This window comes from Sciurus vulgaris, assembly GCF_902686455.1.
Source record: "Sciurus vulgaris genome assembly, contig: HiC_scaffold_135_arrow_ctg1, whole genome shotgun sequence".
NCBI classification, from domain to species: domain Eukaryota; kingdom Metazoa; phylum Chordata; class Mammalia; order Rodentia; family Sciuridae; genus Sciurus; species Sciurus vulgaris.
In genome coordinates this window covers 2351066-2423154 of record NW_027632918.1, presented here as the reverse complement: position 1 = coordinate 2423154, position 72089 = coordinate 2351066, and the positions used below count along the sequence as shown (strand labels likewise).

The following is a 72089-nucleotide window of genomic DNA, read 5'->3' as shown; positions in this document are numbered from 1 at the left end:
AAAACTGGTCTTAAGTCTTCCGTAGGATTAGGATCAAGTTTGACAACTCAGCTTTGCTCAAAGCAATGTATGAAGATCTTGGGTGATAATATAATTTATTAAATCTGTCAATAGACACATGTTAGACTTCTCACAAAAAGCAAAAACAAAACATAGGGCCCAGAAAGAGTTAAAATATGGGACTGTTTCCACAGTGGTTTGCTAATTTTCCATAATTCTTGTTGAATTGGTTACACTCTGCTTCCACCCCAGTCACATACGCTGTCCTCTCCTAACACAGAATCATCTAAAACAATCAGAAAAATTGATTTTCCTCTAATGTTGAACTCTACACTATCAGTCTCTTCAAATAAATGAAAATGTCATGAGATTTAGTGACTTTGGTGTCATTTATTACTCAAAAAACTCCTGTGATAGCAGCACTTAGTACATATTTGTGGTTATAATTAAATATGGAATAAAATAATGGATAAATCTGTGTCACTTATGTTGGAACAACAGCACAAACCACTATTCTGTTTTTACAGATGAAGGCATTTCTGTTGGGTGAAACCACTTTATGTGCCTGGTGAGTGGAAGTAATAGAGTCGAACCTCCTGGCTCCCTCTTCTACAGTGAGGGTCCTGGTGAGACTTGAGTTGGTTTGCCTGCTTAAAAATCTGCTGGCTGTAGGTACCTAGCACAATAGTAAATGAAAGTTATGTAGTAAAATTCTAATAAATCATCAACAAAACAAAAAAGAGGAGGAAATTATAACTAGCTAATTATCATTTTAAGAAACCATGAGCACAGGGTTGGGGTATGGCTGAATGGTGGAGGGTTTACCTGGTGTGTATGTGACCTGGGTTCCAACCCCCAAACCATCAAAACAAACAAATTAAAAAAAAAAAAAAACATGAGGATAGGCCTGGGTGCAGCTCAGTGGTGGAGTTTGAACCACATGCATGTGACCTGGGTTTATCCCCAGTACCTCCCAGCTGCCTCCCACACACAAAAATGACACTCCTTCAAAACAGGCAGAAACATTGGAAGGGCAGGAGCTCCAGGTTGCTAAGTGCAGCCTCAGAGCAGAGCCACCAGAGTGGCAGCTTGATATGAAACAGTAGCTGTTATGAAACAGCAGCTGAAAACAAGACAGGAATTGTCTGTAAAGAGGTTGAAGTATTAACTCCCCAGACCTTGAGACAGTCAGAATTAATAAGAGAACTCTTCCTAAACAGTGTTCATAGCTGTACATTCTCTGAAGATGTTGAGACAGGGCAATCACAATGGTGACATTCCTGACAGTGAAACCAACATTGTGGGGTCCTGGGTCATTTCCAAGTGTGCTATGCATGTTAGCTCATCTAATCTTTTCCATGTTCCACAGGAGGAAGGGGACTCTTTTTTGTGGCTCAATGAAGAAGCGCAAAATCTGGGCCTGTTCATAATACCTGAGCTCAGGGGCTGGCATGTAGCTTACTGTTTGGGCCAAATGCCTTAGTAATGGCATAAGGTGTGTTTCAATCCCAGTGCATGCAGCAAATAAAATAAATGTGCATTTGTTAACACCCATAAAACACTAGGATTTTGAACTAGATAACAGGAATAGAAGTTATACTCCTACTAACTCTGAAAATTATTGTATCCGACCAATGAAAACAACAATAAACAACAACAAAATCCTCTCCAGAACACAGAATTTGTTTGGTTCAATTATTAAAACACATCAAGATAAGTATCATAGTAATGAGGATGAACAGTTGTTAACCTTCTGTACCCAAAACTGTATATGATGAATTAATGAGAAAAATATTTTTGTGATGTTGCAACTTATTCATAATTAAAAACATGTATATAATATCTAAGAGCTTTTAAACCCCATCATAGACAAAATGTTGCATAAATTAATCCTTCTAAAAACTTACAAACAATAGGAACAATAACAATAGAGCATCTTCTCAATTTGAATAAAAAGAATGTCATGTCTCGAATGAATCATTACTTTAAAATGCCAGGCCCAGGGTACAGATAAGAAGAGGGAGAGATCAAGGCTTGTGGGTTGATCATTGGTAGAGAATTTCCCAGCTCATCTGAGCCTCTGGCTTCCATCCCCAGATCCACAAAATGCATGCATAAGTGACTAAGTAAATAGGAAGAAGAGGTCATACTGCACTTGCTAACATGGCTCTGGGACTTCTCTCACCCTTCCAGACAGGAACTGTGCCCACACATGCCTAACTCCACCTGATGATGGACTCTCTCCTGGTTAGCATTCTCTGATGTGCAAGACCTGCTGGTCTTACTTGTTACAATCCTTCTCTCTAATTTACTTCATGACTAATGGAAAACATTCTCATCATGGTTGTCACCACATCGACAAGAGTCTCCACACGCCTATGTATTCTTCCTCAGAAACCTGTCCATCCTGGATGTTTGCTACATTTCAATGACAGTCCCTAAGTCTTGCAAAATTCCTTGCTGGGCAGCAGTGGCATTTCCAGGGCAGGTGTACAATTCAGTGTTCCTGGTGGTTTTCTTTGTGTATGTGGAGCTCGTGTATCTCACTGTCATGCCTTGGAGTGCTATGTAGCCATATGCCAGCCCCACTACCTGGCAGTCATGAGCCCTGGCACATGCACCTGAATGACTCTGGCCTCACTGCTCAGTGGTCTGATTCTACGCTGCTATGCACACCCAGCAATACATTCTGGTTGCCCTTCTGCAGGTCGAACATTGTCCAGCAGTTTTCTGTGACATACCCTCTCTGCTGAAGCTCCCTTGCTCTGACACTTTCAGTAACAAGGTCACTGCTGCTGTCTCTAGCCTGGTGATCAGTGGAGGCTGTTTTTGTCTTCATCCTAAGGTCTTATATTTACATCTTCTCTACTGTTGCTCAGCCAGCTGGAGCAGATAGAAAAAAAGGACTTCTCCACCTGTGTCCCCCACATTCTCATGGGTTGGAATGAGCTGAGTCCCCACAACTCAGGCTTTTACATCTACTGAGTCCATCTGCAGTGTCTGCCAGTCACCCACGATATTGTGCTTTCTGTATTCTACTCCATCATCCCCAACTCTTGCACCCTGTTAACGTTTTAGAATGAAGAAAAAAATGAGGCTATCAGGAAATCTGACAAGCATGTTTAATTCAGGAAATAGACACTGGAAATGAAAGAGGCTTGCCCTAAGCTACTACACATTTTGCGTAATAAACTGAGATGATTCAATTAGGATAGATTATTGCATATTTCTTATGTGAATACAATTCATAAGACCATTAAAATACATCCTACATCAACATTTTCCTTTTAAGAAGGTTTTGGATATTTGGATATGCCAGGTAACCGAGGTGGACATTAAGAAGAATGACCTGATATACCTGTTATTCACTTTAAAAGACTCTCACTAAAATCCAACTTTAGGAGGCTGGGTGTAGCTCAGTGGACCGGCTTGCCTAGCAGGTGTGAGACCCTGGGTTCAATCTGACCACTGAAATATAACTCCATCTTAGAAAGCCTAAATGTTATTTTAGGAGGATTCTGTGTTAAAATTCTATTGTACAGTCATGCATTTGTTAAATAGTAATAAACTTAAGATTAAATGTCTCAATTTAGTTTGAAAGGCAAAATGGGTTATATTAGAAGAAATGCAAGCATTACATTATTCACTCATCCAAAATTAAATATGAAAAATATATATGAGGAACATGTGTGCTCTGTGAAGATACTGGGAGGAATGGGAGCAAGAACAGGGTGACTGCAGAGTCTCACAAGTTTCCTTTCCTTGCAAGGAAAAGAGGCTGCTCTACCACCCTCACCAAATGACCTGATTTGCCAAAACCAATTCAAGGGTTGTGGGGACATTTACTTGCTTGCTTATATGTTTTAAAAATGATTTGCTAGAATGACTAAAGGAATATACACTTCTTTTCTTACACTTCTTACTTCATTAAACTCCATACATTTGTTCAGAACATTTTGTGTGTTAAAATATGTTAGTTTGGTTTTGAGCATCAATACCTTAAAGATTATTTTGAGCATGAGGGGTACATCCAGTGACTAAGCACTTGCCCAAACCTGCAAGGCAAAGTTTTTAACCTACCACTGATAAAAAAAGATTTTGATTGTCAACAGTATCAACTGTTGTGTAGTAGTTATACAGTGATAGCAACTATAATCCTAGCACTCCAGCTTTATTTTCAGTTTACAATACCTGTCAATGAAGGTCTTAGGGGAGGGGGCTTTCTATTCAGTGTAGCCTTTGACAGAAACATCATAAAATAAGAACCCAGATCACTGAAATATAACATGTAACATTTGAATAAAAAAATTGTGGAAAAGATAATGAGAGGGCCCAGCAATCAGAATGCTTCACCTCAGAGACAAAACTATCCACGTTGTAAGTTCAATCCTAAGCAGTAATGTAAATCTAGGCAACCCCACATGCCTTCCCAGAAGGTTGACACCAATGTGGAGAAAAAAACATTGAACTCACAGGTAAGCAAGTTTTTGTAAATATGTTTAAAGCAATCAAAGTGTGTGTTTCAAAAATAATGGTCCACAGTAAATAATGTAAAATCTATGGTCAAAAATAATTCAAATGTATATTATGATCCCAATGAGAATCATAATAAAAAAATAGCACTCACATGAGAAGTTCTGATGTTCATGTGAAATCAAAGACAGGTGTAGCAGTTTTGAAGTTAGAAAACTTGACAGGAAATTGTTTTGAGCATCAGAAGGCAGATTACACAGTGGAAGGTCGACTGCACAGACAGAATGTGGGAGTGTACACACTGGTTCTCTGCTTCTGTCAGCTCTGCTGATATTTCATTGTCCTACTTACAGGTCCACACCTGTTGTCATGAGGGTTGCACCCAATTTCAGAAGAGGAGAACAGCAATGCAGTGGGTGGCATCTACTTACTGGAGGACCAGATAGTGACTCTGAGTGCTTGGATCACTCCCAGTTACTACTAGCACCTAAAACAATATGCTTATTCTATATACAAAATCCCAAGCCATAAAATTAAATCATTGTGGTGAGCATTGTGAAAAGTTCTTCAAATGCATTAGGTTAGCAACACATCAATAACTGCATGTGATTGATAAGATTTCTTCATTTGACAGTTGAGCGTCTGAGTTCAGAGCTATCATGTTGACTGAGCAAGAGCACTCATTTGGATATAGGCACTTTTTTTATTCCATTATCTATTGCCTTCTTCATCTTTTAACTTCTCTTGATTTTGGATCTGTTTGTTGCCTATCATGTCATTGCTCCAGCAGATGTGCCAGTCACTCCACTGAGGGTGATGATATGGGTTCCTTCAGGCTTCCCTGTAGATAATATGTGGCACAGTAAGGGTTTCAGTTCTGAGCATGCTCTGGCACTCTTGACCCTCACTGCACTTGCATTGGTACAGCTGTAATAAAATGATGTTAGCCCCAGAGGGAAATGTCCCAAACTTTGAAGAGTATCATTTTAAAATATAAATATTTGTTATTTATATTTTAAAATATCTTTAAAAATTATAAATTCCACCATGAGGACAACATTGTTACAAAACTTACAAAAGCCTTACAAAAAAAAACTTACAAAAGTCCTCTTATTCACCCACAAAAGCAAACTGTGGTATATACAAGAGGAACACAAGGCAAAAAGATTAAATTTTGTTGAAGTTCAATAAATTCCCAGTTCAGCTTTGCTCCAAATTTCCTGTTAGAGAATTCAATTTATTGATTTTATTCTGTAATTTATAGTTATGTTACGTATTTTTAGCGTTCACATTAGACATTAGTAGAATTTAGACACAAGAACATAAAAATATGTTAGGGCTCAATTATCTTCACCAGGGACAGAAAAATTCTGCAAACCTCAGAGCAGATTCTCTATGCATCAACATTTCTAACTGCACCCACATAACACCTGCTGGTTTTTACTGGTGATTGATACCCAATATTAATTGGGCTTCAGTGTTTCTTAAATGACTAAACTTACATATGCATAGATGATTAATAGCAATGATGAGGGATAAAATTACAATTGAAGAAAAGTATGTTAGGAGTCTCAAGTTCAACATGTAGTTTTACTCAGTCACAAAAAAATAAAATTTTGTCACTTGCAGGAAAATGGATGAAACTTGAGAATATTTTGTTAACTGAACTGTTAACAAAAACTGTTGTCAAGACAAACAGTAAATACAGGTTTATACAGGTCATAAGTGGAGACTAGAGGGGGGAAAGGAAAAGGAAAAGAACAGGGAGCTCAGTTTAGGGGAAGAAAGGAATCAGAGTGGGGTAGAGAGAGAAGGGAAATTTTGGGTAATGAAGTTGGCCACATTAGGTTGTCATACTGGGTGCATGTACAAATATGTTACTGTAAATTCCACCATTATCTATCATTATAATTAATCAATAAAATACAAAAAATCATTTAATTTTAGAAACATATTATCCAATAAAGAAGAACTTAAATATAAAAAGAACAAAAAAATGTTATCGTTTGGTTTGGAGACAATTTGTTCAGTATGCTGAGTAAAACAAATTGTTTTCCTATCTAAAAATATGTTGAAATTGAACTCCAGATTGTTTAAAGACATAAACATAAGCTATATTAATACAAAATGATTTAAACATAATGTATAATCATGAATTTCTCATAAATAGATATGATATATTTTAAACAACAAAAGTTCAATGAAATAGTATTTAATTCATATATATTAAGATTATTTATTTAGTGTAGAACATTATTACCAAACAGCACACTGATTGATTAAAAGATGATTTATTATTTTTAGGAAAATTCAATAAATTTGACAATATTAAAAGTATATCTCATTTCTTTGAAAACTTACTTTCCTTAATTTATCAGAGAAGTAACAATAAAAACCAGTGAAACATCACTTGTTGGACCAATAAGCTAGCAAAATTTCAAAAGTTGAATGAAGCTAAGTGATTCAGAGAATGTGTGCAGATCTGAATTCTGTGAATTACTTTTGGGAGCATGGTCAAATGTTGGCATCTCAGAGAGCAGTCTTATTGTATCTAGTTAATTAATACTCACATGTAAACTAAAAGTCACTAATTCTACTTATGGCTATACAGAACAAACTCTCAGAAAGTCAGACTATGGAAACTGTGTAAATAACAGAAATTATTTTGTTAACCATAAGCTCCCTAGTTTATGTGAATTAAACAAAAAATTTTTATTTTTTTCTTTTTAGGTATTCATGACAGCAGAGTCTATTTCAACATATTATATGTACATGCAGTATAATATCCTATTTTTGTCATTGTACATAACATAGAGCTACACCATCATATGTTCATATTTGAACATAGGAAAGTGATGTCCAGTTCATTCAACTGTCTTACCAATTCCCACTAACATTATTTATTTTAAAAACCAAATAAGCCCAGATTTAAGCATTTGAGATGAAAGATAAAGGATAAAGAACACTTAATGAATCTTTGCAACTAAAATAATACCAGAGCATTTCTGTTCCGTCTGCCTGTAAATGTAGAGTTGGGACTGAGTGCGCGTCTTCCCTCCTCCCCTCCCGCAGGATGCGGCCACCATGGCATATTAGAGGCAGCAGTGCCTGCAGCGTTGGCCTTTACAGCGGCGGCAGCAGCACCAGGCTCTGCAGCGGCAACCCCCAATGGCTAAAGCCATGGCGCTTTTCACGGCATCCAGCAGCAGCGTTGCTGTAACCGACAGAGACATCTTCGAATTAAGCACATTCCTCGATTCCAGCAAAGCCCCACAACATGACCGAGATGAGCTTCCTGAGCAGCGAGGTGTTGGCGGGGGACTTGATGTCCCCCTTCGACCAGTCGGGTTTGGGGGCTGAAGAAAGCCTAGGTCTCTTAGATGACTACCTGGAGGTGGCCAAGCACTTCAAACCTCATGGGTTCTCCAGCGACAAGGTTAAGGCGGGCTCCTCCCAATGGCTGGCTGTGGATGGGTAGGTCGATGCCTCAGACACTGGCAAGGAGGATGCCTTCTCCGGGACAGATTGGATGTTGGAGAAAATGGATCTGAAGGAGTTTGACTTTGATGCCCTGTTGAGTATAGATGACCTGGAAACCATGCCAGATGAACTTTTGGCCATGTTAGATGACACATGTGATCTCTTTACCCCCCTAGTCCAGGAGACTAATAAGGAGCCCCCCCAAATAGTGAACCTAGTTGGCCATCTCCCAGAAAGTTTAACAAAAGCAGACCAGGTTGCCCCCTATACATTCTTGCAACCTCTGTCCCTTTCCCCAGGGGTCCTTTCTTCCACTCAAGATCATTCCTTTAGTTTAGAGCTGGGCAGTGAAGTGGATATCTCTGAAGGAGATAGGAAGCCAGATTCTACTGCTTATGGTACCATGATCCCTCAGTGTGTAAAGGAGGAAGATACCCCTTCAGATAATGACAGTGGCATCTGTATGAGCCCAGAGTCCTACCTGGGCTTTCCTCAGCATAGCCCTTCTACCTCCAGGGGCTCTCCTAATGTCAGCCTGCCATCTCCAGGTATCCCTTGTGGCTCTAACCGCCCCAAACCTTACGACCCTCCTGGGGATAAGATTGTAGTACCAAAAGTAAAAGGCGAGAAGCTGGATAAAAAGTTGAAAAAAATGGAGCAAAACAAGACAGCAGCCACCACGTACTGCCAGAAGAAGTGGGCGGAACAGGAGGCTCTCACTGGTGAGTGTAAAGAGCTAGAAAAGAAGAACGAGGCTCTGAAAGAGAAGGCAGATTCTCTGGCCAAGGAGATCCAGTATCTGAAAGATTTGATAGAAGAGGTACGCAAGGCAAGGGGGAAGAAAAGGGTCCCTCAGTAGGGTAGTCAGGAGTGCTCTGCTTGTACATAGGTGTCTCGTGCTGAAGCGGTGTTGTAATAAATTATTTTGTAGTGAAAAAAAATAAAATAAAATAAAACCAGAGATTCCTTCTTTGGTTTTATCAATATTTGCTCTTAAGTCATGGAAATTAATAAACAGATAATTTTCTAATCTTAAAAGAAATAAATTTAAAGATTTTAGGAAAATGTATTTTTTATGAATGGACATTTGATAAATGACCTTAGGTGGTATTATAAATCATTATAGAGTTATATAACTCTTGCAAAATTGATAATTTATATGAAATTTTTAAAATTACATTTTTATTTTGTTCTCAGAAAACATTAGTGGTTTCAAATTGAATTAATTGAAGAAGAAATGAGAATTGGTAATAAATATATGAGATAACTCCCCAAATTAGTAAGGAAAATTAGTATTAATGTAAAAAGTGAGATATCATTTCTCATAAAGTAGGTTCACAAAAATTTAGTAGGCCATCAAACAATGACAAATGATTTTGAGAACACAGTAAAAGTAAATGTTCTTCCCATGGACATAGATGAAGAAGAGTCCAAGGATTCTGTGTGTAGCTCAGTGTGTGCTGTCACTGATGTGTTTGTTTTGTCTGTCTTCCTGGGGTTTTAACTCTGGGCCTTGTACCTGCTAGGCAGACATTTTGACAGTGAGCTATGTCCCTGACTCTTTCAATTTTTTTTATTTTGAGACAGGCTTGCTAAATTGCCCAGGTTGACCTTGAACTTGGGATTTTCCTGTCTCAGCCTTACAAGAGGATGATGATATGATAATATCCCTTTCCAGCAGGAAGTACTTTTGATAATATCTCTTTCCAGCAGGAAGTACTTTTGAAAAGGCAGATATTTCCCTGTGAGGGTACAGTTCAGGCTGAACACCTAGGTGAGGTGTGTCATTCATAAGATAGAGGGTGACTTGAAAACCAAAGTCAGCATTAAAACAATAGTGGATTCATGGAAAGATTAGAGTTCAGACATGAGCCTTGCGAGCATGCAGTGAGGAAGGTCTATCAAAGAAAATATGTGTCATGCATTTGATAGCACATGGGATTCAGAAAACAAATTGCATGTATCATCTAGACGCGGTGATCAAAAGTACAACAAAAAGTCAAAGAGAACAGATCTTGAAATAAAGATGAATCAAGGCAGCCATGGAGAGAAAGCAAAGGTAGGCCAGTGTGAGCTCTGTTGGAAACTCTAGGGCAGGACCTTCACCCAATGATGACAGGAACTGCTGTTCAAGAGTTGTGGATTTAGGGCATTTTAGGTGTTCAGAGTAGGGGAAGTAACCTGCTATTTGAGGACAATGACAAGACAACTAGTATAGAACCTGAAGAATAACCTCCAATTTCAAAAAATAATAGTATATATTGTGATAATATCATGCACATAGACATATCATGTTGAATAATGACCTGAAGGGGACCACTTAATTCAGAAGTTTGAGAAATATTTGGTGAACATTAACAGAGTTTTACTAATATGTAACTAATGACAAAGAACAAGGAAGACTATTGTATTTAAAAATGTTAAAACAAAACCTTTTTTCTTCAATTTTATGAGATTTTGAGAAAAGAAACAATTTGAAAATGAGAGACTTAAAAAGAGCGGCAGTAAAAATGGAGTCATTGATGTATGAATGATTCAAGAGAAAGAGGGGGCTAAATGGAGAATTCATGTTTTCAGTTGAGAAGCCAAGAGAATTTTGTATTATATCTTCAATCTCAGGAGAGTTCATGTTTCCAAGGTATGTGACTAATTTGATGTGGGGATTCAGGAGAAGCCACCTAGGCGGTAATGTTACTAGCTCTGAGGTTCTTGTTCTCTCTAGCAGAGGAAGCAGACAGGCACTGCTCTGGTAGGAGCAGGACTCTCTTCTGATGTCTTGCTTCAACAAGAGGGAGACTTGGCACTGACCAAGAGTGCTACATTGGCTCCAGGGTAAAAAAAGCTTGTTTACTCCTGTGAAATGGTGGTAAGGGTGACTGGTGTTTATGAATATTGATTGACACTGAGAGCCTTTCAAAAGCTGTCTTTCTGAATGAACATTTCAAAATTGAGCAGGGAGTATTCAGCTAGTCAACTTGGCAACCATGGTGATGTCAGACCCTGCAGGAACACCTCTGCCATGGGATGAAAATGAGTTGCTGTAGGTGTTAGGAGAACACACAGGTGAGAAAGGAAGAAAATCCAAATCATACCAGTGCGGGCTAAGAGGACTGGTAATTTGCTCTTCTGGAGATTCCTCAACAGTTTTATCTCTTGTGTTGCTAGTTCTTGTGAACCAGGGCAAGGACACCCTGACTCTAATCATGTGCCTGGTTTCTAAGACCACTGAGACTGAAAGCTGTCAAGTGAGAGGCAGGAAAGGCACAAATCATGCTCTCAGTATCTGACAGCCATGAGTTGATGTCTTTGGTGGGCATATGACCTTTTACTTTAGGAGGGGGTTGACTGTCTCAATATTTCTTACTATAATTAAAGACAAGGAACTGAATCATCTGGAGGGATTGCAAATGTGAACCACTGAAGTTTTATCAAAATCACGTTCCACAGATTTTTCCCAAAATACAAAATTTTTTCAGCTCTAAGTAGTACTGTGTCTTTGTGGAAATAGCTAGAAGGTAAGTCTCAGAGAAGCTATGAATTTCAAATTATCTAATTTTTTCTTGAGTTCATCAAGAAGAAAACATACTTTAGTCAACAGCTATATATTAGAAATTTTGTTACATAAATCCATGAAGAGGGAGGTAAATTTTTCATGTTTACTTGCAATATGTACATTTATATCCTTGGTAAAATTATAATTTCTTATATTTGTCACAGTAGACATTTTAAGCTAAATTAAAAAATGCCTCTGATGGCCCTAAGTGAATGTGAGGTTTTATCAAGGAAACACGTACCTGGAATTATCACATGACTCTCCAGCAGATCTGGTCTACTACTCCTGTTTCAGATATTTATGGGGAGCGATGAACTCCACTTGTGTGTGAGCCTCTCCTGTGTGATAAGAAGCATGTAAGAAATATGCATATGGTTTAACAATCAGGAACCAATCATCTGATAAAGAAAACAATATTTTCAAAAATATTTTTTGATAACACTGGAGCTTATCACAAGATTACAAAGATGTGTGACAAAGTCTAAGAAATAATGTAACACTCATTTGAAAAATGTGTTCTTTAAGACATATTTCAATGGGGATTTATAAAAATTAACTCATTATATAGTTTGACAACCCATTGAGAATGGGGGAAAATTTCAAAAGCAAAACTCTTAGATTATCTAATATGCCTAGGGGCAGAGGAATTGCAGGTAGGGTAAAAAGGCAAACTCGGGTTGGCCTTATTTAAAAGTGCATGGCATTTGGCTTTCATGTGAAACAGAGTCCAAGACCACGTGGCTTCCAGGAGTTAAATGCAAGTGGATTCCGCTACATACAGCATGAAAGGGAGACATGAGGACTGTTTGAACTAAAAGGAGAATGTGATTAACAAAGGAACATGGGGGCCAATTGAATAGAGTTACTTTATATTAGGTTGAGGTAAGTGAAGAGAGGGAAAGGGGCATAGGTGTAGGAATGATATTAGAGTGAAGCAGACATTATTACCTCATGCACATGTATGACTGCATGACCAATGTGATCCTACAGTATGTACATTTAGAAAAATGAGAGCTCACACTCCATTTATTTATGATCTATGAAAATGTATAAATGCATTCTACTTTCATGTACAACTAATAAAACAAATACAATAAAACAACTAAAAAAAAGAAGGATGTGGAAAGGGAAAGACTTCAATGTAAAAAACCACCCTGAGGCTAAACCATGTGCTGAGAGTCATGAAATCTGTAAGTAAAAATGCAGAGGGTTTGCCCTGGAAAACAGACAAGATGGGACTCCCCTTTAAGCAATTTTCTGCAACACCTTGCAAATGAGATCAGTAAGGAGATAGAAGTCAGTTCTGCAGAATGTTGCAATCATATGAGCATTGAGCCTCTGAGAGGAGGAATGGTATAGTCTGATCATGAAGAGTGCAGAAATGAGATTTTGGATTAATGAAAAGTAGATTCATTTTCTCCATGATGTAAGGGGTGCACATGTATGTAAGAAGACTCTTCTAAAGTAATGAGACTCCATTACAAAATGTTTCAGTGTAAGGAAAGAACCAAAGGAAAGAAAAAAAGGGAGGAGAGAGGTGCCTCAATAGTAACCCAAGTTTATTTATTCTGGAAAAACCTTGGAGGGGGCCCCAGGGGAGAGTAAGACCCATATTCCACTTATACCCTGGGGTAGATGATGGGGAGCAAGGGGGCATTTTTGCAATTAGGACATTGATAGCAGTTTGTCAGGGAAGGGTCCTTTTGGTTAGCGCCTCCATTCTTTGAAATGGTCACTGTTCTAAGTTAAATCAGATTTTTTCAAGATCCAGTCCCAAGTAAAAATTTCCTTTTCTTTCACTGTGATGGAGTATTGTCTGGGGTTCAGGTGAGGCTGAGTCAGAGTGACTGTGAGGTGACCATTTTTTCTCAGATGAAGGGTGTTTCAAAATGACATTGACTGTGTCAAGATCTAGATAATATTCAGCACTAGGTTTTCTCTTTTATTTTTATGGAATGATGGGGGAGGTTGTGTGGGATGCAAGTGCTCTACAGTTTTCTATCTGGAAGAAAGTAGAGTTTTCCATTAGGTTTTTGTCTTTGCACCTCCCTTTGGAGGGAGGTGAATGATTTGTCTGTTGCCAGGATGCAGCAAAATGAGAACATAAATGTAACCAGGGTTCCAATCTATTTCCACCCAACTCCACATTGCCTTATTTTTGTTTCCCTCCAACTCCATTTTTGTTAATAGTCTATGTCTTTTGATAAATTGTTAATTTCCACTCTTGCTACCAACAGCCAAGCCAGGAATCTCAGTTTTCTGCATAATAAATAAGCCAGGGGTGGAAAAACAGAAGCAAAGGTAATCACATTTGTGACTCTACTTCGTGTACAACCAGAGAAACAAAAGTTGTACCCCATTTGTGTACAATGACTCAAAATTTTTAAAAAATTACATTTCCACTAGCACAGTGCCAGAGCTTCCATTGTTCAACTGTTATCAGACAGTTTTTATTTTAGAATTTCTAGTAAGTATGGTAGTAACTTAATTTGAGTTTAGCATGTCTTTCCCTGATGGCTATTAATGTTGAGTGTGTGTGTGTGTATATATATGAAATATATATTATAAATGTATATATATGAAATATATTTGTATATTCATACATGTGTGTATATATCTACAAATATATATATATACACACACACACACTATATATATATATATATATATATATATATATATATATATATATATATATACACACACATTTGAGGGGGTACCAGGTTTTGAACTCAGGAGCATTTAGCTACTAAGCCACATCCCTAGCCCTATTTTGTATTTTATTGAGAGACATTATCTCACTGAGTTGCTTAGCACCTTGCTCTTGCTGAGACTGACTTTGAACCTGATATTCTCCTATTTCAGTCAACCTGAATATAACCCCAATCTGCTGGGATTACATTTATGCAACACCAAGACCTTCTTTATATTTTTATATTAGTTTACTGCCTGATTTTGTTTCTTATTTTGTTAACTGGGTGTTATTAGTCTTGGAAAAAATAATAAATTGTGTAGTCTACCTAATTATCCCAACTTGGTAGTTTATTTGTTATCTATATATGACATTTAAAAGCCTCTAAGGAATTTAATACTAAATGAAAAAAATTATACATTCAGTTATTTGTTATATATTTTCAAATACATGCTTTAATCCAATGTCTGAAGATGAACTGTTTTTACTTGTGTATTTATGTAAAATATCTTCAGCCTTTTTCAGTTTACTTAAAACAATGAAACTTACATGTTTGGTATAGTATGCATTTAACACACAATTCCATTGGAGCATTGATACCATAGAGAATCTGAATTTTTTTGTAGAAAGAGTTTCTATGTTAAATTATAAAATATTAGATGAAAAAGGATAAAAATGGAATTTCAAAAGTGAGGTTTTGTGTGATCAGACTCAATAATTTACCATTAACTTGTGAATTATTTTAAACTTAAAAAATTTTCAAGCAAGAAATTTGACATAATACCGGTAGGGGGTAGGGAGGAGGGTGTCTTAGCCTCTGCACCTGGAGGTCACCAGTGGTGGCAGCCATGGCCAGAGCAGCAACAGCAACAGCGAGCGGGATGGAAGTAAGGACGCTCAGAGCGGCAGGTCTGGAGGAAGTATAAGGTTTGTAATCCTTCCACTTGCTGGCAGTTGCAGAAGATCTGCTTTTTAAGTCAAACCTACATGCCACCCCTCTGAGGGCTGCGGCTTCCCTGCGTTGCTTCTTTGCTTTTCCCTTTTCCAGCCCTCCCGCTCACTCTAATTTGTCCCCGCCCCTGTTTGCCAACAGCTCATTGTCAGCGGTGAGAAGGGTCACGGCCGCTGGCGGAGGCTGGGACCTCGGGCACCGCAATCCGGAAGCATCGTTGGCCATGTATATTTCATCAAATGGACTTAGGGTGCGTCGCGTCTCACAGTCATCAACGCTGTGTGCAGTGACATTTCTGGCTTGAGTGGAGGAATGCATGAAGGAAGCCCAGCCCGGGCCAAACTTGTACTAGAGGATCTTCTTGGCAGCAATGCTAATTGTCCTGATTTATGTCCCTTCTGAAGAAGCTCAACATCTTCATCTGAAATAAAATGAAAGCGGTGCCAAGCGGGATAGAACCGCCTGGCCGCTGGTTCTGATCCCTGGGAATCAGGAAATCGTCCTGCAGCTTAAAAAAAAAAAAAAAGAAAGTAAAGTAAAGAAAAAAAGAAAGGAAAGAAAGAAAGAAAGGAAAGAAAGAAAGAAAGAAAGAAAGAAAGAAAGAAAGAAAGAAAGAAAGAAAGAAAGAAAGAAAGAAAGAAAGAAAGAAAGAAAGAAAGAGAAAAAAATTCCTCAGTAAAAGTTTAAGGCGAGAAGTGGCAGAGGCAGTGGCTGCGCGAGGAGGTGTGGAGAGCCGGCGAGCAGGGAACTGGGCAGGCAAGACCTCCGAAGTCTGCGATTACATTAATACCACTATATTTTTGGAGGGAGAGGCACCTTTCTCATCCTCTCTTCCTCTCCGCCCACCCCTACTCTCTCCCCGTCATCTATCTGTCAAAGTCACTGATCTTTTGCATTTCGGAAGAGGACTTCAATGGGAAGGAATTCCCCCTCTTGGTGCTGGCTCCAAGAGGGGGAGACACACAGGAGGCTCCCCACCTGGACGTGAGGCTAAGTGTGTTGGTGCAAGAAGAAAAGAATGATTGATGGGAAACACATACCAGATGATAGACGCACATCCTTTTGCTTCTGATATCTCTGTAGCGCCTGGGCAGCCCCTGTGAACTCTGATCACTGAGGATCACATAGGGTTATCAGATGTACAATGGGAGAGCCATCACTTTGCTAAGTTATTATCTGCTATTGGACATCTTTTACAAAAACAAAACTTGATATGTTCTAGGATGAAGAAAATGCTCCAAGTTGCTGTTAATGCCTAACACACAGTTATGTTAGGCTTCCACCAAGGTCCTCAAGGTACCTGAACACGCACAGAATCTTAATCCTTCACATGTGATTTTGAACTCTGCTTTTGAGGTCTCATCCTCTTTTTACTTTTCTTTTTTTTTCTTTTTAATATACAGACCTTTCTACACAGAGATATATAAATATATAAATAAAAGTATATATAAACACATGCATACGTAGAATAGACAAAGGTTACAGATAAACCAGGAAAATTGCAAAGGATTTAGAGATGTATCTGTCAAGATTCCTGTTCATTCATGCCCTTTGGGTTACAGTGTCTTGGGTGATGCAGACCTACCCTTTGGTTTGGGGACATTATGATGTGTGTAAGACTCAGATTTACACAGAAGAAGGCAAAGTTTGGGATTACATGGCCTGTCAACCAGAATCCACGGACATGACAAAATACCTGAAAGTGAAACTGGATCCTCCAGATATTGCCTGTGGAGACCCTCCTGAGTCCTTCTGTGCAATGGTATGCACTCTGAAGCTAATCTGTTGGTTTGTAGATAAGAAACATTTATATCAGATGCACCTCGTTGAATTCCTGCCAACAGATGACAAGGGTTCTCCTCAACAAGTTTTGTTTGGTCTTATTCTTATATGATTCCTCTTGTAATGTAATTAAATATATTAAAGAACTTGTGTTTCTTTTATTTCCTTAGCTTATCATTAGATTTTGTGATCCATCACAGCAAGCATAATTAACTCAGGATTTTTGATAAAACTACGTGGACCATAGCTCATCTCTCATCTTGGTTTTAATTATTTAATTGTAAGTCACTTGGAAATTGTATAAGGATCCCTTATAATATTCAGAATAGTAAATCAGTAGGAATAAAATTTGAAGAAATAAACATCAGTCAAGCTATAAGCAAATTTCTTTAACTAGATCTTTGTACATCAGGCAACAAATTTTAAGAGTATCATTCTAGATCTGGCTGCCTAAATTAAAAGGTGCACTCTGACCTCTACAATTTATACACTAATCACTCTTTAAAATTATTTTTGTTAGCTATATATAATTTCTCTAAGTTCACTCTTTTCATTACTGGGCTATTACAACTGGAAATCTTGTCGCTTACTTTTCAAGATGATATGTAAATATTGCCTCATCCATCACCAGAATGACTTGTCCCCTAGATGAAAACCTGAGGGTGATGTGTAACTGTAATAAATCTGGACAGCAAAGGAAGGGTTCCATTTCCAATTAGAACCACAGCCAGGAAGTTTCTATTTAGACTGGCAGGGAAGGTAGATCAGCACACATTTTGTTATTTCCTTATCTGTTTGAGGAGAGTCTGAGCTATGGGCTGTTGTAGGAGTATCATGTCCCTCCCAAGAAGGGCCAATTGTTTCTTCATAGAGGAAATTTCTGCAATCATAAAATTTCTGATATTTAGAGGTAAGTAGTTAGAAAAGAAAAGTCTAACAGGGAAAATGCATGACATACAGGATATTTTATTTGGGATTCAAACAGGCATGAAGGTTCGGATTGACTTGACAGTTCAAAATAACTTATGTTGCTTCTTTGTTCTGAAGGATAAGATGATGATGTACTTAGCCCAGTGCCTAAAATATAGTAAGTACTCAACAAATATCAATTATCATTATCAGTGTAATGATCATTTTTGTTGCTAAAAGGTTCAAGTCATTCTGATTCTCACTCTCTGCTTTGAAGGGATCTTCTACATGTTTTCCTGTTAGCTCCCCTTTCTGTGAACTGTGCAGCCTTCCCTGATGTTACTAATGGCATCTAATAACTCACTGCTTATGAGGTTCAGGCTCCAAGCCAGATATTTAAAATCAACATAATTTCAGAACTGTGGTTTTGAAGTAAATGAAATGTATTCTAAATAAAATAGTATTAAAATAATAATTCATGGATGCAATGACTTTTACACTGACTTTATAATGGCTCAGTGCACTAAAAATTACATTAGACATGCCTAAAAATGATATAATAACTGTTCTGAAAAATTTAACAAAATAAATAACTATGCAAATAAAAGCTCATTTTACTAATAAAAAAGTAATTTGACAAACTTGCAAATCTATTTATTTTACAAATGAAATAATTACACATACAATATTTATGTATTGTGAAAATATCTAGAAATTATATTCACTCCAAAGAAAAAAGTCAAAATTCAACTCAAAGATAATTATTAAATAAAATATGTAGAGATTAACCATTTTGTTTTTTACTTTGTCTAATTTTGCTCTCATCCTAATTCCTTCTGTCACAACCTCTTCTTTCCTTTAGTAGTATTTCATCCAGATTCTTTTCCCCACTTCAAAGAATGTCTTTTAGAGGAAGGTATTTCTGAAGTATTCTATCCTCTGTAACTTGCTGATCTTCCTTGACACATGGATATTGTCAAAGTACAAGCCAACAGAGTGGATTCTGTTCCCAGGAGAGAATTCATTTACATGTACTCTCTCATTTATTGTGGAAAATCTGCCTCCCTTTCAAGTGAGTCATATCGTGATGATAACAGTGCACTAGCCCAATGGGAATTTTGCTTCAGGGATCCAAAATCCTGGGATTTGAGCATCATCTGCATTGAGCTAATAAGCAGAGAAAATGACTGGTCATTTCCATTTACTGAACATGCTCCTGCTGAGACTTCCTGAGCTTGATGGTGGGATGCTCTAGGGACTTTGGATGAGTGTCTTTCATTTTACACAAGCAGCAGAGGTATTTTATACAAGTAAGCAGTGATCCAGGGACAGAGCCAGGGAGCTCAGGACACCTGCACAGAGGCTGCAACTGAGGCAGGTTGGTGCCAGGACTGAGCTGAATGCTGAAAATGCTGAAAAGAGGTAGTGTTCTCTAAACCTTTTGTTGTCAATTTTATTTCCACATTTTAAGGACTATATCATAATTTTTAAAATCAAGAATTAAAGCATCTGGATCTCATCCAATTAACCCATATGGTTCTCTTTTACTGTCTACCAACATTTTGTAAAATTTTCAAAACATAGCTGGTACCTCCATCAAACAGCATGATCGTTGTGACTGTCATCATGGGTGTCCTGGTAAGAATTTCATAGTTTTATAATACTTTTCACTGTATATTGTAACTTAAAAAAGAAACAATAGTTTTACTTTCCATTTTCAAGTACCAGGTTAGCTCTACATTTTCACCCCTTGTTAATGAACAGGTTACACTTTTAAAACTGTCACACTGTAGTTAATATACAGTATATTCCAACAGGCAATGCATAGTATAAAGAGAAACTGAAGTCTGAATGTGAGTGCAAAAACACAGTAATTGTTTCCATGGAGACTACATATTATTTATGCTTGAATTGAATTATTTTATTTTATCAGGTTGAAATTAGGCAAACAATACTGTTGAGAGTTTCAGAACTGGAGTTGTTCAAGTTAAGCTCTAGTTTAAATCAATGCAGTTAATCTTATCATTTAAACTTGCCTGTGCCTGCTCCTTGGAGCAGTGGCAGTTTTTGAGTAGATGAAAGCAGTGGTTTCTGCAATTAACTGAGAGCTAACTGGGTAACAGTAACTGATGAATCACTCCGTCTGCATTACCACATTTTTCATATGATTCTGTGATAAGATTTCTATCCATATTTTAAGACACTGACTACAGACCAGGTGGGGTGGGAAGTGTGTCTACCTCTTAGAAACTATCTCTGCCTTAACAGAAACCAGTAATTCTGTCATGCAGAAACCCACACCCTTGCCCTCAACCCATTCCTAAGAAATGGCAGGTTCACTGAACCCTACTGATCATGTTTGTACATGATTTAAACTACAGGCAGTTGGGAACTAATGTTTCCTTTGATTTAGTCACTATTCTCAGAGTCAAATAGTTTTTATTTGTTATAAATTAATAAAATATTTCTCCCATACTTCCTTGTGCAAAAAACAATATTTTTGGCACTACATCTACTCAAAATGTCTACAGAAATAATGTGCATTGTTTGAATTGACTTGTCAGTTAGTGTAAAGCTTATCCTTTGATCCAGTGTATGCCTTGGGAAGTCCATTATTTATTTTATGTTGCTCATTTTGGTATGTGTGTCTTGAACTGTTGTAATTCAGTTGCAGTGAAACTTGGGAGGGGGAAACCTGGAAGGAAACTCTCGGCCCTGCAATCTAGGTTCATGCTGTCTACTTTTTAAAAATAATTTATTTATTTTGATTCATTGTAAACAAATGGGGTACAACTTGTTTCTCTGGTTGTACATGAAATAGAGTCATACCATTTGTGTAATCATACATGTACATAGGATAATGGTATTTGTCTCATTCTGTTATTTTTTTCCTTCCCCCACTCTCCCATCCCTCTTTCGTCTTTACAATCCATCCTTCCTCCATTCTTGCCTCACTTACACCCTCCATTATGTATCATCATCCACTTATCAGAGATCATTCCACCTTTGTTTTTTTTTTTTGGGGAATTGGCTTATCTTACTTAGCATGATATTCTCCAATTCCATCCATTTATCTGCAAATGCCATACTTTTATTCTTCTTTATGGTTGAATAATATTCCATTGTGTATATATACCACAGTTTCTTTACCCATTCATCAATTGAAGGGCATCTAGGTTGGTTCCACAATCTAGGTATTGTGAATTGAGCAGCTATGAACATTGATGTGGCTACATCACTGTAGTATGCTGTTTTGAAGACAGATATTACCCTTTAATTTTCCAGGAAAAAAAAATAAACATTTATCTAAACACCATGTTTCTATATCTGCAATTCTAAAATATAAGCACTTTGGTCCATGCCAAAATGGGGCTTAGGACAACATTTACCTCAGCTTTTTTCATCCGTGTTGGAAACTAGCTGCCACTCTCTCACTGGCAGAACTGGTGAAATGTGCTTTCATTGTGAATTTTATGGATTATTGAAGAAAATTACCATACTCAGGACAGATCAAACTATTGGTCAGCAAGATATGTGGCATGCACGTTCAAGTGAAAACATTGCAGCTTCGCTCATTCTGGGGAACCACATGGAAGTGTGATGGATGTACACCATAGATGTAAGAATTGAGCTTTCCATAGTTATATTTTACATAACTGTAAAATAAGCATCAGAATGATTTTATTGTTTTCCACAAGGAGACAAAAGTAGGTAGGGAAATGACAATACTTTTGACCTACAAATCTGTCTTCAAATTAATTGTATAGACTCACACATAATTGTATTCATCTGGCCACATCTTTTTGATCACAAACACATTATAGGGGCTGATTTTTTTAATGTATTGCTTCCATATTTGAGATAAATTTAAAAATTATAGTGTACATGAACATTTCCATGATATATTAACTCAAAATAATTCTTAAAGTATATTAATTTTACTAATTAAATTGCTTAAGCATCTTAATTTTACTAATTAAAATTAATTTGATAATAAAAGAAAAATTTAAAGACTAATAAACAAGAGCACATTGTCTTACAATGACTTAATTAGCTGTGGTATCATGGGACTGTTGTGTGTTCAGAGAATTCAAGAAAGATGAATAAAGTGCAGAGTCCATACTGATTTTAAAAGTATTGTATTTTAAGCTTTTTGTTTGATTTGAATACATACAAAATTATATTGCAAGCTAGTCCTAAAATAAATATTTTTTCCCAAAATGTTTGGGTAGGCAATATCTATTTATGACCAATTACAACGATATTTTTAAAATAATTATGGTTAATATTTGTGGAACTTAAGGTCATGCATCCTAAATAATTTTGAATAAATTTTTTTGTAATCATCAAACACTGGAAGAGATGGATACAATTCTAATGTATATTTTTGTGTCATCCATTTTGCATCAAATAAAGTTGAGTTTTAGATTGATTTAAGCTGCCTAACTTTATCCAACTACTAATAAGATATATAGATTTCAAGCTAAAGTTCCCAGACCATTAATCCGTATTTCTGTATTCATACAATTAATGATTCTATTCAGATAAAGTAAGGAAGACAACTCCATATAAGTTCTTTAATTTTTAGAATATTCCTTAAGAAGTCATATAAATTTCTGAATTTCAGATGTCTTACTATTTAATCCACAAATATTCAACAAGACACTTCATGTAGAAGTTTAAATAGAAAGGGTTTATTAAGTGGATTTGATCACAATGAATGTTTTAAAATACTTTTAGTATCAAATGATTTTCTTTTTCCCTTATGAATAGACTTTCCTAATTACATTTAAAGTATTTGAAGTTTTTGTGGGAAGCTGGTGTTGGCACAAATATTTCTGTTTTTATGAAACCCCAAGATAGTAATGAGATCAGAGCTGGAATCCTCCAGGGCACTGTGAGGTTCCCCATATCTGGGACCTGCTGAGGAAGGTTCCAGGGTAGAGCTGACCTGCCCCACATCTAACACACACTTTCAGAGTAGATTTGTGCAGAACTTTGATGTTTTCCTCCCACTCTCCATGCTAACACAGCAACCCATAATCACATCTCTATCCACAGTACCCTGGCACTGCATGGCTTGGCCACAGCAAGCCCTCCTTCATCTTCTGTGATTGAATCTGACACAGAGCATCCTTTTTATATGCACCAGGCAATGAAAAGATGAACATTGACCAATGTGGTGGTAAGATTGAGATATGTGATCACAGTATTGCAAACCAAAACATCAATACCAAACTCACTATGATCATGAATATCATTTATGTATCAATCAGTCACATCTTAATCCCAAAATTATGCAGAGCATTCAGGTGTAAAACCTACTCACATAATGCAGTCCATTTACACACAACAGCGTGTACGTGCACTAACACATGACATAAAATGCAAATTGATCTTAAATAATGTAATACTATTTTGGATTCTATAAAATAGTTTGGGGATGATATGGGCAATGTATATAAATGATAAAATGAAGAATTTGTGTATTAACAATGATATGTATAAGAAACATTTTTAATAGAAAAAAAAAGAGGAAAAGACTTCACAAAGTGTTTGCAGATGAATCCAGAGGTCAAGGAATATTAAAGTTTCTGCTCCAGTATCAAGGGAAATGTGACACAAAAATCATTTTTACTGTTCTATGATTGATGATTATTACTACTCCTAAAAATATGCAATAATATCACAGATGCAGGAATTGAAGCAGATTGAAAGCTGAGTATAGTGAAAAAGTAAGGAATTCTTTTATCCTCAAGAATAAAGAAAAAAGTTTAAGATTGATCACTACAAAAATTCTTACCACATGTAAAGGGCATAGATTATACTACCAATATTAGAGTGGGACCAAGCATTTCTAAGTATAATATACTATATGCATAAAGTTTAACAGGTGCAACAGTAATTAAGAATTTCTAAACTGGATATACATATACATACATACACAATTAAAAGAGCATGACAGTAATATGTTTAATAATAATTTTCAATATTGTAATAATTTAAAAAATTGTTGTTTTGATAAGAACGCTGAAGTTTTTAAATTTAAATAGCATTGTTGGCAAAAGGAGTCTCTAATAGCTGCAGTGTTTATTAGAGATGTGGTACCCACTTACAAAAATTTATCTTGGTTTTCAATTTCATTGAAAAAGTACTTGAGAAAATGATTTGCTACACATAGATTATGACTGAACCCCATCATCATTCTACTGATAATCATTAATCTATTGCTCTCTGCCCAAACTTAAATTTGCAAGGAGAAGATAAATCTCACTGAAGTGTGAGAATAGAGCCTTTCACCCACAGGACTGCATCTGCTGACAGTCATCACTGCAGAGAAATGACATCTGGAGGTGTCGGTGACAAGAGAGACATTTCTATGATTAAGTGAGAGGCTCTGTGTCCTAATCATAATCCATGCTGACTAACTTCAAGCAAAGAATTTGTTTGGACCAGTCTTAGTTAACAGACTGGTGTTTAGCTCCTACCCTGAGAACATAGGATTAATGTAAATGTGAGAGCATGTAGGTAGCACAATTTATGTTCCTTTAGGTTATTTATGTTACTCTACAAAATTTTTGACTTTTAAAATAGGAATATTTAGTCAATCCATTTGATATGGGCGTCATTTGTCAAGAGGGCACTCTACTGAACAGTGGCCCCTGATTAGGAGATGTGGTGCTATGTGAGGAGGTGGGTGTGGTGGGGCAGGAGCTAGGTTTGATCACAGCCATGGAGAATGCCAATGACTCCACAGAGATGAACTTCATTCTTTTGGAACTCTTTGACCACACACAGAACCATTGATTCCTGTTTTCTCTGGTGTTCATGACCTTCATTGCCTCCCTGTTGGATAATGCCCTGATGAACCTTCTCATCCACACTGACCCCAGATTCCACACTCCCATGTACTTCCTGCTCAGCCAGCTCTCCCTCATGGACTTGATGCTGGTCTCTACCATCATCCCCAAAATGGCAGACAAGTATCTAATGAACTCCAGGTCAATCTCTCCTGCTGGCTGTGGTTCCCAGATCTTCCTGTTCCTCACTCTGGGAGAGGAAGACTGCTTTCTCCTGGTGGCCATGTCCTATGACCGCTATGTGGCCATATGCCACCCACTGCGCTACCATGTTCTCATGTTCCCATCTGGTAGCAGGCTCTTGGCTTATGGGAGGGATTGATGGATTGATGCAAGCCAGTGCCACTCTTGAGCTTCCCCTATTGCCACTCAAGGGAGATTGACCATTTCTTCCATGAGGTACCTTTATCAGTGAGCCTTGCCTCTGCAGACACCACTGTTTTTGAGCTTTTCAGTTATAGCTGCTGCACCCTGATGCTTTTGGTCCTTCTGTCTCTCATTGTGGCCACATACAGGCTCATCCCAGCTGCTATCCTGAGAATCCGCTCTGCTTCAGCCTGAAAGAAAGCCTTTGCCACCTGTTCCTCTCACCTGACTGTGGTGGGGCTGTTCTACAGCACCCTCATGGTCATCTACATGAGGCCCAAGTCCTACCACTAAGTGGGCCATGGCAAAGTAGTCTCTGCATTTTACACCATCTTCACACCTACACTGAACCCACTCATCTATAGCATGAGGAATAAAGAAGTCAAGGGGGCCTTCAGAAATTGGCTGAGCAAGAAACATGCTATGTGATGCCAACACTGAGGATTTACCAATATGGTAACACCCAAAATGAATTCATGCTACATTTATAAATTACTAGTTTATTTGCTCCATTGAACTTGTGCTTTTTTATGCTATCAATTTATTTTGCCTCCATTTTCCATTTTACCATTTAAAGTATATTTGTGTGTTTGGTTAATCAAAATTTTACTGTTTTTTTTATCATTCCCTGTGGCACTATTGAGACTCCTTTTGTTCAGTAATATGGAATCTACTCTGGGGGATGTCTGAGTGCTATTGAGAAGAATGTATTGAAGAATGTATTGGGTGCCATGTTCTTGCATGCCCACTATGTCCATTTGAATTCACTTGCAGTTAAATCCAGGGCTTCTTTGTTGGTTGTCTGTTTGGTTTAGCTTCCTATTGCTGAAGGCAAGTGCTGAAATTCCCTGTCATTACTACACTGCCATCTCTCTCTCCCTACAGTGAACTGTGTCACTTTATATATTTGGTATGCCACATGCATTCACCATTGTTTTATCCTCATGCTGAATCTTATCCTTTAAAAGATGATGAATCTAACTTAATTCTTTTAGCATTGGTGTACTTTATCTGATTCAAGCCTAGCTGCTCCTCTCTCTGACTTCCATTCTCATAGAATACCCTGCATTTTCCTCTGTGTGATCTTACAAAAGAAGGGGTTCTCTTGGAAGCATATATGGTTGTTCTTTGTCATTTTAACAATTCAGCTGCTCTATTTCTTGAAATTGAAGAATTTATCCATACTATGTTCAATGTTATTAGTGATAGGAAAGGACTCCTTACTTTCACTTTGCTGTTTTTTTTGTTTTTTCTGTATATCAATTCTGTTTTTCTTTCTTACTGTATTCCATGTGGTTAAGCTATTGCACATATTATTATGTTTTGAATCTTTCCTTTTTATTTTTAGTGCATCAAGTTTTTGCTTAGTGATTATCAAGAAATCTAGATATTATTTTATACTAATAGTGGGTTATATTAATCAAATGATTACTTAATTTTGGTTACCTTCCAAAAACCAAAAATACTAAAACAAAGGTGGGTGTATCTCACTGGTATAGCCCTTGCCTGCAATACATGAGTTCCTGAGCTCAATCCCCAGCACTACAAAAATAATATATGAATATAAAAACACTCCACATTAACTCCACTTCCTCCTCACATTTTCAAGGTAAGGTGTCATGACCTATATCATTGGCTCTTGCATATTTTTAAACAAATTATGGTTATTTCTAGAAGATTTACCTTTCCTTTGACCCAAGCAGAACCAGGGTACACTCCTCCATTGCATTGCTAGTATTTTTGGTTGTGACTTCAGACTTCCTTGCACCTGCTGACTTGGTGTCTCTAACTGTCTTTGCATGCTCATCAAGACCCGTTCTTTCCCTGACCCTCAAGTTGGTACCTGTGTCAATGGTGAATTCAATGTGGGTGAAATGAGAGCTCTGCAGTTCTAAGTATACTCTGCAAACAGCCTTCTGCTTGAAGTCGGCTCCTCCATCAGACCAGCACATGCTCTGAGCAGCAACAATCTCTACTATTTAAAGGGATTAATTTGCAATTCAGGGAATCAACTTGAGCACAGGACCAGATACCTGTGCAGTTGTAGGATAGACATGCATCATGGAATTCTGCCAGTGAGCTGTTGTGTTTGTCTTTGCACATTGTGATAAGAGTAACGAAATATTGAGTGGTGCTAAAACATGAAATACAGTAATAACACAGATTCAAATACATGTAGTGTCTCCTTATATGACAGAAGAGGTGCAATTACTATTTATAGAAACAAAGGGAAGATTTCCCATAATATACCATGAGCAGTTAACCCTTTTATTCCTCTTTAAATTCATGAGTCACTTCAGGACTCATGCTTACAAATGAAAAGTGAGTGATGGAAGGAAGGATTTTCATGGAAACAAAAGTATTGGGATCATTAATCATTCTCCTTATTTGTTCTTACACCTCTGCTGTGGGTGGGGCACAGCCTTCCTAGGGGTTTGTGGGTTTGCATCAAGAAAAGCAGAAGGACAATTCATGTGGAGCATAGTTGATGTGAAATAACACTTACCAGGTCATGGGTAGGGAATGCCCTGCACTTGGTGCCATCAAGGTCTGGGAGTGGCACACCAACCACCCAGCTCAAGACCTGCTACCAGTGGATATCTGACCACTAGTAGTCATCCCATTCATCATGATGTTTACAGAAAAGTGTTCAGCATGTGTTCCAGTTAGAACAGATGTTCATTTTGTGAAAACGTTTTTCAATATCATTTTGACAGTTTCTTGAGCAGAACCTTGTGAACTCTGTGAATTGTAAATATGGAATTAGGAATGTTGCTTTCATTTTTTACAAACAAAAAGCCCATATTTAGAGAGAAATTGCAACTGCATAAATCAGAAAAAATTGTAGAATTTTTATCATCAATCCACTAAATCAATTGTGTCTCACAGTAAGCAGAAAACATTCATCTGAAATTATTAGATGTTTGAATTAAGTTTCCAGGGTTTTTTCAACATGGAAATATTTTTATGCAAATTCAGCAACATTGAATTAAAACAGAGTTGCTCCTCCTGACACTGCTGAGGATAATGATGTACCCCCATTCCCACCAATTTTTGTTCAACATAAGCAATGGTAGTAGTGACTGGCTTAGAATACTGATTTGCTCCAGAAGCCATGGCCTTCTGGCAGAAAGATGAGAGATGTTGTCCAGGAACACTGGACTTGTTGACAAACCCATCACACATTTATTAACACTTTAAATTCTATTGTATTTTAAATGTAATCTCTGTAATCATCTCTATCAGGTGTTTATTTCCTTTAAGTGAAGAAACATCCATAGCACATATTAGAAATGGATGGTATTGGTGATAATGTGAAGAAACACTTCACATTATTTCATTTTATTGCTCCAATTTATTTTCATACCATTTTAATTTGAGACCCTATTTTCCTAGGTAAATCATACTTGGCACAATATTTTATTGCCAGAATTCAGCAAATCATTGAGTACCACATTTTCATTCCTAAAAAACTATAAATGTAAATTTTTACTTCATAGGTAGACACAAGTATTTTCATTTAAATATAATTAATACACATTCTGGTTTTGATCCCTACTAATGTAAATTAAGCGTCAGGAAAAATCCAAGTGCATGTTTTATCAATTTTAAAACCTCAAGCATTTGTGGGCAAACTATTTTGATATCTGAAGTGCAATATTTTTGTTAGTTTTTATTTTGAGCTTCCATCTGATGAACACAATTCCATCTCACTCATAAAATCCAGTGCCTCTCAGAGGGATTATCACACTGAGATCTTGTCCCAAGTATTGCTGCTCTTCTCCTCCAGCTGTCTCCCCTCGCCCCAAGCAAGCTGTCCAGCTCCACTGTCTAGAGCCTGCTTTTTCCCCTGCACAGAACTCCTCCGCTCAGTACCAAACTGCTTAATGTCCCCACCCCTTTGCATGGTTCACCTCCCTGCTCTTGAGTTGTACTCAGAGGTCAAGTCTTGAACCCAGGTCTCACACAACCATCCTGTTCAAGAGGGTCCCTCAGAAGTGAGCATCTTTTCTGTTCATTTCATCTATACTTCATTTTTACTTTGTATTCGTTGTTATCACCTCTAATAATTGTCAGTTGTTCCTTAGAAGTTTCTCTTTTTTTGTATTAAATTCTGAAATCTTATAGTGTCAAGACTTCCTGGAATTGTTAATAAATTGAATATCATCTAAGATGAAGACATAAAAGTTTTATATTTTTCAAACACATCTGGTGTTTCCTTATTGTGTAGTGTCATGTATCACAGCCACATCAGCCTCAAAAGGTCCTGTGGTGGGATAATGAATAGAGTATTTTTACCTGTATGCATCGACACTGTGTCCCACTTTAGTGTGGTCTCCTGGGGCATCTGGGGGGGGGGTTCCCATGGAAGTCCTTGCTTAATTACACTTACTGTGAAATCATCTGTAGCCACCATCTCATTGTCATTAGGTGAAAGATTTTTAAGAAAAAAATCAGGGGGATAACCAGAGAAGACTCTTTGTATCATCACAGGGCCAGTAACTGTTCCAAACTGATAGTTGGCTCTAGACACTGAAATGAACAGAGACAGCACACCAGGACACATGTCTTTTTGCCTTTAGGGTGGTGTGCAGGAAGCAGGAGGGTTTCTAGCTGTATGTTCAACTGTTTGCACAGCATTTACTCATGATGATTGTGCAATTGTGACATACTTACAGTTAAGGTTTGGATGTGAGGTGTCCCCCAAGAACTTCACATATGAGATAATGCAAGAAGGTTCAGAGGAGAAATTATTGGGTTTTGAGAGTCTTAACTTAATCAGTGTATTAATACCTGATGGGATTACCTGAGTGGGACTTGGGGCCAGGCAGGTAATGGCTGGAGGAGGCAGGAATTGGGGTGTGATTTGGGGTATATATATTTGTATCTGAATGGAGTTTCACTCTACTTTCTTATCACCTGATGTAAGCTATTTCCCTCCACCACCCTCTCCTGCCATGATGTTCATTCTCAGCTTAAGCCATGAGGAATGGAGCTGGCCTTCTACGGACTAAGAAATTGGAAACTGTGAGACCTCAAATAAACCTTTCCTCCTTTACAGTTGTGTTGATTGGGTCATTTAGTCACAGCAGGGAAATAGATGGCTAAAACATTTACTTCCCATCCAAAGGTACTAGAAGTCAAACATAGATCCTTTTCTTTTAACCATCAATATCCTGCAAGGAATCATAAAAAGAAAATTTAAGCAATAACTTTATTTTTTCTGCAATTTGATCCCTCTCACCAAATCTTAATATTAAGATTGTAAATCTTTCCTCTAAGATTCTAAAATTATTAGTCAACATGTCATGTGAAAAGTGAACTAATTAGCAGTGTCACTCCAGTGTTTGTAATTAAGGAAAGTAGGAAAACCACATCTGAATTCTTTCTGCTAGGACTCTTCAAGCACCCAAGACTTCACCCCCTTCTCCTCACAATAATGCTGGCAATATCCATCACTTCTCTAATGGGAAATTTCCTAATGATTCTCCTGATTCAATGGGATCTCCAGCTCCAAACACCCACATTCTTCCTCCTGAATCAACTCCCTCATGGACACCATGCTGGTTTCTATCACTGCGCCCAAAATAGTTTCTGACTGCTTTGCTGGAAGCAAGTCCATCTCTCCTGCTGGCTGTATCTTGAAGATCTTCTTCCTCCACACTCTGGTTGGTGGAGAGTGCTTCTAAGCAGCCATGTCCCTATGATCTCTATGTGGTTGTATGCCACAGGCTGCAGTCTCCCATGCTCATGAGCTGGCCACTGTGGCTGAGGATGATCACGGAGTCCTGGTTCCTGGGAGCAGCTGATGGGCTCATGCAGGCTGTTACTGCCCTGAACTTCCCATTTTGCAGTGGGCATGAGATAGACCATTTCTTCTGTGAGACCCCCATGCTGGTGTGCTTGGCTTGTGTTGACACATATGTCTTTGAATGTCATGTACATCTGCTGTGTTGATCATGCTCCTGATGCCCATCTGCCTCATCCTGACATCCTGTGGTCTAATCCTAGCTGCCATTCTCCACATGCACTCCACAGAAACCTACAAGTAGGACCTACTCCTCACACTTGGTGAGGCTCTTCTATGGAGCTGCCATTTTTATCAACATGAGACCCAAATCCAACAGGTCAGCTAACCATGATAAGGTGGTGTCAGCCTTCTATACCACCTTCACCCCAATGCTGAACCCCCTCATCTACATCCTGAGGAACAATGAGGTCAAGGTCAAGGTCAATTCCTGAGAAAGTGTGCAGTGTGTGACCTTGAATAATGACTAAATGTTCATCTATTTGCCCCAACAGGAAAGCCCCTACAAAGCGTTTGAAATTTCCTCAGGAGAAAGTATTTAAGTTTTCATATATATATATATTTTTTTTTAATTTATTTATTTTATTTTATTTATTTATTTATTTTTTTTTTTTGCTTTACTCTGGATCGTGCATAAATGTTCACACTGAGGTTTTTACTGAGATGTCTTCACCAAGTCAAACAGTGGATTGGTAAAAGTCTGTGAATCAAAATGTCAGTAAAAATTTTATATCACTCATCACAATGGTTTCTTTTTCAAATAATGAACTAAGTGTCTAAGTGATTTTGGGATTCATGTTATTATTTGCTGCCGATCAGTGTATTATTTCCACGTAACTGGGTGCTTGGACTGCAGACATTCTTTTCAGAGGTTTCAACAAGTCTGTGCTCATAGCTCACGCCCACCTTCAAGAGACACAACCCACTAAGGCAGGAAGGCAGAGAACCTATAGGGACAGGATAAGGATCTCAGAAGGGAAAGGGGGAATGAAATTGTGCCATCCTGGAGGAGACATTGGGGCTTCAATTGCAAGGGTTCATCCTTAGTTTCTTCACCCCTACTCCAGCCACTGACAACCACAAAATTTTCTGTAAAGCAAACCCTCACTCCAACCCTTGTGCTAATAAATGTTTGAGAAATACTCTCCCCAGACTTGTTGAAGAAGACAAAATTGAGAAATGTGATGAACACCTTTTCAAATCTTATACCCCAGCAATCACTGATAGAGGCAGATCAAGCCCATGAAACCCCCAGACAACATAAACCTGTTGGCATTGCTCGCTTTGGGAACTCTGCTTTCTCTTACTCTAATGAATCCTGATACTTTGCTCTCACATTTGTGTCCATGGATTTCCTTGTTTGAATTTGTGAGACAGGAGAACCCAGCCATTCCTGTTTTGAGTTCCACCAGTACCTCAGGAAGGTGTCTCCTGCCATTCCAGTGAGGCTGCACAACATTCCCCGGTTGACCCCACCCATCTAACTTGGTCTATATCTTGATGCAAACTGGCACTAGGTACTCTTTGTGTCTTGATTTTTTTCCTTCTAAGATTAATATGATTATAAAATTCTCCTTGTGTCTGCACTGTCAGTATAGTTTACTCTTTTTATTGCTATGTGGTCCTCCCTAGCCTGATATGATGATGTTCACCAGCCCATTATTTAGTTGAGAGGTACATGTGCCATGTTCAGTGTGAAGCCACTGTGACAAGAACTGCTGTTAGCCTCCCTTGTGTCATTATGTGTCTCTGTTCCTCTTGGCACATGCATGATGCACCTAGTAAACTGATCTTCAAAGTGTCAGCTAAATTTTAGACTTCAACCAGGAATGAACACAAATTCCAGTTGTTCCCAATATTATTATATTATTATAACTCTGTGATCTGTATATGTCCCTGAGCTCTTTCATAAGTCTATCTGAAGCTTGCACTGACCCAGACACGGCACCATTTAAATGGTCTTGCCTTTGAGTCTTCCTAATTTTCTCTAATATTACCAAATTTTCTTTTTCAATTCCTTCATCCTCTGACTTTCCCCCACTAATAGGCTCTTCTTCCTTCATCTCATAATGATCCAAGTCTTCTATATCTTCAGCCATCTCTTCTTCCTCCTCCTCTTCTGAATCACTTCTTCTGTTATTCCATTCTGACCCATGGGAAGTGGTTGATATAGCATCTCAACATCCAGGTGCTTAGGAAGGTTATATAAACTGCAGAGTTCACATATCAACCACTTCAATTGCTGACGAAGCGAATTGTTGTTCTTAGTATCTTTTAGACGTTCCAGAACCGATGTCAGAGTTGGGTCATCTGAGTCCACAAACCATATTGGTGAAGAAGATGGGTAAGATTCCGTGATGTTGCAGTGGAGTGTGAGCGGCGGCTGCGGTGAGTGTGGGCTACCCGGAGGTGCCCGCGGTGGTACCAGGAGCTGGCAGTGCAGTTTGTCCAGCTTCCAGCTGACCATGCGTAATCGCTGGTGGTTCTTGTCCAAGATGGACGCCAGGAACTTCAGCTCGGTCTTGAGTCCTGACAGGGACATCTTCCCCACATCTCCGGCGGGAGGGGTGCGGAAGGGGAGCTGGGCCCGGAGCAGCCGTCAAGGCCGCGACCGCCCCTTGGGGCCTGCCTGGGCCGAGCTCTTGTGGCTCCGCCTCTCCCCGCCCGCTGCGACCCGCGTCAGAGCGCGGCTGGAAAATGGCGAGGTGCGCGAGGCTGCAGCGGGCAGCTGAAGGGCAGCCCAAGCAGCTGCTCCCTTTGTAACCGACTCCAGCCTAAAAAATTAAATACACTAATATTTATAAGAAAAAGAAAAATGCAAACACAAATTAATCATACTTTATTTGACTGCATCTTATTTAGAAAGCTTGCACATTTCAAATCCCATTAAAACGCTCTCTCCAAAAGAATATAAAGAATAAGAAAAAATTATGTAGCAATATCTAATCATCAAACAGCAGTCCAGTACTTTGAGATGTGCATTATATTTTATAGATACTCAACTCATATCTGATATCAATGTAATTTATGGTTATGTTTTTACAAACCTGAGAAGCTGTTAACATTATTCCACTTATTTTAATGATGTCATGGTGCATAGAAAAATAACTGACATGCTATCAATTTAATTTTATCTATGCTCCTGCAAAGTGATTGAACTTCATGATATTTACACAGCATAATAAACAAGCACATCCCAGTTGTATACATGTCAGCCAACATCAGAACACAGGGCAAGGTAAAGTTGAAATATGACAAATTCCTTTATGTATATTTGTTGAGCAAAGGGGGAAGGTAATTTGAAAAAGAGAGGCAGAAATTATTAAAACCAATGTTTTTAGTAATATTTTTACTTTTTCTTATTTTCCTGGCTGTAATTTCAAAAACTACTGACTAGTTTCTGATCTGTGGACTTCTGTAGAGTCTTTATCCAAATGTAAAGGAAATTATAGTCAATCGACACACCAAAATTCTTAGGATACCCGTTAGCCTCTTCAACACTAACATATATAGCTTCACAGTAGCATGTATAAAAATGTTCAACAGTGCCAACTGCCAAATCAGTGTCAGTGGATAAAGTACAGTCATCCTTAAAGATACAGCTCCCCATTAACAGAAAGTTGCACCAAATTTCCTCAGTTTTGACCAAGTGAACCCACTCTATCAATTATAAATGTACCTGTTTCAACCTGATGAAAGTTTGATCATAAATAGACTCAGAAGGGTCAGCTGAAAAACTGAGTACTGTCAGTTTTGACCAAGTGAACCCACTCTATCAATTATAAATGTACCTGTTTCAACCTGATGAAAGTTTGATCATAAATAGACTCAGAAGGGTCAGCTGAAAAACTGAGTACTGTGGTCATGATACATTTTAATATAACCAGCATTTGCCCATTAAATGTTTAAGACAATGTAAAATGGAAATGTTTTAAAAATAAGAAATTGTAAATGATCCCAGCAGCAGGAAGTTTTATTTGTCATCAAATATAAATTGGGTATATTTATTTTGAAAGTCCTTGTTATCACGTTCATTTTTAAAATACTATTGTGAACAAAGAGTATCTTTCCCTTAAAAATAAAACATCAACAAACTTCCCTGAAAAGGACCTTATCGACTGTTAATGAAGGTAGTTTTAAAACTGCAGTGATTATATTTATAAAATATTCAAAACAAATCCTAGAGCAGAAATAAATCCAAATGAAAATGAAAACATTCCCACAAAAGAGTTTTCACAAAGAATAAATCTTTTTTTTTTTTTTTTCTTATGGGTACTTAGGTTTTCCAGTTAAGTAAATTATCCATCAAAGATTTACTGACTTGGGGGCAGGAAAGGGGGCACAGGACCTCAGGCGGGGTCCTGGAGCCAGAGGGCCAGTTCCCATCCCCCCAGCAGTATGGCATCCTGTGCTGAGCCCTCGGAGCCCACGGTCCCACTGCCTTCTGGTGTCCCACCTCTTGAAGATTTCAAGGTGCTGGATGGGGTTGAGGATGCAGAGGGTGAGGAAGAAGAGGAGGATGATGACCTGAGTGAGCTGCCACCTCATGAGGACATGGGACAGTCCCCTCTGGAGGAGGCTGAGCAGACTGGGGCTCTAGCCTGAGAGTTCCTGGCAGCCATGGAGCCTGAGCCTGCTCCAGTCCCGGCTCCAGAAGAGTGGCTGGACATCCTGGGGAATGGGATGTTGAGAAAGAAGACACTGGTCCCAGGCCTACGTGGATTGAGCTGACCAGCCAAGAGGCAGGTGGTCACAGTGCAGTTGCAGATGTCACTGGAGAACAGCATGCAGGTACAGGAGGAGCCAGAGCTGGTGTTCACCTTGGGCAACTGCGAGCCATCCAGGCCCTGGAACTCAGTGTCCCGCTCATGGACTTGGGTGAGACGGCCATGGTCACTGCTGACTCCAAGTACTGCTACAGCCCCCAGGGTAGCAGGTGCCCCTACATCCCCCCCCCCCCCCTGACCTGGCCCTGTGTCTGGAGGTCACCCTGAAGACAGCCCTGGATGGGCCTGACCTGGAGATGCTGATGGGGCAGGAGCGGGTGACCCTGGCCAACCCGAAGCAGGAGTGCTGTAATGGCCACTACCAGTGAGTGGACTTGTACTGGCTGCAAACTCTTATGACCTTGCCATCAAGGCCATCATGTCCAGCGCCAAAGTGGACATGACTTTCAAGGAGGAGAAGCAGCTCCTTCAGCTGAAGGTGAAGCATTGAACAACCTGTCAGCCTCGCAGCTGAAGATGGACCATTACCGCACTGCCCTGCGCTCCTGCAGCCTGGTGCTGGAGCACCAGACCAACACCATCAAGGTGCTTTTCCAGAAAGGCAAGGTGCTGGCTCAGCAAGGCAAATACAGTGAGGCCATTCCCATCCTGAGGGCAGCCCTGAAGCAGGAACCTTCCAATAAGATGATCCACGCGGAGGTGTGCAAGCTGGTGAAGAAGCACGAGTCTTAGCGCAGCACAGAGACAGCCCTCTACCGGAAAATGCTGGGCAACCTCAGCTGGCTGCCAGCCATGTGTCCTGGCAAGAGTGCCTGGTCCATCCCTTGGAAGTGGCTGTTCGCGGGGACTGCTGTTGCTCTGGGGGGCGTTGCACTCTCTGTAGTCATCGCTGCCGGAACTGAGGGACCTGGTGGCCACCACCCCTCTGCACACCATGGACCCCACCCTGCACTCCTGACTCCCCGGCTTCCTGTCCACTGTCCTTGGTGGCCTGGCCCCCTCTTGATTGGGGGCAGCCAGGATGGGGGTCAGGAAGCCAGAGAACTGGAAAGACTGAGGCCTCCTAGGAGGAAAGTGGGGTGCAGCCCAGAGGAGGGGTCCTCTTTCCTCCACCCAACTCACCCTTTGCCCACCACCCTGCGGGTCAGGGCTCACGGCAGGCCTCAGTCTCTCCTCCTCAGTAGGCCTGGGGCAGCCCGCCCTGCCAAACCCCCCTTGACCTCCAGCCCTTCCGACCCCACCTGCCGCCCTCTTTCCAGGCTCTCCACAGTGAAATAAAGCCTCCCACTCAGGAAAGAAAAAAAAAAAGATTTACTGTCTCAATTGAAACCAATTAACATTTTCTTTCTTTTTTTGTGTTGTTTTTTTTTTTAATTTTTATTATAAACAAATGGGATGCATGTTGTTTCTCTGTACATGGAGAAAAGGCATACCATTTGTGTAATCATAAATTTACATAGGGTAATATTGGTTGATTCATTCTGTTATTTTTTCCCTTCCCCTCCACTCCTCCCACCCCACTTTTCCCTCTATATAGTCCTTCCTTCCTCCATTCTTGCCCCCCTCCCTAACCCTAACACTAACCCCTCCCATCCCCCATTATGTGTCCTCATCCACTTATCAGCAAGATCATTCGTCCTTTGGTTTTTTGAGATTGGCTTATCTCACTTACCATGATATTCTCCAATTTCATCCATTTGCCTGCAAATGCCATAATTTTATCCTTCTTTTTGGCTGAGTAATATTCCATTGTATATATATATATATATATATATATATATATATATATACACCACAGTTTCTTTATCCATTCATCAATTGAAGAGTATCTAGGTTGGTTCCACAATCTGGCTATTGTGAATTGAGCAGCTATGAACATTGATGTGGCTGTATCTCTATAGTATGCTGATTTGAAGTCCTTTGGGGATAGGCTAAGGAGTGGGATAGCTGGGTCAAATGGTGGGGTCATTCCAAGATTTCTAAGGAATCTCTACACTGCTTTCCAGAGTGGCTGCACTAATTTGCAGCCCCACCAGCAATGTATGAGTGGACCTTTCTCCCCATATCCTCGCCAATACCTGTTGTTGCTTGTATTATTGATAATCACCATTCTAATTGGGGTGAGATGGAATCTTAGGGTGGTTTTGATTTGCATTTCTCATATTACTAGAGATGTTGAACATTTTTTCATATATCTGTTGAATGCTTGTAGATCTTCTTCTGTGAAGTGTCTGTTCATTTCCTTAGCCCATTTGTTGATTGGAGTATTTGTATTCTTGGTGTAGAGTTTTTTGAGTTCTTTATAGATTCTGGAGATTAGTGCTCTATCTGAAGTCTGAGTGGCAAAGATTTTCTCCCACTCTGTAGGCTCTTTCTTTGCATTGATGATAGTTTCCTTTGCTGAGAGAAAGCTTTTTAGTTTGAATCTATCCCAGTTATTGATTCTTTTTTTAATTTCTTGTGCTATGGGAGTCCTGTTAAGGAAGTCTGCTGATCCTAAGCTGATATGTTGAAGATTTGGACCTACTTTTTCTTCTATAAGATGCAGGGTCTCTGATCTGATTTCAAGGTCCTTGACCAATTAACTTTAAAATTCATTGCACTGAGTAGCCGAAATATATTGTATTAGTAAACATGGTAGCTGTTCAGAAACAAAAAGAACATACTAATATTTTTTTTCATTTCTGCCTTTAGTGTCTTTTCTGAAGGAACAAAGCAAAGCTCCCCAAAGAAACTGCTTGAGTCAAGTGAAAAGAAAATAAAAGCAGCTTAAAATGGTTAAAATGCACCTTGAAATTTCTTCTTAAGATGAAGTACCAAAAGTGAAGCATTTTAAAAAGCAAAAGTAATGTGAATCCAAATCAAATGGGAAAGAAATTCCAGCTACTTTATAAAAGCTGATCTTCACAGCTTAGCAAAATTTTTGATTAAAAATATCACACCAATTTACATTAATGTTCTATTCTTTTCCAAAAATGCCCTCTTAAAAAAAGTGCATCCAAAACTCAGCAATTCCATGCTCCCTCAACTTTTCTGATACCTTTCATGCCACTCCTCTAAAGTTTTCCAAATAGATTCAACTTCCTACTGTAAAAAATGTGAAGAGAGAGCCCACAGAATGGGAGTATATCTGTACCATATGCACCTCAAATATAGAACTTATCTCCACATTTTTTTTATCCAATCTCTTTGTGTTATTTATCTTGGAAATAAATTTAAAGGTGCATTGTATGCATTTTAATATAAAGAACTCAAAAAACTTAGACCAAAATACAAATAACCCAATCAATAAAAGTGTTAAGGAACTGAACAGAAACTTCACAGAAGAAGAAATAAAATTGATCAACAAACATATGAAAAAGTGTCCATCATCTCTAGCAATTAGAGAAATGCAAATCAACAATGCTCTGATTTAATCTCACTCTAGTCAGAATGAAAATTATGATGAATAAAATGAAAAAAATAGTGTTGGTGAGTATGTGGGAAAAAAGGTACACTCACACACTGCTGATGGGACTGAAAATTGGTGGAACCATTCTGGAAATCATTATGGAGATTCCTCAGAAAACTTGTAATGGAACCACCATTTACCCAGCTATCCCACTCCCTGGTTTATAACCAAAGGACTTAAAATCAGCATACTACATTGGCACAGCCTCATCAATGTTTATAGCAGCTGAATTCACAATAGCTAAACTATGGAACCAACGCAGGTTACCCTCAACAGATGATTGTATAAAGAAAATGTGTTATACATGCACAATGGTTTGATTATACTAAGTCTAAATGAAATTTTGGCATTTTCAGGTTAATGGATAGAACTGGAGAATATCATGCTAAGGAAAATAAGACATTTCCTCAAATACAAAGGCCCAATATTTTCTCTGATATGCAGATGCTGTTACATAATGTGGGGGGAGGGCTAGGGAAGAATGGAGAAAGTTTGGATTGGGCAGAGGGGGTGAAGAAAGGGAACGGGGTGTAAGGGTGTGTAGGGTGGGTAGGGTATTGGAATAAGATGGACTTTATTACCTGTGTACATGTATAATTGAGGCACAATGGGTGTGACTCTGCATTGTGTACTACCAGAGAAATGAGAAGTTGTACTCCCATTGTGTACTGTGTGTCAAAATGCATTCTGCTGTCATATATAACTAATTAGAACAAAGAAAAAAAAAGAAAGGAAGAAAGAACTTCTAAAGTAAACCACTCTGTAACTTACCTGGAAAATGTATCCCAGTTAAAAAATCTGAAATAATTTATTACCAAATTTAGAATTGAAGTAAAACAAAGTTTTCTTGCAAAGACCTTAAAGAAAAGGAAAAGAGAGCATGCATTCAACACCAGAGAAGAAGACAAATATTCTTATCTATGCAGGCACTGGCAGATGCAGTTTGTTACTTTACTTATTATAAGACAATACACCACTCTACATTTTTTGTCCTTCACTAATAACTGAGCTACCAATATTCAAGGCAGGAGAATTTAATATTGGAAAAATAAAACATGAAATTGAAGCTTGTCCCTCAACCATTTCAGAAAACTATAACAGGTTTTTGTGATATGTTAATATACTTAGAGACTTTTATAACCTACTTTGGCTATTTTAAGGAACAAAAATCATGTTCCATTTAATGGTTCTATGATAAAATGATCACTACATAAATAACATTGTCAACAGACTCTGTAAATGAACAAAAATTGGCCAGGAACTGGCACATCTTTTTCATACAAAAATAACTCTTGAAGTTTAAAACAATCTATTTTAATTCAGATCAAATATGCTATGCCAAAGTGCAGCAAATATTATGGGACACATGAGACACTGACAGGGAAGAGCTGCATGGAACATACTAAATCCACCTGGGAAGCAATTCTGTACAATTTTTGCATTGCATGCAAAGATCAATTCTGTGTGGATGGAAGTTATTCCTTGATGTCAGCTTCTCAATGCAGCCACAGTTTAAGATGCAGAGATTCAACTCCATTTATTTATTTTTATTTTGGGGGAGGGTACTCAGAATTGATCTCAGGGACACTCAACCACTGAATCCCAGTCCTATTTTTTTTTCTTTTGTATTTTATTTAGAGACAGGGTCTCATTGGCTTGCTTATTGCCTTTCTGTCAGTGAGGCTGACTATACTCGTGGTCGTCCTGCCTCAGCCTCCTGAGCCACTGGAATTACAGGGTGCACCACAGCACCCTGCAGGACAACTCCATTTAAATACAGTCTGAACATCCTCTTATCTCAAACAAAACCAAGATTTTCATAAAGTTTCAAAGCAGACTTATTTGTTATTTGTTATTTCCATTTCCAAAACAACCTCATTGCAGTCTCCTTCAACCATGGCATATGTAGCTTTCTTAACCAAGTTACTACCACTGCCATTTCTCCCATATTTGGAATTCACAATTAATATGACAATATAACCTCTGAAAAACGTTTTTCTGGGGATAGCCAACTTGCAAATGATGTCACCTACACACTCTTTCCCTACCATGACCAAGAAGCACAGCTGTGTCCAGTTGTGGATACAATATCTATACATATAAATGGAGTAGGATTCAGACAGATCTTTGGTGATCAGTCTCATGATACCAGGCATTTGTCACTTGGATTCATATCAGAAATATCATATCATCTGATCATCCATAGGCTCAATCTCTCTGCCCTCCTAATGACTTTGTAAACTGTAACCATTGACCAGGGACCAAGACAACAGCCACAACTTTTGGTCTTCTACTCTGTGCCCACTATCAGTCTATTTTAGGCCACTGCAGGGTCGCTGGCCCCAGGATGGGGAGCACAGTTCTTGCATTAATGCAGAAGGAGTAAAGGGGTCACCTGCCTGAGAGTACCCTGGTTCCCTTTGTTGCAGGTTGAGGTTGACTGTGCTCCTGGCCACCTGGGTTGTACTCAGGACCTTGCTCTTGAGGGAAGCAGCCGCCCAGAGGTGTCGCAGTTCACGGCTGATCATTCCAAAGAGCTGTTGCTGCTCCTGGAGAATCAGCTAGCCACCCACCCGGCTCCTGCTGACAAAGCCTTTGTGCTCCTTGTCATCCTCCTCATTCTTGCTGCAGCAGGCAAGAGCAGAACCCTCTGGGAAGGGGCAAGACGGTTTGCCCACCACCAGGACCAGAGATGCTGGTTGTGGGAGGAGGCTGCTAGGCCCAGGTGGTACATCCATCATCCCCGCACTGGTCCCAGTCACCGCTGCCACCACTTCTCTTCCTCAGCAGCCCTGACTGCCAAGAATCTCACCCAGTCACAGTCACCTTTCAAAGTCATAAATTTTAGATGGCACATTACCTTGTTTTCCCATATTTCTTGTGTTGCTATGGTAAGATTTGCACATCTGCTGGGATGCGTATTTCTTCACTTTTGTGTGGTGCCTTCACAGTATGCAACTTACTTCTGTCAGTGTGACTTGGAGTTGTTGTGTAACAGTGAGTTTATTTCAGACTGGACTCCACAGTGTAATCTTCTACTCTCTTGTGTGCACTTTATGGATTTGGGGACAGAGTGCACTGCATTATGGTCAGAGAGACCACTGGCTTTTTAAGACATGTCAGAATGGAGTAACTCTAGTACGTCAGACAGATGTATTATAGGCAGCAGAGAATGCGATAGAACACAGAGAGAAAAACAGACAGAGAAAAGGTCAGGAATTCCTCCTAGTCAAGGTGCTCAGAATATTTCTCAGTAGGTTCTCTAAGGCTTATGTTTATTTTGGGGGGTTTATGGAGTCTAAGGTATCTTCAATTTATAAACATTTCTTTGTATATGTTCTAAAATATTGTTAAATGCTTTATAATAATCTTTCAAATCATTATTTGAATAAATTGGAATGCTATTTTGGTTATGGGCTGTTCTTTTAAAATTTCTATGCATTTTCTCATTATAATGAATGATAATATTTCCAAAAGTTTTGTCATCAACTTTCAGAATTTTCAACTTTTCTAGAAAATTATTCATTTGGTACAAATAGCTAATTTTATTTTTATAGGGTTCAGTAGGAACTTAGGTATAATTTTAGCAATATAAAATAGACAATGTAATATGTTGAATATATTTTTATATATTTAAATATTTTATATTAATATTATTTTCACTTATACATTTGTAATATAACATTCACTTTACACTTTACATGTGGTATAATCATACATGCATCTTATATTTATGTATATTATTGCAAAATGTACATAATCTGATATAATATTCATATACATGCATTACCTATCCCACCATATAGCTTTATTCAAATGTGTTAATTTTGGCTCTGATTCTTATTAATTCACTCTTCTTTCTTTCTTCTTTCTCTTTTCTTAAATATTATCTCTCAGAAAGAATGTACAGAAAATTTAACAGACAGGCATGTTGAAATACAAATATAACCTCCTCAGCAAAAAAATCTCTGATATTTTATCTATATTTAATTTAATATATGAAATATAGGTAACTACTTGCTAGGGACACCTGTGTGAAACAATACATTTGAGAAATAAATACCTACATGTTTTGTTTGGCTTCCATTGCATTGGTAACTTTATCTAAATAAATATACCTTTATTTAAGTTTTGCTTTTTGGGTACTAGGTTTTTTTCTCTGAAATTCCTATTACAAAGTATCATGTTTTTGTGTGATTAAAACATGTCTTGGGATATTAATATATTTTTATTTTTAGTTTCCTTTTTTGTTTTTTTGGAAGCATATGATTTGAAATTGTAGAAAAACTCAATGATGTTAGAGAATATATTTTTATTATGTAAAACAGTATTACACTTAGAGCTTAAGGTTTTTTAATTTCCCATAATTTTTTAGTTTCTTGAAAATTTTTAACTTATTTTAATTAGTTATACATAACAATAGAATGCATTTTGACACATTGTACCCAAATGGAGCACAACCACTTCATCCTCTGGCTGTACATGGTGCAGATTCACATCCCATAGTGTAATCATACATGTGTAGAGGGTAATAATGTCTATCTCATTTCACTGTCCTTCTGTTCCCCACATCCCTCCTCTCCACTCATTCCTCTGTGCACCATTCAAAGTTCCTCCACTCTTCCCTACCAACCCCATTATGAATCATCATCTGTATATCAGAGAAAACATTCAGGCTTTGTTTGTTTGGGATTGGCTTATTTAGCTTAGCATGATATTCTCCAGCTCCATCCACTCACCTGCTACTGAATTGATTTCATTCTTTTTTAAGGCTGAATAATATTCCATTGTTTATTTACCACATTTTCTTTATCCATTTATCTGTTGGAGGGCATCTAGTTTGGTTTCATAGTTTGGCTATTGTGAGTTGAACTGCTATAAATATTAATGTGTCTGTGTTCCTGTAGTATACTGATTTTAAGTCCTTTGGGTAAAAACTAAGGAGTGGAATAACTGGGTCAAATGGTGGTTCCATTCCAAGTTTTCTGAGGAATCTCCATGCTGCTTTCCAGAGTGGTTGCACCAATTTGCTGCCCCACCAGAAATGTATGAGTGTACCATTTTTCCCACATGCTCAACAACAACTATTGTTGCTTGCATTCTTCATAATTACCATTCTGACTGAAGTGAGATGAAATCTCAGAACAGTTTTGGTTTGAATTTCCCTTATTGCTAAAGATGATGAACACTTTTTCATATGTTTGTTAATCAATTATATTTCTTTTTCTGTGAAGTGTCTTTTCCATACCTTAGCCCATTAATTAATTGGGTTATTTTTCTGGGGGTTTTATTAAGTTTTCTAAGTTCTTTATATATACTGGAGATTCATACTTTATCTGAGGTGCATGTCGTAATTCTTTTCTCATATATAGGATTATTTCTTACTAGACAAATGTGCCAAAAACATACATTGAAGAAAAGATAGCTTCTTCAACAAATGGTATGGGGAAAACTGGAAATTCATATGTAGCAAAATGAAAATAAACCTCTATTTCTCACCCTGCAGAAAAATCAACTCAAAATGAATCAAAGACTTAGGCACTAGAACAGAGACCCTGAACCTAATAGAAGAAATTAGATCCAAATCTTCACCATGTCAGCTTAGGACTCCACTTCCTTAACAAGCTCCCTAAAGTGCAAAAAGTCAATAAATTGGATGGATTCAAAATCTTATTTTTCTCTTTCTTATTGCATGTTTTTGTATCTTTGAAATTGAATTTATTACATGCCTGGTTTTGTTTTGTTTTGTTTTAATGCAAGCTGTTTCCTTCAAATATTTGATTATTCATGAAATTGCCTTAAAAGTAGAAAAACAAATCTTATTGAAACACATGTGCATTTTAATTAGTGGACATAACTAAGGTGATTTTTTTTCCTTCTCATGGAATAACATCACTCTTCAACATTTATAGCTATTTTTTCTTGAATTGATAATTTCCTATACAAAGAAAACTTCCAATATCTTAACTTTTGTATTGAAAACAAATAACTCTCCTTCTTTAAAATGAGAATGACTTGTTTTCTGACTCTTTGGCTTATAGAATTTTATTGCATGTGTCAATTAGAATGATCAATAATTCTTTGGCAGTTTCAGGAAGGGAAGGGTGTGTGTTGGCCAAGAGGTGTCTGTGGCGAGGCAAGGGAAGTTTCAAGTGAAAGGTTTCTGCTCTCCTGCTCTCCTCTGGCAGCATCATACTGGAGCCCAGCAGCTTGCCTATGCATATCCAGCTTCCCTAGGAGGTGGCCCAGGTACAGCAAGACAGAGGCTCCTGTGACTATGACAGCAGTGCCTGCTTCAGTCCCAGCTGGTCCCAGGGCCTGGCCCTGGCTGGCCCATCTACAGTGGTGCATATAAGCTGCAGAACGTTGTGGACAGTAGAGTTACTACTGTGATTCAGGCCGCCCTATGTAAGCCCAGGCAAAAATGTGTAGCAATAAAGTTATCAAGTTGGAAAAGTGACAGACCAGTGTGAATGAATCATTAAAAGAAATTCAAGCCATGAGTCAGTGCAGCCATCCCAATGTAGTGACCTATTACACCTCTTTTGTGGTAAAAGATGAACTTTGGCCGATCATGAAATTGCTAAGTGAAGGCTCAATGTTGGACGTCATCAGATACATTGTCAACCAAAGACAGCTCAAGAACAGAGTTCCGGAAGATGCAGTAATTCTTAAAGAGGTTTTAGAAGGCTTAGACTATCTACACAGAAGTGGTCAGATTCACAGGGATTTGAAATTGGTAATATTCCTCTGAGTGAGGATGGTTTGGCAAAAGTAGCAGTTCTGGGGGTGATGTTACAAGTAATAAAGTAAGAAAAATGTCTTGGCATGCCTTGGTGGATGGCACCTGAAGTCATGAAACTGGTAAGAGTCTACGACTTCAAGGCTGACATGTGGAGTTTGGGAATTACACCATTGTAATAGTATCAAGAGCAGCACCTTATCACAAATACCCTTGCATGAAAGTGTTAATGCTGACTTTGCAAAATGATGCACCCACTTTAAAGAAACTCAAGTAGAAGATAAATGATGAAAACTTACAGCAAGTCCTTAGAAAATTACTTTCACTGTGCCTTCAAAAAATCCTGGCAAAAGGCCCACATCAGCAGAACTTTCAAAATACAAACACATCCAGAAATCCAACAACAGAGAGTACCTGATTGAGAGTCTCCTTACCAGATTTCAGACATAACCCAAAGAACCAAGAAGGTAAGAGTAGTTCCATTGTCAAGTGGACACCTCCATAAAACTAAAGGTAGGAATTGGGAGTGGAGTGACAACAAGGTGGATGAGAAAAGTGAAGAGGGGAAAACAGCTATTTCTCAAGAAAAGTCATAAAAACTAAGAAAATCCAGAGGTCTTGGTGAATATCAGCAGCATCCCCCAGCAAATAGAGTCACTCTCTGTGCACAGATCTTGGGGCCAACCCCAATGTGAGTGAAGACTACAGAGAAGCTTCTTGTGCTGTGCACCTTGTTTTAAGATTGAGAAACTCCAGGAAGGGACCTAATAATATATGATTTGAGTTTTCTCCAAGAAGAGATATGGTCAATGGTATATCGCAGGAGCTCTTCTCTGCTGGCCTGGTTGATAGTCCTGATGTAGTTATAGAGACTCCTAACTTATAGCAGATTGTAGATGATGCCAAAGCTTTAAAAACATTGACATTTAAGTTTGCTTCTGGCTGTGAAGGGTGAGAGATTCCTTATGAAGTGAAGCTGAATGGGTTTGCTGAACTCAGTGTGAGCTGATATATGTCCCTGGCTATCACCATGATCTGTCATGCCATCGTCCATATCCACTCCCTGTCCACTTCCTCCCACCCCCTCACTTCCATGTCCCATCAAAATCAGAAGATTTGAAGAGGCTAGCTTCAATAAAATGGGATAAAAATTTATTCAGAAAACTTGCAACACTCTGAGTTCTGCTTTATTCTCTAGCAAATTACTCTATGAGACCAAGCAAATGCTACAGTTGCCTGAGTGTTGCTGATATTTTCCAGAAGCTATTTAATATTCTTATTAGTGAATTATGATAGCCTTTGAATGAAAATAATCTGAAATACACTCAGGTGTTTCCACATACTGATAACAAAAGGAATTTTCTATCACAAACCTGTTTCTCTGTTCATTATTGTTATTTCTGTTATAATAATTCAATTGTATATCTGACAATACTGATTCTTCCATGTTGTATTTCAAAATTAATACACTTATAAAATTAATATTTATTAGCTAAATTTGAGTTCTAGTTATAAAACTGACTGTAAATATTATTTTTCATTTATTTATGCATTACACAATTTACCTATGAGAAAAAAGTATTCAATTATATGCTTCTTGCAGTTAATCTCTTGTTATTTAAACAAAATATTCAGGTCTATCTGTGGAGTATTTGTAAATTCTATTTTTTTAAGTGACTGAATTAGGAACTTAGATGCTTATTCTTTTTATTTGTTTGCCTAAAAACCAGTCCACGATCTGATGGTTTCTTGGAAGAGGGGAGTGCCTTGTAAACTTTCACATGAAGAATGTGTCTGAGGCTGATTTCCTCTGGAATAGTCTCAGATCTAAAATTTTCTCTACATAAGGTTGCATATGTAGGATAATGCTTCATTGCAACATTTAGAATGTTATAAAAAAATGTCGCCATTCGGTTAGGTTGCTAACTATATCCATGTCTGATTTGGCTCTCCTGAAGAGATAGTATTTATTATTCTAAAGGTAATGAGCTTGAAAATACCAGAACCTGAATTTTACTTGAAAGTCTGCTGAATACCTAAGTGTAGTGAAAATAATAGGGGTTGCACCATGACTGAAAGGTAAAATGCTGCCAAGTTTCAAGAATAAACCACATAACCTTTTAAACCACATAACCTTCTGCTTGACTATATATTCTGAAACTAGTATACTTCAGAATTTTCACAATTGAAGTGTAAACTTTCAGGGAGGTGGTCTCCCAGGATGGCACTATGGCTCTTTTCCAGTGAACCCTAGATATGGCAACACTTAACATTATTTTTATATTACTAAGAAAAAAGTTATTTATAATTGCCTTGGCATACTTACTAAGGTGTTCAAGAGCCATTTGCATACAATTAAATGTAATTCATTCCATTATATTGTTTACACATTGATTATTCAAAGATAACTACAAAGGTAAAAGGAAAATACAAGCTCCAGCTCTGCCTTCACATCCCGCACTGGCTCTGGAGGTTTCCAAAGGAGCCAGCCAACATCTGTTAACGTTTTCCACGGGCCAGCCCATGTGCTGGCCACTTTACAAACATTTTTATGGGGTTACAGGGGCGGGGGACAAGATGAAACGCAGGGTTAATGCATTTCCTGAAATCAAAAATTCCATCCACAGGGGATTTTTCCCCTTGATTTGATAAAGCCCCATGAAATGTGTTAAGTCAGCAGCTCTCCCGCTACTTTGAGGGTGGTCCTCGGACTAGTGCAGTCACTTGTTCACCTGAGATCCAGGTGGAAGTGCAGACATGCTGAACAGGGATCTGCATTTTAACTAGCCCCCCCTCCCCAGGGGGACTGTTGTGCACACTGCAGTGTGAGAAGAATGGATTATGAAACCTATGTCTGAATCATTAAAACACACAGGGACGGGCATGGGGGATAGAGGTATTTTAGAATCAAGGACACAGGGAAGTTTCCTTTCGAATGAGGAAATTGGGGCTCAGAGAGGCAACGTTACTTGCCCAAGGCCACACAGCTTATAGATGATGGAGCCAGAACAGTTGCCCAGAAATCCAAGCACCATGTGACTGGATGCTTGGAAGAAAGGATTAGAAGTGACAGCAGCAGAGGAAGGGCTAACGGAAGTGATCCCCTGGACCCTCCCATGGCACCCCACTCCACCCCTCAAGTAGAGGTTGTTGTGGTCATCGAGAAGATGGACAAATGGCTTCTGATGTCAGCTCAAGATAGTTACCAAAGGCCAGGTGCCTCCTGCCACTTTGAAAGACTGACCTTGCCAACGGAGGACAGCCTGGCTGTGACTATCTCCAGGTTTAAAAAAAAAAAAAAAGTGACCGCAGGGCTTTAATGCTGATGAGGTTGATGCACCACATTGTCATTACCAAGCACGGCTGATTGTCTGTATGGTAGAACATCCGCTTGTAATGCGAGTCGCAAGTCTGAGTCCTCCCTGGGAGAGGCCTCCCTGGCCCTGTGGGTGCCGAGAGTCAGGCATCCCTCCCCAGCCCCATACGGCAATGCGCTCTCAGCCTGCTCTGGTTGCTGGCATGGATGATGTTGGCCTGTCAGTGGTCTGTCTGTCTATGCTGGAATGCCAGCCCCTTACGGGCAGGGATCTGACCTGCATAGTGTAGACTAGATCCCTGGTGCCAAGAGGGGGCCTGGCACACAGTGGGGTGCTCAGTTGGGGTATTTGTGTTAAGTCAATGAATGAATGACTGCCTTTGTTGGATGGGTGGGTGGATGGATGGATGGATGAATGGATGGATGGATAATGGATGGATGATGGATGGATAGATGGACTGATGGGTGGTGGAGGGATGTGTGGATGAATGGATAGATGGGTGGATGGATGGGTGGATGGATGGATGTGTGGATGAATGGATGGAAGGACTGATGGGTGGATGGATGGGTGGGTGGATGGATGGGTGGATAGATGGGTGGGTGGATAGATGGGTGGGTGAATGGATGGGTGGGTGGATGGATGTGTGGGTGAATGGATGGAAGGACTGATGGGTGGATGGATGGGTGGATGGATGGATGGGTGAATGGATGGGTGGGTGGATGAATAGATGGACAGATGCATGGATGGATGGACGGATAGATGGATGGATAGGGGGGTGAGTGGGTGGATGGATGGGTGGATGAATTGATGGATGGATGAATAGGTGAATGGATGGATGATGGATGGATGGACTATGGATAGATGGATGTTGGATGGATAATGAATAGATATATAAAGGGATGGATAATGGATTTAGGGTTACATGGATGAATGGATGGATGGATGAGAATAAACAGAAGGATGGATGGATGGATTAATGGAGGATTTTAAGCAGCCAGAGGGGTGGGTAAGGGCTCACTTTACTATACTTTGAACCTCCAAAGGAAAGTCTCCAATGTAAATAAAAGCAGTTTAAAACATCATCCCCAACAAAATGGAAGGCCAGTCTCACTATGAAAGAAGAAAATCTAACCAACAACAACAACAACAAAAAAAAAAAAAAAAAAAAAAAAAAAACAGCACTCACCTGGCAATAGGGGCTTGTCTTGATAGAAAACATGGCAGCCAGCCCCTCCTCTGGTGGTCTGCATTCCTCCCCTGGGGTGAGGTCGGGCTCCCCTGTTGTTCAGAAGGCTGACCCTGAGTCTCTCTTTGCAGACTCTTGCTGGCTCCAAGGGAAGCCCTACCAGTCACTGGTCACCTGGCTCTTGCAGCCCTGAGCTGGAACCATCATCAGCCCACAGAAAATTCTTGTGCAAATTACAGAAGAGTGTTGTACCACCCAGATGTGTGGCCTCCCAGCAGGCCCTTCCCTCCCTGCGTCTCCTTCACCAGGCCCTTATGCACAGGTCTCAAGGCCCATCCATACATGGCAGCCTTGTCTGATCTGCAGGACTGGCTTGCTGGAGTCACACAGGGGATCAGAGCCATGGATGGCCTTGCTGCACTTAGGTCCCACCGGATCTCTAGGACTGTCTAGTCATCTCTTAAGTGTAGCCCAGCAGGTTGGAGGAAGGCCAATCTCATCTCCCATGCTGCCAATGCAGGAGTCTTGCAAAGGGCTCTTAGGTCAGCCACTTCTCCCTCTGTCCTGTCTGTCTCTGGGTCTCTCTGTCTCTTTCCACCTTTTTCCCTCCTCCCTTCCCTCTCCCCGTTTTCCTGTGCAGGTATTTACTACAGCCTTCAGCAATGACAGGTCCCCAAACTCCCACAGGTGGGCTCCAGCAGGTGGTGGTCTGAATAGTGAGATGCAGCCCTTCCCTCTGCTCTGGGGACAGCCTGTCCATATCTCGGCTCACCTGAGGACTGTGGGCAGACTCCAGGTTTCAAGGACAGCACAGAGACCACAGCCCAGCCACACAGAGCACAGGCATAGGACTTAGGAAGATCTGGACCCAGGTCTGTCACATTGGTTTAGCAGATCTGAGCTCAGGCAGGTGACTTGACCTCCTGGACCCTCTGGTTCTGCTTCTGTGACTCAGGAAAGATGCTTGGGCTACAGGTTGTCGGGGAGAGGTCAGGGCTGGCTGGAGCCGCTCTTTGAAAAGTAGAGGGGGCTTGGCGGGTCAGATGTGCAGGCAGCTGGCCTCATCTAATGACAAAGACATGTTGCTCAGAGTGCCAGGAGGCAGGGGACCCTGGGTGAGGGGAAGTCCTGTGGGATGGGCACTGAGGCCCCTAGGGCTTGTACAGTCCCCCGTGGGTGGCAGGGTTGGTCCTCTGGGATTAGACACACTGTGGGGCTACGCCTTGTCCTCTGGGGTCTCCTGACAAGAGAACCTTGGGGTTTGGATGTGGGGCAGGTGGGTGCTGGTCTCAGCTCACAGTGGGGCCCTTGGGCTGGGTGCCTGAAACTCAGCCCTTGGCTGGAGAAGGGAGAGAAGCCCCCTGTGAGGAGCAGCTGTGGGGACAAGGAGCTCTGGAGAGTCCTTCACGTGCTGCTTCAAACCTTGGCAAGCACTTTGTAAACCGTAGGGTGCTTTCCATGGGAGAGGAAGCTAGAGCATCAACTCCGGCTGGCCTGTCTCTGCCTGGCTCAGCTCCTGGGGGAAGGTGGCTGCTGGCTGGGCTCTGGCCAGCAGCTGGGATGCCAGAGGCTTGCGCCTGGTGGAGGGCAGCCAGGAGCCCCGGAGGGCAGGGCAACAGTGCCCAGAAACAGCTGGTCCTGTGCATCCTCTGCAGGCCCAAACCCAGCCTTCTGAGCTGGTGCTTCTCCAGGTGTTTCCAGGGAGCACTCCTTGACCCAGAACCACCTGCGGTTCTTTGGGGCTTATTTTTGATATGCAGGCTTCTGGCCTCCTGAACCACACCTGCTGAATCCGCCTCTATAGGGGAGGAATCTGCATTTGAACAAGCTCCCAGAGGGGTCCCGACACCCAGTGAGGTCCACCAAATGCTGGGGGAGCCTTGGAGACCCGTCCATGGCACTGCCCAATGTGGTTCCTGGCCCCAGGCCCCAAGGTAAGCTGGTTGAATGAATCCCTAAAGGACCTGACCTGTTCCAGGCCTCAGTCTGCACCTCTGTGGAATGGGGGGCAGATGCGGGCCCTTCTGAGCATGAAGGTAAGGCAGCATGGGAACATTCCATGCAAAACAACATTAGAAACAAGAGGTGGAGGAGAGGGAGGGAGGAGAGGGAGGGAGAGACAGAGAGAGAAAAGGAAAGAGAGGGAGAGGGAGGGGGAAAGAGAGAGGAAGAGAGAGAGAGAGGGAAAGAGAAAGAGACACAGAGAGAGAGAGAGGGAAAGGGAGGGAGAGGGAGAGAAGGAGAGAGAGAGAGGCCCACTGTGTTAACCAAGGACAGCAAGCCCTGGCCAGATTAGCTGATCAGGTGCCCCCAGAGCAGATCTGATGCAGGGTGCTGGGTGCAAGTGGTTTCCTCGGGAGGACAGGGAAGGAGGAAAGGTGTTAAAGAGCAGTTACTGGCCTGGGTTTGGGCCTGCAGAGAATGCACAGGACCAGCTGTTTCTGGGCACTGTTGCCCTGCCCTTCAGGGCTCCTGGTTGCCCTCCACCAGGCGCAAGCCTCTGGCATCCCAGCTGCTCCATCCCAGGGGACCCCAAGGACCCTCAGAGGACCTGCCTCAGAGGTCTCTTCTGCGGGTCGCTGCAGTTGGGAAACCCCTCTCAACCTCCTGTCCTCAGGTGGCCACCAGGGATCCCTAGAGGTAGCCCACCAGTGGCATCCTTGTGAGCCTTGGAGAAAGTGTCCTAGAAGTAAAGCGGGGTGTCAGGGATGCTGGACAGGGTGGTGGCTGGCAGCTGAGTTCCAGTTCCGTGCCTGCTGCAGGTGAGTTCTGACCTTGGCAGGGTGCAGCCTCCTCAGCCTCTTCCCTGTCTCCAGTGATACCACCCTGAGCAGACCTGCCCTTCAGAAGTACCCCAAGTCTCCTTCGGCCACCCCACCATCATGGTCCCCTTCAAAAGGAACCAGATTCAAACCATTGTAAGTTTTAAGTGACATAAACTGAACAAAACTGTAGGGAGGGACAGAAAGAAGCAAGAGAGGAGGGAAGGAAGGAGGGAGGGTGGGAGGGAAGGAAGGTGGTAAGGAAGAAAGGAGAGAGTTGGAAGTACCTCCAGTTGTGCAGGAAGCTTTCACATCCATTATCTCATTATAACCACCCCAAGGAGTCCATGCAATAGGTAACATTATCCATGTTTTCCAAAGACAGGGAAACTGAGGCTCAGAGACATGACACCACTTGCCTAAAGTCACACAGCAAAATATCAGGCCAAACCCCTGAACTCGAAAACTTATGCTGTTTCCCACCTCTCTCCTGCTGCCCCACGTGACCCTTACTTATGTTGCAGGAGAATGTTGTTAGTCCTCAACTACATCCCGCCACTTGGGGCATTGCTGCAGACCCACAGCCTCAGCATCTGCCAGAGCTTGTCCAAAATGTGGCCGGCTGGAATCCACAGTTTAGCAAGATGCCAGGGTTGAGAAGCACTGTCCCTAGTGACCCTGGGGCACAGAGACAACATCTTCCTTTGATCTTACTTACATTCCACAAGAGCGCTTTCTTGAACGGGGCAAATGCTGAAAAAATGAAGCAAGTGGTAAGTTCCTCTGGGTCAGAGAGGGACATTGTGTGGCTGACCAGCTGACCGTGAGTCAAGCACCGGCTGGACCAGTGTGTGCGTCTGGATGTGGCCAGCTGGGGCCAAGCCTGTGCACTTGGTCACGTGACTGGGTCTATGTTGGGCACCAGCTGTGTGCAGTGCATTGCTGGGGACAGATTTGTGAATTTGCTGGTCAGTGACCCAAATTCAGGGCTGGGTGGAGTGGGGAGCACCCAGGGAGATTGATAAGCAATTACAACGATTGTTATCATTAATAATACATCTTGCTGGATGAAGCAGAGGCAAGGAAGTAGGGCCCGCAGAAGTGCCCAGGCAGTTACCAGCTGGCCCACACTGCCCACAGGTCCAGCCCAGTGCATTATGGGTCACTTCTCTGCCTTTGGTGCCTGTTGTTTAGCATGTGTGCTCAATCACCCACTATTAGCTGTGTGACCTCAGACAAGTCACTTAACCTCTCTGGGTCTCAATTCACTCATCTGCAAAATGATAAAAGTAGTGTACAACTCATGGGGATTTTGAGAAGACTGAATTTTGACCTTGCACATAGTGACGTTTCTATATCCACTGTCATTAGTTACCTGCCCCTTCCCATCTCTGAAACCTGGAGGTCAGCCCACCAGAAGCTCGAGACCTGAAGGTGAAGCCCCTGACCCTCTCAATCACCACAGGGGCATCGCTGATGGCTCACTCCGTACCACACACAACTGGAAGCATCTCTGCCTCTCTGCACCAATCCTCGGTGGGCAGGACTCTGTGATTCCCATTTTACACCCACAGAAACCAGAGCAGAGGGGTTGAAAAACCAGTCCAGGTTCACATGCTGGCTAGTAGAGGATGAGGCTGGGATTTGAAGCCGATAGTCCCTGTCCCGAGCACCTGTCCCCTACCACCCTGGGGGCTGTGGGTGAATGAATGACAGGGAGGAAGGGGTAGGAGGGGGAGGAGTGCAGGGGAGCCTGGGAGGAAGAAGGGGTGCAGCTGAGCTCTGGCTTGTCAGGGGTGGAGGCAGGGAAGGCACCTGGCCTGGTGCCCAGCAAGATTTTGGCACAGATTTGCAGCCACAATGATGACTATGCAGGGACCCGGCTCTGCTGAGTAGGGAAACACAGGAATGGTGGTGGGTGGGACTTGTGCCCGCAGAGAGTGAGACCAGCCCGATCTCGTGAGAAGTCTGGAAGTGAGACCCTTGCGGGCAGGGTTCCCTCCCACATTCCCAAGGTGGAGCTCAACAGGCACCGCGGTGGCAAATTCACTGTCCATCCTGGGGATGGGTCAGGGTTCTTCATGACCCCTCAGTGTCGGGGGGTGATGAGACTTTCCTGCAGGGCCAGGGCAGAGGCAGGTTCCCAGCTCCAGTCCCAGTGTTGGCGCAGTGCCCCCCGTGGTCCTGGCCTGGGTGCTGATGGCTGGCACCCTCCCTGGCTCCAGTCCTGGGCCCTCCTGATCGTGCTCAGGAATGTGCAGAACCCAGCGTGGCTGCCTTCAAGGCAAGAAGGTTTCTGGATGCATCGGTCAGGCTGAGTGGCAGGAATAGCAGCCCCCGATCTCAGTGCCGGAGAAGTGGGCAATGGCTCCCGGCTGGCCAGGCTGTGTGTCCAGTGGTTGCTCAGGGCTACTCTCCTGGCTCAGGGCGTCAGGTGGATGGAGGCCCCACCCTAGGGAACTCTGGCATGGGGCGAGGTGGAGAGTCACACTGCAGGTAGGACTTCCACCTCGTATGCCTGGCTTTCCTGCCCACAGCTCACTGGCCACAGTAACAAGGCAGGGGGAGGGCAGTCCTACCCTGTGGCCACCACACAGACTCACAGGGCCAGAAGGGCTGCTGTGTACACAGAGGAACTTTAAGAGCTGGCAGGCCAAGCTGGGGGCAGGTGGAACTGGGTTGGGGCTCAGTCTAGGGCTGGACCAGGGTCAAGGCTCAGTCTTAGCAAAGTTGGTCTTTAGTGTGGGATTAGGGTCCAGGTTCAGTATGTACCATGGTTAGGGCTTGCTTGGCACCAAGGGTCAGTCTTCAGTATGTGACTTGGGTCAGGACTCAATCTAGGACTATGATGAAGGATCAGTCTATAACTGGGATCAGGGCTCAGGACATAATGGTTTAATCTATGACTTCTGAGGCCTTAGGCTGTACCAAGGATCTACAGAATGTGACTAGCATCAGGACTCAATCTTCATCTTTAGTTGGGGCTTAGTCTGAGATTATGGTGAAGGATCAGTCTAACTGAGATCAGGCTCAGGTCCTAATGGTTTATAATGTATGACTACTGAAGGCTTAGGCTGTATCAAGAGTCAGTGTCCAGCTGTGACTGTGATCTGGGCTCAGTCTATAACTGGCATCAGGGCTCAGGCTGTAACAGGGTCAGGCTCATTCTGAAGCAACAGTCAGGTTTGACTTTGAAACCAGGATGAGGGTCCAGCCATAGGCCAAAGTCAGAAATCCCCTGTGACCTCTCAGCACCCACTTCCCAGACTGACCTGACCCCCGAGCCTCACCCCCAGGACCACCTGAGACTCCCTCAAGGGGCCTCATGTCCCACCCATGGATACTCTGGACTCAAGAAGAAAGGCCAAGGGCCATTCTGTCCATGCCCCTGCTTCTTGCTATGGTCTGTGTCCCCGTATAAAACCTGCAGATGGTGAGGGCTTACATTCTCCCCCTTCCATCCTGCAAACTGTCCAGCAGCAGCATCCTCTCCTTGCAGTGATGGGGGTCAAGTCATCCATTCCACATCTGTGAAGTGAGCACCTACTATGTGCCAGTTCTGTGGGCTGGAGCCAAGAGTAAGTGTGATGGGCCCAGAGCTGGGCCAGATGGAGCTGTGGGCCAGGAGCAGGTGTACTGCTGATTCATGCAGAGCAGCTGACAGTGGGATGGCCCTGCATGGACAGGCGTCATTGGCTCTGGGACGAGAGTGGGAAGGGGCAGGCCAAAGATCCAGGAGGCCTCAGCCAGGTGCAGTGCCAGGCACAGGGGCAGAGTGGCCTCCTGGGAGTGAGCAGAGCCAACAAGTCACAGGCCGGTGCATGTCAGTGAGAGGAAGTGCCAGGGACCAGCAGCCAGCAGCTAAATGCCAAGCCTGCTGCAACAAGCAAGGTCAAGGTCAGGGGCCTCCAGCCAAGGCCTGGACACAGAGGTAAGGAAAGGGGCCTCCTGTGGGCTTCATGCCTCCAGGGCCCCCACCACCCACAGAGGAATCCATAAGGGAGACCTCAAGGCCCCGTCTCACTCACACCTCATCAAGCTGCCAGCCTCTCCCCTGTCCCTGCTGCCTCTGCACCTTCCCTCACCCCAGCCTTCTCACTGTCACCCTCTCCAACACCCTTATGTCCCCTCCCCAAGCTCCCTGCCCCTCTCTTGGAAATAAGGGCCCCTGTGCTCGTGCCCTGGGATGAGGCACCTGGCCCGCCCTGCTGCTGACTGTCGACAGACCTCAGATGGAGATGCGGGTTCTGGTCAGTGCAGTGGGGCACGCCTATAATCCCAGCGACTTGGGAGGCTGAGGCAGGAGGATAACAAGTGGAGGCCAGTCTCAGCAACTTAGGGGGAGAGGCCCTGCCTAAAAAGAAAAAATGAAGAAGGGCTGGGGATGTAGCTCAGTGGTAAAGTGCCCTGGGTTCAATCCTAAGTACAAGAAAGGAAGAAAGAAGAGAAGAAAAGAGAGAAGGTACAAGAAGAGAAGAGAAGAGGGGTTCCATCTTGCCATGCAGGTTTTCTCTGGGCCGCATGGAGCCAGGCACATGGCAATACATAAACATTAATGGTCAGTGAGTGGCTCTCTCCCACCAGAACACCCTCTCTGGTGCCCAGATCTGCCACCGATCACTCTGTGGGTAAGACGAGAGCAGGCAGCTGTGGTTGGAGAGAAGGGCCTGGCTTTTCATCTCGGCTGCTCTGTCTCCACAGCAGCAGAACACACGGCTGTGACAGAACTGGCCACGAAGCCTGGAGACTGAACCTCTGGCCCACTGGGAATGAGTCTGCAGCCCTGAGTGTGAAAGTCAAGTGATCTGGCTCTGGACCAGGCCATCACAGGGCCCACCTCCCCAGGCTGCAGGGGGACATCATGAGTCCATAGGCTAAGGGGCTGGGAACAGTGAACAGCCCTTCAGAGATCCCTCAGTATCCTTCATGTTTACTTTTTTAGCTCTGGGGTCCACTCAGACCATGAGATCAGCTGGGGAGCCCCCCCAAGAGAAGGGGACCCAGGCAGGGAGAGGCGGACTGGGAGGAGACAGGCCCTGAGGCCGAGGGGCCTGGCGGGGTGGCAGTGGCTCCCTCAACCAGTGCACCCACCCAGAGCGTGCACAGGGGCTGGTGAGGGTCTCAGGCTGTTCCATAGCTCAGATCAGGCGAGACACAGGCGGACTTCCCCACATACTCACACACGCTCCTGCACACTAGCTCGCAATGTACACACAACCCCCAACATGCTCGCATGCGGCTGCACCTGTCACTCGCAGTGCATGGGCGCCCCAAGGGAGATGGGCCTGGACCCCGCTCCCACCCACGACCTCCCCCGCTCCTCTGCCCAGCAGATGGGACACGATGGAACACGCTTCTGCCCCTTTCCAGAGAGGCCTGTGGTGGAGGCTCTGCTGAGAGAAGGCCTCCGAGCACCATCACAACAGAACCCTCCCAGCCACAGTGGTGGCCCTGGCAGCAAGGACACGGGTCCCTTCTGTGAGACCCCCTTCCTCCTCAGCTGGGTTGGCTTTCCTGGGTGGGAAGGGACCCAGAAAGGGGGCCAGGTGGCCCATGGGGTTACTGTTTGGGTGGAGGACGCTGTGTGTGTGTGTGTGTGCGTGCACACGTGTGTGTCTGGTATGCACACGGGGTCTCCTCTGGTCACGCATCTGGGAGCCCAGCCGGGGTCCCGGGAGGGGGAGCAGCCCTCAACCTGAGACTAGGAACCAGTCTGTGGCAGTGACAGTTGGGGCCCAGGCCAACTCTTCTGCCCCCTGGATTGTGGCTTTGGGGAAGTGACATCGGCTCCCTGGGCCCCGGTCCTGGTCTCTGGGAGGCCAGCTTCATAACAATGGTGTTGGAATCGACCCGGTGCCACAGCCTGTGGTTGATGCCCGGAGCAGCACCAAGCGCCACCTACACCCTGGGTGGCACTGGCACACACCATGGCTCTGAGCCAGGGGAACCAGACTCCCCTGGGAAAAGCCTCAGGTCCCCCTCTCTGCTACTTAGAAGCAGGAAGACAGAAGCCCCTGCCCCGTCCTCAGAGGGAGGAAAGCAGTGCCTCCCCTTGGAGACCATCCCAGGGGCTGTTTCCATGGCAACCTAGATCCCTGCTGTGGGGGCCGCTTGGCCAGGCCCCCTCCCCTGCCTGGCAGGACCCGGGTCACAAGAACATGCCCCCTGCCCACCCTCGCCCTCCTCACACCAGCCCAGGGAAGTGGGGAGCAGGTGGGAGTCATGGCCATTTTCTCTGCAGGCACACTAAGGCCTCCTGGAGGGAATCAGGTTGGCGCTAGAGCTTGAACCTGCTAAGGAGTCCTCAGGTCTTCATCCTCCATCCTCAGCCTCTGGTCCCTGTGTGAGTGTCGCCTTCTCCAAGAGAGCTCTGCCTACCAAACCCAAAACAGCATCGACTGACCCTCTGTCATGGATTCCTGCAGCCTCCATGAGTCTGGAATTGCCTACTATCCCAACATGGCGGGAAACTCTTCAAAGTCATTTCTTAGCTTCTTCTCCTGAACAGGGTCCAATAAGTATTTGTTAAATTAATGAATGAGTAAGTGGATTAAATACAGGGTTGACACTCTCTCTTCCCCATTTGACCAAATATACCTGTTGCTCAGAATACCTGACTGTGGTCATGAAGCTGGGTCTGCCTTGTCAGAAACAGTTTGGCAGTTCTGCAAAACGTTAAACACAGAGTTGCCATCTGATCCAGCAATTTCACTCCTAGGAATGGAGAATTGAAAACAAGTGCTCAAATATTTTTACACAAATGTTCACAGCAGAACTAGTCACAACAGTCAGAAAGGTGGAACCAACCTGAATGTCCACCAAGGGGTGGGGAATAAACAAAACGTGATTGATTCACACTGTGGAATATCATTCAACCACGAAAAAGGAATGAACTCTGTTGCAATGTGGTTGGACCTGGAAAACACCACGCTAAGTGAAAGAAGTCAGATGCAGAATGTCACATGTTATATGGTTGCATTCAGATGAAATATTTAAAATAGGCAAGTCAACAGAGACAGGAAGTAGATTTATGGCTGTCATGGGCTGGGGAGAGAGGAAAAAAGGGAGTGACTATTAATGGCTCTGGGGTCTACTTTGGAGGTGATGAAAATGTTCTGGAACCAGATAGAAGTGATAGCTGCAAAACACTTCTGATGCCACTGCATTGGTCACTATTTACAAAAACAAGTGGTGGTCTAGATTTGGTCCATAGCTACAGTTTATCACCCCTCTTTCTTTTCTTTTTTATTTATGCCAAAGTGACATTGTGTGTGTAGTGCTGGTTCCAAGTGTTCTTTTAAAATCATGTGGTTGAATAAAAGGGAATTTAAAGGAACTCTCAGTAAAGGATAAACCAGAGCCCAGGTTATGCTGGGCAGAGGGGGGTGTGGAAGGAGTCCCCATTGGATAAAGGCTGTCTGCCATGGGCAGGGTATGGAGACAAGCCTGGGTGGTCAGGAGGACCTCTGGGGATGCAAGGGCGGAGCAAGGCCAGGATGGGCAGGGTCGTGGGGCCCGGGGCAGCCTTGATGCAGGGCAGGCCCGGCTCTCAAGTTCGACCTGACATTGGAAGCATGGCACCGACGGAGCCTCACATCCACCCCGCCAGATGTGGCTGCAGAGGGCATGCAGGGCTCCGTGGGGCCTCCATGCGGCATCGCGGCTCCAGACAGATGCTTGGTTCGGCATCTGTAACCCATCTCAGAACCAGGAGGAATGGGCAGGGCCACCTCCTATCTACCAACACCTGTCACCAACCGCAGTTCTGGCCACCGTGGGGCCAGGCTCTGGGGGCCATGCTGGCCAGAGCGGGGTGTCCTTGTCCCCGCTGCCTGTCCGTGCTGGTGGCCATCGGGGGTCTTCCCAGGCCTTCCTGCTCGTGCATGTGCTGAGCCCCCGCAGCCTTGGTGACACAGAAAGCCCGCCCAGGGGAAGGTAGGGGGTGGTGGGTGGGGTGCAGGACCCTCGGGACAGATTGACGGCCACGCATGCCAGAGCTGGCGCGGAGAAGCTGACCAAGCCCAGGTGTCCACGTCAGGCCTACCATGACCCAGGCCACCACACCACATCCCTCGCCGCCTGGACTCAAGTGGGTTCCGGCTCCACCATGTGCCTCAGTCTCCCCATGAGGCTCCTCATGGGGACCCACATGGCACCCCTTCTAATCCACATGACCCACATTCCAAAGGTCAGGCACACAGTGGGGCTCCAGGACCAGCCACCGAGGATGGCAGCCATTGGTTCCCTCTGGTCAGGCTCCATGGAGACATCCCCAGGGGCCACAGGGGTCCCTCTCTTCCACCAATGGCACTGGCAGTTGCGATACTGGCTGTTTAGCTCGGTGAATGAGGCCAGTCTCTGCCAGTGTAGATCTCAGGAGAGGCTGTCCCAATGCTCCGTGCTCCAGCTGGGTCTCATTTACATCGCCAGGCAGCTTCCTCAGCCGCGTCCACCTTTTGACCATGTTTTCAGAGCTCAGAGCTTAACTGCCCATTGCCACAGCCTTAGCCCACGGCCCAGGCAGAAATGAGAGGCGCTGGCCAGCCCACTCATTTGCAGCTCATCACCCGGGGCTGGCACGTGGCCCGGGCACAGGGCACTGTGGTGAGGTGTGTCAGGAGCAGATGCGTGGCAGTGGGTGGGGCGGGGCCATCAGTCACATGCCGGCCTCCTCCTTTGCCCTCTGCTGGGCCATTCTCATGCCTCAGCTGCATGACTCATCACTGTGAATAAGGGACACTGTCCAGGCCTGCTGTGACTCCTGCATCCCTGCTCACGTGGGTTAAAAGCTGAACCCCTCACCATGGATCCACGAAGCCATGGAGGACCTGAACCCACCGTCTCTCCACCCTCCTCTCCCATCATTTCCTTCCACCTTGCTGACCATGTCCCAGTTCACACCAGCCTCATCAGAGTATCTCCAATGTGTCCCTCCTGCCCCAGGATCTTTGCACATATTGCTGACTCTTCCTGGCTTGCTCTTACCCTAGTGTTCACACGGTCACCTCCTCTGCCTGTTTCTAGTCTCTGGTCCCAGAGGTCTTATTTAGAATATTTCCCTTGTCTTGCACTGTCTGCTCTCACTTTATTGTCCTTCACTGAATTTCTTATTGTGTATGGTGTATGGCAGTCGCTGGCATGTGATTCTTTGATGGTCCCCCACCCCACAGCGCTGATGTCCCTCCAGGAGAGCAAAGGCTTTGGAGGAAAACACAGCAAACTAAACGCAGGGCCTGGCCTGGTGCCTCAGTGGTAAGTGCTGCATCCTTGTTCTGGAACACTCTGGGGGTGTTCCTGTTTAGAACCCTCTAGGTCCCTCATCCTGCTCTGAAGAGGCAATGAGAGGGGACAGGTGGCTTTGGACCACTTGATGGAAGATGAAACAGAGGATCAGGGATGTGATGTGACTTTCTAGACCCATGACTTTCTGCCAAAATCATGCCCTCTGCCCCCACCACAGGGTCCCTGCCAGGCTGTGCCCATTTCGCCACCTCATGAACTCATTGCTATAGTTGGATCTTGAATGCTCTTGGAGGTCCATGTGTTGAAGGCTTGGTCTCCAGGCTATGAGGAGGTGAGGCCTTGTGGAAGGAAGGTAGGTCACTAGGAGGATGCCCTTCAAGGGGATAGTGGGACTCTGCTCCCTGTCCCCTGCTTCCTGGCTGCTGTGAGTAAATAGCTGCCCCAACACACTTTCCCCACCATCACCATGTAGGGGTGCCTCAGGCCCAAAGCAACAGAGCCAACTAATCATGGACCAGAACCTCTGAAACTGTGAGTCAGAATAAACCTTTTCTCGCCTTAATTTGATAATGTCAGGTGTTTTGTTACAATAACAGAAAGCTGACTACTACACTCTGATTTTCTTTCAGACTTCTTTTCTTCGATATCACCTGCCTGTGGGAGCCACCTCTCCCGAGTCTAGGGCAGATTTGCCCTTTGGAATTTCTCAGCACTCCTTGTTCCTATTGAAAGTGTCCTTCAGAATGGACAGAGTAAAATGGGAGAAAATCATTTTGCCAAAGTGTGAATTTAAGGCCCTCTGCTGGATACAATGTAAACCACCCTCAGAAGTCGGGTGCTCCCCGAGTAAGAAGGAAAGAGAAGAAGATCAATGCAGGTGCATCAATGAGCAGGGTGCAGTCAGTTGGGATGCCTTGGTGGCTGTGAACAGCACTCAGGGGGCAAGAAGCTGAGATGCTCCTCCCCAACCTCCCAGGTCATGGATTCCAAGTCATTCCTGGGCCAGGAGCTTCCTGGCACTTCCAGTCTACCCTGTGTGGGGACCAAGCTCACACCAGTGGTCACTGGAAGGCCACAGCACAGAGAAGCAGGTGGCAGGGGCAGGATGCCATTAACACATTTGAGAAGTGCCCTTTGAATGGCCCAGAGGGGGACAGGAGGCATGTGTGGTGACCGAGCATCTCCGGATGCTTCTGGCTATAGCTGCCACTCACATCTTTACAAAGTGTCAATCCACAACACTCTGCTTTCTAGCACTGAGCCTCCAGCCACAGAGAAGCTCAAGACCTGGTTCCTGCCTCCAGATCAGAAATCCTAGCTATGGAGTCCAGACTGAAACACCAGGACAGCCCAGTGAGGCAGGCACATTTCACAGATGAGATGCTGAAGCATAGAGAGATGAAGGGGTTTCCCTAAGGTCACACAGCTAGTAATGTAGTAAAGGATAGTACTGGAATTTGAACCCAGGGCCTGCACCCTGAGCCCCCTCTTCTGCACCATTAGTCACAGCTGCTAACATGACCACTACCCTCCCTTTGTGCAAGGACAGCCTCCACATCCACCCTGATCATTCCCATTTTATAGGTGGTGAAACTGAGGCCCAGGAGGGATGTAATCAGAGAGCACATGGGAGCCAGATCCTGGGGTTGGAGACCCAGGCCAGCTGCCTGCCAGGGAGTCAGCCTCAGTCACTGACCCTCTCTAGTACCCTGGAGGCCGGCAAGCAGAAGCAGGGCTGGGATATAGGGGTCATTGCCACTCACAGGGTGGGGCTGTGGCTGGATTGCCTGCCTCCATCCCTCTACCGTGAGCTCTAACTTCACCCACCTCCTGGTGGGAGCTGGGCACATGGCAGGGCCAGGATTCAAATCGGGGCAGTCGGCCTCCAGCACCCATCCCACCTTCACCCCTGAAGCAGGGATCCCTTTCAGGGCCCGAGCTGGGGGGCAGTCCCTTCAGGCGGCTCCAGCTCTGTCCTCTCTGCTCCTAGAGGAGCGTCCAGGGTCAGGCGTGGACCCTGCTTGGCCGAGCAGCACCAGAGCCCAGCGCCTGGCCCAGCCTGGGTGGTTGGCATGGCACCCCCAAACCCGGGAGCAGACCCCATTCCCTGGGTGGCCAGATCTGCAGCAGGCCTGCGTCACAGGCTCCCATGAAACCACTGCCGGCTTGCCCCCCGGCAGGGCACCCCACCTTTTGTGAAGAATGACTCGGAGGGCATCTGTCACCTCCAGGCAGACACGACTCTCGGGTTTGATTCTGAATGTTGGTTCCTTTCACTGGGACCATCCTCCTCACATGTCTGGCCCTGAGGCTCCCGAGGTCCAGGCAGGGAAACAGAGGCTGGGCCGCAGCCCCCAGTCCCTCCTGTGAAGGGAGCAATAGGCGACGGGCAGGGAGGGCTGGGCCTTGGTCCCCGACTCCGAGGTGCCAGCTCAGGCCCGTGATGCCCAGGGCTTCCCAACTTTATCTCTACTGGTTTCTCTCTGGGCAGGAGGTGCTCCCCTGTGCTGCCTCCGAGGGTCTGAATCAACCTCCGATCCCTACTTAACATGCAGTGCTAAAAACTCCACGACAGCTCGTCATTTACAGATTAGCTCCTCACATGACGAAATGACTTATTTAGAAGGTTCCTCTCCTCTCCTCTCCCCAATTCCTCTCTATTTTTTTTTTCATTCCTTGACTGAGAACATATTACTCAGAAATTAAGGCTGAGGGGGGACAGAGGTGGGTGTGATGGGGTAAGAGTAGGCTGTGGAGGGAAGTGGCCAGGTGGCCAAGGGCCAGGGGGACAGAGGAGGCCAGGAGGGGAAGAGGCTGGGGCTGGTGGGGAGGAGGTGGGGGCAACTGGGAGGGAGGAGGGAGGCCAGGTCAGAGGCAGGAGAAGAGAGGAGGATGGAGCAGGTGCGGAGGCAGGGAGAGGGAGAGAGACCAGGAGAGGGAGAAGGAGAGAAGCAGGAAAAGAAAAAATACCAGATTCAAAATAAAAACCCCAGATTGCTCACTGTCAGGCATCTATCATCCGCCATTTGCCTGCCTCTCACCTGTCCATCGCCTGCTGTACCCCTATCCATCACCCAATGCTCGAAGTTCACCTCCCGATCATCCAACAGCTGCCAGCAGACTGACCGCAGACCACCAGTGGAGAACCAGCTGCCTGCTGTCTCCTGGAAGTTCATTGTTACAGTACCTGCAGTTTGATTACACGTGGCTGCCGCCATTTTGAGACAACAGCCAGGCCCCATAGGACCCCTGGCGGGACTGACTGAGCCCCATCTCCAGGATCCCTCAGCCCGACTGATCACTCCCTGCCTCTGGGGTCCTCACATCAACTGACTGCTCCCTGCCACCAGGACCCCAGACCGAATGATAGCACCTGGCCTCCTGGATCCCACAACCACACCAAACACACCCAACCTCCAGAACCTCTGCCAGACCAACTGCATCCTATCTCCAGGACCTCCAGCTGACCACGTCCAACCCTGAGCTGCAGCTCCCCATTTGCCAACACATTTGGAAGCCAGAGCAGCCATCTTGGATAATCCTGGAAGCCATAGCTCTGATCTTTGGGTGGGGCAAATCCCATCCTGAGACGCCTGCTGGAGGCTTGAAGCTCATTGTCAGGTACCTCTCATACATCAGGCTACTGAACACTGGGAGGTTTCATTAGTATATGACTGTTATACCGTAGATTTTCTTTTTTCTACTTTTAAAAAAAATATTTAGTTTTTATTTCTTTAAGTTTCTTGCTTTCTTTTCCTTTTGTTTACCTGTTCCCTCAGAGTCGCTTTCTCCCTTATTTACATGCTAATATCTGATTTCTTTTGATTACACTCTCAACCTTTCTATTTTCTACAACTTCTGTATATTCTTTATTATCCCATTAACAGCCATATTCTTCATCCCTCTGCATCCTCTTTGTCCTCCATTGGAAACTGCAGACCTTTTTACAAACCTGTTTGTTTTACCGAAGATAACATTTGAACGCATTTTGTTTATTATGACAATTTTGTTATTGTCCCTATAGGGGCTATTTGGTCTAGGATTGCATAGTGTCTGATTTGGGCACTACTAATATTGATGTCCCCTTAAAGAAAGGGTTTTGGAAACCTATAGGGCCACTAAAAGCCTATAGGGGGAAATCTGTAATACCCCAGATCTCCACCACTAGAGGGAAAGATACATGAACAACATGAAAAAACAAGGGAAGAAAATGATCCAAACAAATCAACATTCTATAGTAATAGAATCCAATGACAGTATGTTAGAAGAAATGTCAGAAAAGGACTTCAGATTATACGTGATTAAGATGATTCGTGAAGCAAAGGATGAGATCAGAGAGCAAATGCAGGCAATGAATGATTATACCAATAAGCTGAAAAAGCACCTGCAGGAAGCAAAAGATCATTTCAACAAAGAGATAGAGATTCTCAAAAAAAAAAAAAAAAAAAAAAACAAAACAAAACAAAACAAAAAAAAAAAAAAACGGAAATCCTTTAAATGAAGGAGGCAATAAACCAAATAAAAAACTCAATGGAAAGCATCACCAACAGACTAGACCACTTGGAAGACAGAACCTCAGAAAACGAAGACAAAATATTGAATCTTGAACATAAAGTCGCCCAAACAGAGAAGATGGTAAGAAATCATGAACAGAATCCCCAAGAACTATGGAACATCATGCAAAGACCAAATTTACGAATTATTGGGATTGAGGAAGGCACAGAGATACAAACCAAAGGAATGAACAACCTATTCAATGAAATAATATCAGAAAATTTCCCAAACCTGAAGAATGAAATGGAAAATCAAATACAAGAGGCTTACAGAACACCAAATGCACAGAATCACAACAGATCCACACCATGGCACATTATAATGAAAATGCCTAGCATTCAAAATAAAGATACGATTTTGAAGGCTGCGAGAGAAAAGCATGAGATTTCATATAAGGGGAGACCAATACGGATAGCAGCAGACTTCTTAACCCAGACTCTAAAAGCTAGAAGGGCCTGGACCAACATATTTCAAGCTCTGAAAGAACATGGTTGCCAACCAAGAATCCTATACCAAGCAAAACTAACCTTCAGATTTGAAGATGAAATAAAATCCTTCCATGATAAACAAAAGTTAAAAGAATTTACAAATAGAAAGCCTGCACTACAGAATGTTCTCAACAAAATATTCCATGAGGAGGAAATGAAAAACAAGAATGGAGGTCAGCAAAGGGAGGAACTGCCTTAGAGAAAAACCACTCAAAGGACAAACCAAGCCAACTTAAAAACCAAAAATAAGCCAAATGACTGGGAACACAAATTATTTCTCAATAATAATCCTGAATGTTAATGGCCTAAACTCATCAATCAAAAGACATAGATGGGCAGAATGGATTAAAAAGAAAGACCCAGCAATATGCTATCTGCAAGAGACTCATCTCATAGAAAAATACATCCACAGACTAAAGGTGAAAGGATGGGAAACAACCTACCATGCACATGGACTCAGTGAAAAAGCAGGGGGTTACATCCTTATATCAGATAAAGTGGACTTCAAGCCAAAGTTAGTCATAAGGGATAAAGAAGGACATTTCATACTGCTTAAGGGAACCATAAATCAGGAAGACATAACGATAGTAAATATTTATGCCCCAAACAATAGTGCATCCCTGTACATCAAACAAATCCTTCTCAATTTCAAGAATCACATAGACCACAACACAATAATTCTGGGTGACTTTAACGCACTGGTGTGACCACTAGATAGATCTTCCAAACAAAATCCAACCAAAGAAACCAAAAAACTCAATAACACAATCAATAACCTAGACTTAATAGACATATATAGAATATTCCATCCATCAACAAGCGGATACACTTTCTTCTCAGCAGCACATGGAACCTTCTCGAAAACAGACCATGTGTTATGGCACAAAGCAGCCCTTAGGAAATGCAAAAAAATAGAGATACTGCCTTGTGTTCTATCAGATCATAATGGACTGAGAGTAGAAATCAATGACAAAGTAAAAAAAGGAAATTACTCTAACACTTGGAGACTAAATAATATGCTATTGAATGAAACATGGATAACAAAAAACATCAGGGAGGAGATAAAAAATTTCTTAGAGGTCAATGGGAAGGATGATACAACATATTAAAATCCCTGGGACACTATGAAAGTGGTTCTAAGTGGAAAATTCATTGCGTAGAGTGCATTCCAGAAAAGAATGAAAAGTCAACAATTAAATGACCTAACATTACAGCTCAAAGCCCTAGAAAAAGAAGAATAGAATAACAGCAAAAGTAGTAGAAGACAGGAAATAATTAAAATCAGAGCTGAAATTAATGAAATTAAAACAAAAGAAACTATTCAAAAAATTGACATAACAAAAAGTTGGTTCTTTGAGAAAGTAAACAAAATAGATAAACCCTTAGCCACACTAACAAAGAGAAGGAGAGAGAAGACTCAAATTACTAAAATACATGATGCAAAAGGAAATATCACGACAGACAACACTGAGATAAAGAACATAATGAGAAGCTACTTTGAAAATCTGTATTCCAACAAAATAGAAAATACCGAACACATTGACAAATTTCTAGAGACATATGCTCCACCCAAACTGAACCAGGAGGACATACACGATTTAAACAGATCAATATCAAGCAATGAAATCGAAGCCATTAAAAATCTACCATCCAAGAAAAGCCCAGGTCCAGACGGATTCTCAGCCGAGTTCTACAAGACCTTCAAAGAAGAACTCATTCCAATACTTCTCAAAGTACTCCAGGAAATAGAAAAGGAGGGTACCCTACCGAACTCATTCTATGAAACTAATATCACCCTCATACCTAAACCAGGAAAAGACACATCAAGGAAAGAAAATTTTAGACCAATATCCTTGATGAATATAGATGCAAAGATCCTTAACAAAATATTGGCAAACTGTATCCAAAAACATATTAAGAAAATTGTGCACAACACTCAAGTGGGGTTCATTCTTGGAATGCAAGGATGGTTCAACATTTGTAAATCAATAAGCGTAATCCTTCATATCAATACACTTAAGGATAAGAATCATATGGTTATTTCAATTGACGCAGAAAAAGCATTTGACAAAATACAACACCCCTTCATGCTCAAAACACTAGGAAAAATAGGGATAGTAGGAACATACCTGAACATTGTAAAGGCTATTTATGCTAAGCCCATGGCGAATATCATTCTTAATGGAGAAAAACTGAAACCATTCCCTTTAAAAACGGGAACAAGACAGGCATGTCCTCTTTCACCACTTCTTTTCAACATTGTCCTCGAAACTCTAGCCAGAGCAATTAGGCAGACTAAAGAAATTAAAGGGATACGAATAGGAAAAGAGGTACTTAAGCTGTCACTATTTGCGAATGACATGATTCTATTTTTGGATCTAGAGGATCCAAAAACCTCCTCCAGAAAACGTCTAGACCTCATCAATGAATTTAGCAATATAGCAGGCTATAAAATCAACACACATAAATGTACAGCATTTTTATACACAAGCGATGAAACAGCTGAAAAGGAAATGAGGAAAACAACTCCATTTGCAATAGCCTCAAGAAAAATAAAATACGTAGGTATCAATCTAACCAAAGAGGTAAAAGATCTCTACAATGAAAACTACAAAACACTGAAGAAAGAAATTAAGGAAGACCTTAGAAGATGGAAAGATCTCCCATGTTCTTGGATAGGCAGAATTAATACTGTCAAAATGGCCATACTACCAAAAGTGCTCTAGAGATTCAATGCAATTCCAATTAAAATCCCAATGATGTACCTCACAGAAATAGAGCAAGCAATCATGAAATTCATCTGGAAGAATAAGAAACCCAGAATAGCTAAAGCAATCCTTAGCAGGAAGAATGAAACAGGGCGTATCGCAATACCAGAACTTCAACTATACTACAAAGCAATAGTAACAAAAACAGCATGGTATTGGCACCAAAATAGACAGGTAGATCAATGGTACAGAATAGAGGACACGGACACAAATGCAAATAAATACGATTTTCTAATACTAGACAAAGGGGCCAAAAATATGCAATGGAGAAAAAATAGCCTCTTCAAGAAATGGTGCTGGGAAAACTGGAAATCCATATGCAACAGAATGAACTAAACCCCTATCTCTCACAGTGCACAAAACTCAACTCACAATGGGTCAAGGACCTTGAAATCATACCAGAGACCCTGCATCTTATAGAAGATTAAGTAGGTCCAAATCTTCACCTTGTTGGCTTAGGATCAGACTTCCTTAACAAGACTCCCAAAGCACAAGAAATAAAAGCAAGAATCAATAACCGGGGTTGATTCAAACTAAATAGCTTTCTCTCAACAAAGGAAACTATCAGCAATGCAAAAAGAGAGAGCCTACAGAGGGGGAGAATATCTTTGCCACTCATACTTCAGATAGAGCACTAATTTCCAGAATATATAAAGAACTCAAAAAATTCTACACCAAAAATACAAATAACCCAATCAACAAATGGGCTAAGGAAATGAACAGATGCTTCAAAGAAGAAGATGTACAAGCAATAAACAGGTATATGAAAAAATGTTCAACATCTCTAGTAATAAGAGAAATGCAAATCAAAACTACACTAAGATTCCATCTCACCCCGATTAGAATGGCAATTATCAAGAATACAAGCAATAATAGGTGTTGGAGAGGTTGTGGAGAAAAAGGTACACTCATACATTGCTGGTGGGACTGCAAATTAGTGCAGCCCCTCTGGAAAGCAGTGTGGAGATTTCTTAGAAAACTTGGAATGGACCCACCATTTGACCCAGCTCTCCCACTCCTCGACCTATATCCAAAGGACTTAAAATCAGCACACTACAGAGATACAGCCACATCAATGTTCATAGCACCTAAATTCACAATAGCCAGACTATGGAACCAACTTAGATGTCCTTCAATTGATGAATGGATAAAGAAATTGTGGTATATATATATACATTGGAATATTACTCAGCTATAAAGAATGATAAAATTATGGCATTTGCAGGCAAATGGATGAAATTGGAGAATATCATGTTAAGTGAGATAAGCCAATCTCAAAAATCCAAAAGAGGAATGATCTCACTGATAAGCGGATGATGACACTTAATGGGGGATGGGAATGGGACAAGAATGGAGGAAGGAGGGACTGTATAGAGGGAAAAGAGAGGTGGGAGGGGTGGAGGGAAGGAAAAAAATAACGGAATGTATCAACAACATTACTCTATGTAAATATATGAATATACAAATGGTATGCTGTTACTCCATGTACAAACTGAAACAACATGTATCCCATTTGTTTACAATAAAATTAAATTAAAAAAAAAACCCAGAGTGAGGAAGGAGGAACAGCATGCGTGCGAAAGTGCCCGGTGCAGGCAGGTCCCAGTACAACCACCTGGGTTCTGGCCCCACCCCAGCCCCGAGCCCTGCGCAGCCAGCCATTGCTTCTGGTGCAGAGTGGAGCTGCCACACACCCTGGCCAGGCCGAGGCCAGGACCTCCCTGTCCTGCAGCCTGCCTGTTGTCTCCCCTTTGTTACTTCCTACATCTATATACACTGATGTAAATTTCTATGCAACATAAATATATATGTATAAATCTCTGTCTCTCTCTCTCTCTCTCTCTCTCTCTCTCTCTCTTTTGCAATCTTGCAAGATAACCAGGTGTAGAGCAGAGGCTACAATGATAAGAAAATTAGAGAGGATTGCTTCATCTGTTGTAAGATTTCCAGGAGGGATATTTGTTCTCAGGAGACC

General features: G+C 42.3%; 2 protein-coding genes and 4 pseudogenes across 6 annotated transcripts; 5 read left to right on the top strand and 1 right to left on the bottom strand.

Moving 5' to 3' along the window:
* Positions 1-2212: 2212 nt before the first annotated feature.
* On the top strand, positions 2213-2985 carry LOC306652154 (olfactory receptor 14C36-like; annotated as a pseudogene). The gene has a single exon. The product of its transcript is annotated as an olfactory receptor 14C36-like (transcript).
* Positions 2986-7571: 4586 nt separating this feature from the next.
* On the top strand, positions 7572-8909 carry LOC306652147 (cyclic AMP-dependent transcription factor ATF-4-like). The gene is given in 2 exon segments (XM_079125191.1): positions 7572-7948; positions 7952-8909. Coding segments are annotated over 2 exon segments (1059 nt in total). The 5' UTR covers positions 7572-7750; the 3' UTR covers positions 8813-8909.
* Positions 8910-24669: 15760 nt separating this feature from the next.
* On the top strand, positions 24670-31310 carry LOC306652153 (olfactory receptor 2T8-like; annotated as a pseudogene). Its single transcript has 2 exons — positions 24670-24972; positions 30813-31310. The product of its transcript is annotated as an olfactory receptor 2T8-like (transcript).
* Positions 31311-32681: 1371 nt separating this feature from the next.
* On the bottom strand, positions 32682-33418 carry LOC306652152 (ubiquitin-conjugating enzyme E2 Q2-like; the record flags this gene model as incomplete). Its single annotated transcript, XM_079125193.1, has 2 exons — positions 32682-33009; positions 33111-33418. 2 exons carry the CDS (start codon positions 33416-33418, stop codon positions 32682-32684), a joined length of 636 nt encoding a protein of 211 aa, XP_078981319.1.
* A 1819-nt stretch (positions 33419-35237) lies between these two features.
* Positions 35238-36881, top strand: LOC306652151 (peptidyl-prolyl cis-trans isomerase FKBP8-like; annotated as a pseudogene). The gene has a single exon. The product of its transcript is annotated as a peptidyl-prolyl cis-trans isomerase FKBP8-like (transcript).
* A 2780-nt stretch (positions 36882-39661) lies between these two features.
* On the top strand, positions 39662-46673 carry LOC306652150 (STE20/SPS1-related proline-alanine-rich protein kinase-like; annotated as a pseudogene). The gene is made up of 3 exons: positions 39662-39682; positions 41484-41688; positions 45370-46673. The product of its transcript is annotated as an STE20/SPS1-related proline-alanine-rich protein kinase-like (transcript).
* Positions 46674-72089: the final 25416 nt, after the last annotated feature.